The sequence below is a fragment of the Triticum aestivum genome, chromosome 5D, assembly GCF_018294505.1.
Source record: "Triticum aestivum cultivar Chinese Spring chromosome 5D, IWGSC CS RefSeq v2.1, whole genome shotgun sequence".
In the NCBI taxonomy this organism is placed as follows: Eukaryota; Viridiplantae; Streptophyta; class Magnoliopsida; order Poales; family Poaceae; genus Triticum; species Triticum aestivum.
This window is the reverse complement of record NC_057808.1, coordinates 438275578-438346610: the sequence shown is the minus strand read 5'-3', so window position 1 is coordinate 438346610 and position 71033 is coordinate 438275578. Positions and strand designations below refer to the sequence as shown.

At 47.0% G+C, this 71033-nt stretch overlaps 4 protein-coding genes and 2 long non-coding RNA genes across 6 annotated transcripts in view; 5 read left to right on the top strand and 1 right to left on the bottom strand.

Annotated features, from left to right (window-relative positions):
- The first annotated feature begins 17736 nt into the window (after positions 1-17736).
- Positions 17737-20188, top strand: LOC123125351 (uncharacterized). The gene is made up of 4 exons (XR_006461385.1): positions 17737-18788; positions 18930-19091; positions 19189-19375; positions 19727-20188. It is a non-coding gene; the product is annotated as an uncharacterized lncRNA (long non-coding RNA).
- A 1086-nt stretch (positions 20189-21274) lies between these two features.
- Positions 21275-25145, bottom strand: LOC123122502 (E3 ubiquitin-protein ligase ZNF598). Its single transcript, XM_044542700.1, has 2 exons — positions 22881-25145; positions 21275-22826 (listed from the first exon to the last, which is right to left on the bottom strand). The coding sequence occupies exons 1-2, from the start codon at positions 24961-24963 to the stop codon at positions 21604-21606; spliced, it is 3306 nt and encodes a 1101-aa protein (XP_044398635.1). The 5' UTR covers positions 24964-25145; the 3' UTR covers positions 21275-21603.
- Positions 25146-43911: 18766 nt separating this feature from the next.
- On the top strand, positions 43912-47289 carry LOC123125350 (uncharacterized). The gene is made up of 5 exons (XM_044545866.1): positions 43912-44226; positions 44305-45204; positions 45927-46088; positions 46176-46365; positions 46961-47289. The coding sequence occupies exons 2-5, from the start codon at positions 44935-44937 to the stop codon at positions 46981-46983; spliced, it is 645 nt and encodes a 214-aa protein (XP_044401801.1). The 5' UTR covers positions 43912-44226; positions 44305-44934; the 3' UTR covers positions 46984-47289.
- A 2125-nt stretch (positions 47290-49414) lies between these two features.
- LOC123122501 (uncharacterized) lies at positions 49415-52950 on the top strand. The gene is made up of 7 exons (XM_044542699.1): positions 49415-49693; positions 49783-49915; positions 51180-51283; positions 51375-51546; positions 51647-51787; positions 51875-51966; positions 52059-52950. The coding sequence occupies exons 1-7, from the start codon at positions 49431-49433 to the stop codon at positions 52750-52752; spliced, it is 1599 nt and encodes a 532-aa protein (XP_044398634.1). The 5' UTR covers positions 49415-49430; the 3' UTR covers positions 52753-52950.
- Positions 52951-63079: 10129 nt separating this feature from the next.
- LOC123125349 (uncharacterized) lies at positions 63080-64160 on the top strand. Its single transcript, XR_006461384.1, has 3 exons — positions 63080-63254; positions 63568-63892; positions 63984-64160. It is a non-coding gene; the product is annotated as an uncharacterized lncRNA (long non-coding RNA).
- A 5604-nt stretch (positions 64161-69764) lies between these two features.
- LOC123125348 (spidroin-1) overlaps positions 69765-71033 on the top strand; it is a 2960-nt gene continuing 1691 nt past the window's right edge. Inside the window, exon 1 of the mRNA XM_044545865.1 lies at positions 69765-70421. Within this exon, the coding sequence (XP_044401800.1) occupies positions 69870-70421 (552 nt within the window). The 5' untranslated portion in view covers positions 69765-69869. The remainder of the gene's footprint in view (positions 70422-71033) is intronic.

Here is a 71033-nt window from a genome sequence, read left to right as displayed (position 1 = left end):
ATCCACCGTTATTGACCACTAATTGTTTCCTTTGCACCTCTGTGTAAACAGGGTTATCTACTTCACCTTGTTGCCATTGTGACTTTTTGTTGCACTGCACAAAACACTTTTGCTTTAAGAGTGTTTTGTGCAGTTCAACCAAAATGTCACACCGACAACGTTGCTTGATTACTTGATCTTAGTGGAACTGCACAAGAGGAGATCTTACTTCCTATCCGTTAAGGCGAATTTGGTTCAGATCTTCTTCTTGTGAGTTGTTTGAATTCCGCATCATGAGAGGTCAGTACTAGCCTTCTTTCACATGATTCTGCAGTGTGCTTTCATATGTTGTGCTACTTGTACGATAATGTTGCTTGATTTTAGTGAACTGCACAAATGGAGACAAGACTTCCAATCTGTATGTGCACCGTAATATCCCAATGAGGTAAGATAAGGATATTTCACAAGGAGCACTTGAAGGATGGTTACATTACTCCCCACAAGACCAAACTAACTTCAGCTGAAGGACTGACAAATCTCCATTTTTTTGCTGTGATGCGCGAGTACAATGTTATTCTAGGATTCTTTCTGGTGAGTTCCATTTTTCTAAAAGTGTGCTCTACATGGACCATGTATGTGCCTGTTGAAACTGTCAATTCATAGTACAGTTTGCTTTATACTAATCACTTTTTTGTATTTGTGCAAACAGGGGTGCTCAGCTTGATTTCAATGGGAACTGCACAAAATGTTCATGAATACATCGAATCATTCATTTCCACCACAAGAAAGGAGGTGCCGATAAGTTCCAGGCGTTGCAACATATAAGGGCGAAATCATACAAGCTACGCGCGAATTTGGTTGATTTTGGTGGAACTGAACAAAAAGAACAGCTGGTTTATTTAGCACGAGGTGCCATGTCAATGTCCGAACTGATGGCAAACCCTGCCCATTCCACAATCGTAGGCATTTGATATTTTGAAATGGGACAACCTTGTCAAATCAATTTTTTCTTTATTCTTTAGTTGTGAAGTAAATATTGCCTCTGACATGTGAGTAGCTGAGATGCATAATCATCGATTGTTTTGAATGTTCTCTATGAATTGCTAGGCCTGTGTGTTTGATTGCAATGTACAGAAACGCTAAAAAGCTGCTCAAACTCTTTGTACTCCTTCTGTTCCTTTTTACTTCGCACATTGTGAAAGTGCATACTTTTTTGTATAAGATTGGTCAAAGTAGAGATACTTTGACTGCAGACAAAACTTGTATGCAGACTAGAAAGGACCGGAGGGAGTACATGTGAAACTGCTGCAAACGAGGTGATCACCCTGGGAATAATGCTAGTACGTATTGTTTTGCATGTTCATCCAATGCCAGCGATACAGGAATTCGAACTAATCGAAATAAATTCATTCATACACGGTCGGATTTCATATAAACATGCCGGATTTCATTACATTTCATACATTCTTCAACTAAAAAGGGGTGCGCTAGAGGTATAATTAATTAACCGAAGCTACCCACCTGTGTCCCGCTGAGCCGAACAGAAGCTTCAGTGACTTAACTGCAGGTGCAGGTGCGTAACTGACATGTGGCCTGTTGGGCCCACGTGTCAGTCAGCCAACTGCACCAGCTGTTAAGTAGAAGCAGTGTTCTTCTCCAGCGCGGCTCTCCGACTCCACGTCGCCGCCAAGAAGCTAACCGGCCGTCAATGGTCAACCCGCCTAGCTTGGCTTCAACCGGAGGGTAGCAGCGGTGGCCTTACTTGGACCCGAGCGGCGGCGACCTACCGTGTTCTACTCTTCCTCGTTTTCTGTGTGGCGCGGCCTCGGTGGCAGCGGGGCGGGGCCTCGGCGGAGCTGGTGATGTCCTTTGTCTCGTCGCCGACGGGCGGCGCCTCAGTGGAGCGGTGGAAATCCTACCCCATGTTGCCGGCAGGGTGGGGCCTCGGCTGAGCCGGCGATGTCCTCTGCCTCGTTGTTGGCGGGGCCGGCGGTGTCCTCTGCCTCGTTGTTGGCGCCGCGGGGCCTCGGTGGAGCAGGGCCTCGTCGATGCCAGCGGAGCGGGGACTCGTCGGAGTCGGCATTGTCCTCTGCCTCGTCCTCGGTCTTGCCAAACAGCGCCTCGCCCGCTTCATCGCCCTCTTTGCTAGCCTCTTTGTAGGCGGCCGCAGCCTCCGCCACCCGCATGCGGTACCGCCAGCGCTCATAGCGGCCCTTGCGGGTGGAGCGGTACGAGTCGAGCAGCGGCTCCTGCTCCGCCCGCTCTGCGGCGATCTGCTCCTCCGCCTGCAGGTGCTCCTAGAGGAGATGGTGGTTGTAGGCGGCGTCGGCCTACGCCCCCCGGAACTGCTCCTCACGCATCTGCCTCACCCTATCCATATATTGGGCACGGGCCTCGCCGATGGTCATGGTGCAATGCACCGGCGAGGATGGCGCGGAGGAGGGGGTTGGCGCCAGATCGTCGACTACCATGTTCTCCATTGGGACGTCGTCGTCCTCCGGCTGCCTGCCGGTCGGCAGCAATGGCTGCCATCTCCGTGTGGTCCGTCGTCCGCCCGTCCCAAAGAGCGCTGGAGCGCGAGGAAGCCATGGTGGGCAGTAGTGGTATGGACAGGAGAAAGGGAACGGATGCGGATGACTGCGGCTATGGCTGGCGCAACAGTTTATATAGCAATGGTGGGCGGGCGGAGGGACGGACGTGTGGCGCCGGGGTAGCCGCCTCGGCAACCGCGTATCATTAATGTGGGCGGCAGATGGACGGACGGACGGCACTTGTGTCGTTTGAAGGCGGAGCAATCGCCTGCACTGGGAAGCGAGGCGGGCCGCGCTGACAGTTTCGGGCGGAAAGCGCGCGCTGGCGAGGAGATGACTTTACTTGGAAAGGATGACAATGGGGACCCACCAGGTCCATAGCCTCACGTACGCAAGTGCCTCCTTATTTTATATATATATATATATATATATATATATATATATATATATAACTATAATTTATTTTGCTTCGTCCTGGTTTCCTAACATCACGGTCCCACACCATTGTCAACCTATGTAGTAGTCAATAAACGAGAGAATTGCACAAGAAGCGGCCGACAGCTTGGACCAAGCAGCTAGAGCAGTATTTGTGTTTTTGAGGTGTGAGCACTGCAGAGTTTTTCGATGTTTAGCCCAGATATTAATTTTTCTCCTCTGAACAACAAGGAAAACATCGCTGCAGGTATTAACTGGGCGGGCTGTGGACCATCTAGCCCAAGCCAGATATCCAGCCCAGATATTAATTTTTTTCAAGCTGAAAATGGCTAGCCCAGCTATACTTTTTTTTAGGAATACCCAGGCAAGGTAAAGTTCTTCTTCTCCGCCCCGCTGGGCTGCAAATCTTTCCTAGGAGGGATGCATTAGGCTTAACAAGAAAATGGGCTTTAAGAAATAATAAATGGGATGTAATTATAAAAACTGGGCAGTAACTATAAAAAATGCACCAAACACGTGATTACTTTGTAAAATATTATTTTTGGATATTAAAAATTTTAATTTCATTAATTGTTGCGAGCGCAATGTTTCGTTGGACTTTTGCTTAATATAAATTTATATTGAAATTGTATTTAATCTGACTAGAAATTTCGGTATAAAAATATTTCGGATCCCATCAAAATGTGGGAAATTTTATTGAATTCTGTTTTGAACGGTTCGTTGAAATGGGTTGTAGTTTTAACAAACTGTAAATGGGCTGTAGTAAATTCCATTAGAATTCAAAAATGGGCTACACATTCTTACAAAGCTCAAATGGGCTATAAGTTCTCTGCCACACACTTCTGGCCTTACTAAGTTGACGCGTCCCCTAAAAAAACAGAGTTGACGCGTATGCAAGGCTTTGTCAACTTATAGTCAACACACGGTTCTAGCAGCAGTGCCCGTTGGATGTCCATCCAACGGATGCCGTGCTTCTTCTTCAATCTCGGATATTCTAGCTTCACCCGCCCAAAAAATGATTCCTCCCCCTAACATCTGGGGCGCACCGTTTCGGAAGCTGACCTGTGGGCCTACTAAGCTGATCTGCATGCATTCAAAAAAAAGTTGACGTACCAAGGGCTTTGTCAACTTAGTCAATATAAATGATTCTAACTGCAGTGACCGTACGTTGTCCATCCAACGGCCGTCGTGCTTCTTCAACCTCTGGTCTTCTTGCTCCAGCCGCCCAAAGCAGCGCCGGTCGTGCCGCCTGCTCCTGCCTCCCGTGGTCGGTTGTATTGCCGCGGAGGCCTCACCGCCCCCTACTACTCCCACCGCTGGCCAGGGCATCCCTCCACTCACCCACACCCCCTTTTATTTTGCAGCGACGGCAGCCTCACACCGCAGCCGAACCAGTGAACGCTCGTACTCCTCTCTGCGTGGGCATCCACTGCCGCGTCTTGCCCGGCTCCGCGTCGTCCCCTTCCTAGGCCTCGCCGTCGTCCACCGCCGTGGTGCTCTCGGCGTGGCGTGGTCAATGTGGTCAACGACCGACTTCCATCGGAGGAGTACTGTACGTGGAGAGGCTGACAGCTGGGTCCACGGCAGCCGCAAGGAAGTGCCTCCTTATTACGCGGAAAATAATTATTCCTCCACCTGACAGTGGGGACCCACCGGACGGGCCACCAGTATTTTGCGAAAAAATCGTTTTCCCCTGACTGCTGGGACCCACCGGACGGGCCACCGTATTTCGCGAAAAAACGTTCCCCCCGCTGTCAGCTCAGACCCATCGGAAGTGCCTCCTTATTACGCACAAAAAAATGAATACTCCCCCGGCTAGCTGGGACCCACCTTGGTGGGAGGCCGACTTGTGGGCCTACTAAGTTCACGGGGACGAAGGGCCTTGTCAACTTAGTCAATATGAACGATTCTAGCTCCAGTGACCGTACGATGTCCATCCAACGGCCGTAGTGCTTCTTCAACCTCTGGTCTTCTTGCTCCAGCCGCCCAAAGCAACGTCGGTCGTGCCACATACTCCTGCCTCCCGTGGCCGGCTGTGCTGCCGCAGAGGCCTCACCGCCCCCTACTATTCCCACCGCTGGCCAGGCCCTGCGGCGACGGCAGCCTCACACCGCAGCCGAACCAGTTAGCCCTCGTACTCCTCTCTGCGCGGGCTTTCACTGCCGCGTCTTCCCCGGCTCCGCGTCGTCCCCTTCCTAGGCCTCGCCGTCGTCCACCGCCGTGGTGCTCTCCGCGCGGCGTGGTCAACGTGGTCAAGGAACGACTTCCATCGGAAGAGTACTGTACGTGGAGAGGCTGACAGCTGGGTCCACGGCCACAGCCCAGTTTTTTTGTGATTTGCCAAGTAAGTCGCTTTGTCAGGCCTGTTGGGCTGCAAATCTTTCAAGACGAGGAGAGCTTTCATTCGGCTGCCGAGAAAATGGCCCATCAGTAATGAGAAATAGGCTGTACATTTTTAAAACACATCAAACCGGCAATTAGTTTCAAATATCTTTTTTTTTCATTTCAAAATTTTAAATTACATTAATTTTTATGCGTGGAGAATTTGTTGGATTGTATATTGATATACATTTATTTATAAAATCAGTTTGAATGTGAGTCGAAATTTAAGGATTAAAAACAGTTCGGACCGCACCAAAATATGCAAAATTTCGTATAATTTTTTAACCGTGGCCACAATATGGGCCGTAATGCTAACTAAAAGAATATGGGCTCCAAAAAAACCTTAAGAATTAGCAAATGGGCTGTAAATTATTAGAAATAATGGCAGATGGGTTGTATGTCGTTTTCCACATATTTGAGGCTTTCCTAAAAGAAATGTTGACGCACAAGCACTCTCTGTTGGATGTCCATCCAACGGCCGTCGTGCTTCTTCAATCTATGCTCTTCCTGCTGCAGCCGCTCAAACAAGCGCCGGCGGGACTGCCTGCTCCCTCCTCCCCGCGGTCGGCTGTGCTGCCGCGCAGGCCTCACCGCCCCACGGTACTCCCATCGCTGGCCTAGCCATCCCTCTACTCACCCACACCTGCTGTTATTCTCCGGCGATGGCAAACGAACTAGTAAACCCTCGTACAGTCGTACTCCCCTCCGCGTGGTAAACAACTGCCGAGTCTTCCCTGCCTCCGTGTCGTCCCCTTCCTAGGCCTCGCCGTCGTCCACCGCCGTGGTGCTCTCGGCGCGGCGTGGTCAATGTGGTCAACGACCGACTTCCATCGGAAGAGTACTGTGCGTGGAGGCGCTGACAGCTGGGTCCACGGCCGCAGCAAGGAAGTGCCTCCTTATTACGCGCAAAATAATTATTCCTCCACCTGACAGCGGGGACCCACCGGACGGGCCACCGTATTTCGCGAAAAAACATTTCCCCCCTGACTGCTGGGACCCACCAGCTACACCTTCGCACGCAAGGAAGTGCGTCCGGGCAAAAAAAACGATTCGACCCCCTGACTGCTGGGACCCACCAACTACATCTTCGCACGCAAGGAAGTGCCTGACAGTCGGGACCCATCTGGTCGAAGCTTACGTAGCGTTGTCATTCTAGTCGCGAACGTGTACGTACATATATACTGGTGGATGTAGAGGCGCGCACGTGTCGTAGTAGAGGCGCGCACGTAGCATGTACACGTACGTACAGCGGCCAGGGTGCAAGACAGAAAATACGACCACGTATGTGTACATACGGGCGGGGTCTCGAACGCCTACTCGCGCATACGTACTGCGAGGGCTCATTGACATGGCTGGGTCGGAACGGAGAAACATCGTCGTTGTCGTGTTCATGGGGAGGCAACGGAATGCGTCGTGTTCATGGGGAGGCAACGGAATGCGTCGTGTTCATCGGGAGGCAACGGAACGTGTGGGAGCCAACCGGCTGGGTCGGAACGGAATGTGTGGTCGTGTTCATCGGGAGGGCTTGGACGGAACAGGCGATGGAAACGAGGCCTGGCGTACCGCACAACGGAGGAAACAGACCTCCTACGTTCGGAACGGGGTCCTGTTGATCGGGAGGGGTGTGGCGTACCGCAAAACGGAGGAAACGGACCTCCTACGGTCGAAAGGGGGGTCCGGTTGATTGGGAGGGGTGTGGCGTACCGCAAAAAAGACGAAACGAACCTCCTACGGTCGAAACGGGGGTCCTGTTGATCGGAAGGGGTGTGGCGTACCGCAAAACGGACGAAACGGACCTCCTACGGTCGAAACGGGGGTCCTGTTCATCGGGAGAGGTGTGGCGTGCCGCAAAACGGGAGTCCACGGGATACTGTTCATCTCCACCGTCGACCTCCTCCAGCCTCCACGGGCTACCGTTGACCTACTCCAGCCTCCACGGGCTCCTGTTCATCCAGCCTCCACCGCGCGCTACTCCACCGGCTACTGTTCAACCACCCTCCACGGGCACCCCTCCACCGTCTACTGTTCATCCAGCCCTCCACACCACGGGATCCTGTTCAACAACCCCTCCACGGGCACCCCTCCACTGTCTACTGTTCATCCAGCCCACCACCACACCACGGGGTCCTGTTCATCCAGAGGCAACGCCACCGCTCACTGTTCATCCAAACCCCCCGCAACGCTCACTGTTCATCCCAGAGGCAGCATCGATCGGCTTCAGTTAGCAGCATTAGCGAAGGAATCGCTCGGGTTCAGTAACGCGTAGCCTGCAGTGCAATCGCTCGGGTTCAGTTAGAGCCCAACACCTCGCTCGGGTTCAGTTAGAGCCAACGCCTCGCACACACGCGCGTACGTGTACAAGAGAAACGCGCATCGCTCGGCCACCGACCTCCCACCGTAACCGGGAACTTCCCGAAATTTTCCTCGCCCTCGCTTCTACCACGGTTTTTTCCGTCATGGACGGCCCAAAGAATGTCATGCAGCTGCGTCTCCGGCCCGCCCAGGACGAAAAGCGCATTTTCTGTCATGATTTTTGTCATAGAAGTAGGAGCCCACCACATCTATGATGATACCGGGTTTTGTCACAATTATCGTCATAGAAGTGTCATATGTATGACAGAAAAATTTTCTTTCGGGCCAAAATGTCACGGATGTGTCTTTTTTTTGTAGTGCATTATGATTTCTTGGAGGTGGACGAACACAGATACGAGTACGGGAAGCCTCTCGTCAAAGATGAAAAATCTCTAACAACAATGATACGAAGATTCCATGATTGGTACATGAAAACCTGCAGAGAGTCTGGGGGGACGAATACTTTGACGCTGTTCGTTAAAGAGGAGCATGACCTCGTTGGAATTGATCTGTTGCATGTTCCATTTGAGGAGTTCTTCCAGTTTTTCAATCAAATGGCCCTCGATAAATTAACGGTCACTTGCTACTGTCTGTAAGTAGTACTATTTCTGTCATTAAGTCTCTATATATAGGTCAGCTCTTTCATTGCATGTATTTTTAATTATCCTCACTATATTATGCAGGTTGAAGATCGCCGAATTGAAGAAAAGACAAATCGGTGATATTGGGTTCATTAACACAAATCTCATAGATGCAAATGAGGTTAAATTTCATGCCGAAGATACTGAGGCCAACTTGCTACGATCGTTGGTAATAAATGAAAACAAAGATATAATACTCTTTCCTTACAACTTCAAGTGAGTGTTACTGTCTTGTGCATATTCGGTTTCCCTTATTAGTCCAGGTTATAGTAATGTAATTGATGAGTTATGCATGCGTGCGCAGCTTTCACTATATTCTCCTAAAGATTAAGCTTGAGCGGGGACTAGTAACCGTCTTAGACTCGAGACGAAAAGATCCTAAGGAGTATGCGGACATGACTGAAATGCTCGAGAAGTAAGTTAAATCAATCATTATCGCACCATATCAGCAACTTTGTTCATTTCCTGATAACAAGTAATTGTTTTCTTTGTCTGGCAGTGTTTGGAGAAAATTCACCAAAAAAGCTCCGGGACTGCCGAAGAAGCTGCAATTTAGACACCCGAAAGTAAGTACTACTAGCATGTTCCGCGCATCTCCTAGTGATTCAATCGCTAGTTTCATCAATACCATTTATAGCATGCTTGCTTATCAATTTGATTAATTGACCTCTATTTCTTGTAAAGTGGTTATGGCAGGAAGCCGGGAATAATTACTGTGGATACTACGTTTGCGAGTCCATCCGCCACACGACCTGCGAGCGGGGCTACTCTGACGAACAATATGAAGTGCGTAAGTAATAATATTCACAATTTTATTTTATTACCGTCATTTGTGTTGAGTTTCATTTATTCATATATATATGTATTGACCCCCTTCTTCAAATTAGATCTTTAAGATGCGGGATGAACTCCTACCACCAGATCGTATGCGAGCAATTCAAGAAGAATTGGCGGCATTCTTCCTTGACCACGTGATCGCTAAAGACGGAGAATACCATGTGGACGCTGAGTTCATATATAATTAGGAGATTATATTGTAAGAGATAATTATATTGTATATATGTAGACAGTAGCGTCGGATAGATATACGAGAACTTGTTGTTCGACCAATCTCTCGGAGAAGGAGAGGTGGTCGATATCACTTCTCTCTGCATGCATATGTTCATGACGATCTTCTGTTTCCTTCATTTGCTTACTAGCTAGCGTGTCGAGTCCTCTCTATACGTATAATACGTAGCGTACGTTGACCAAGCACGGAGATAAGAGAGGACACTTCTCTCTATTAATTAGCTAGATAACACAATATACGAAACACCTAAATTAAACCCCCAAAACCCCTAAACCAACCCCTTTCAAAAAAACCTCAGCTCCTGCAAGCTGCTGACGCGTGGATGCCTATTGGTCCCGGTTTGTGCCACAAACCGGGACCAAAGGTCCTCCTGCTTGGGCTTGCCGCACGGGCCACGTGGAGACTCATCTGTCCCGGTTAGTATAAGAACCGGGACTAAAGGCCTAGAGCATTAGTAATGACCCTTTAGGCCCAGTTTCACAACCAGGACAGATGGGCCTTATGAACCGGGACAAATGGCCCTTTTTCTACTAGTGCTTCGGGCCGAGCCAGAAGAGCAAGGTGGTAGACCCGCAGGTCACAGAGATCCTACGCGCCATCCGAGAGATACACCGGGAAGGATTGGGTCCAATACTAAGGTGGGGCCAACCTGTAAGCGAGGAGAGGTCGATCGATGATCGATGTAATATACTACTACTAGATAGCTGTCATTAGGGAGAGAGAGGTAACCGCTGGATAGTTTGAATTGTAGAACCCCGAAAGGAGCGAACCACTCACGTCTCCTGTTGCTTGTAATTCCGGATCCGAGAACACAGTGTTGCCGTTTTTTAACTACTCCATCCGTTTCAGTTTATAAGTCTTGCATGTATATCTAGGTTGTCAATTTTATTATCCTAATGTAAACTATATAACACAAAAATTATACCGTTTGAAAATAAAACATCTGAAGTTTATATTGGTATATTTTTTGTAATATATGATTTGTATTAAGTTGGTCAAATTGACAACTTAGGGGTACGCGCACGCCCTGTAAACTGAGAGAGTGGGAGTAGTAGACTAGAAAGAGTTTTGGTCCGCGGTACGTGAGTGAGTGTTTAATCTGCAATCGTTCGTCAGGCGGGAGAGCCGTTTGGTGCAATTTCAGCTCAGTTCTGGCTGACTCGCGAGTGCGTGCAGTGTACATGTAGGCATGTGGCTGCTGGACGCTTCACACTTGGTCCTGATCGCTGGAGAGACAGAGAGAGAGAGAGCAGAAGCAGGACACGGCTGCTCACCACTGTTTTCTGATCTTGAAAGGACTCATCGTTTTTCCAGAGACATCAATGGAATTGCCCATAACCGTGCTCATTAGGTTCTCAACTCCAACTTGGAACCTGTCCATGGTTGTACACATTCACCTCATATGCAAAGCAGCTGCCCCTATGTGCGATCATTTCTTCATTTTCATGTTGAGGGCTTTGTAATTCATGCCGTTTTATGTATTTAACATGACCTGAATGTGCAGGCTTGGTGCTGTTGCCCTCCTAGCCTCCTAGGCACCAACACTTCATCTCTGATCTTCCTATTGCACGTACCAGCATGTTTCTCTGATGCTTATTGGAAATGTTTCCTGGATTCCTAGTTGCTTTCATCTCCTAGCTTCAGGCGTTGGTTTCTAAAGATCTTCAGGTTGCATCATGATGATTCAGGCTTAAACAGACAGGTTAAACGTACATCAGGTCAATCACACCACCTTAGCAGAGATCTAAAGATTGTGTTCATCAGGTTTTCAACAAGTCTTTAACCTGTCTTTTTTCATGTAACAGCCTTCCTCATAGGAATAGCAGGTGTCCTATACTCTGTTTCAGCATGCCAGTTCCACCGGCTATGTAATCCACGGTGTATCTTGTACTTGAGGTATGGTTCAATGAAAATTCGGCACTTCGTGCGCCTCCCCTTTTTCAAAAAAAAAGTACTAGTACGGTGACCAAACTGAATAAAAGGAAAAGGAAAAGGCTCGGGGTGTGTTGTGGCACGGTGGCGGAAGAAGATGGGCCAGGCCGATCGAGAATGGACACGGCCATGTTTGCGTCTTGGACGGACGGACACGACAAGCATTCTTGGGAGAGACAGGCTGCATCCACCAAGACGCGGTTGCGGCGCCCCGAGGTTGCAGGCCAGCCTTCGAGGCGCTGGAGAATGCGACTCCGCCTCTCCAATGTCCACCGTCGTGAGGGGTGTCGCCGTCTTCCGCCCCCGCTGGCTCACACGACGGGCACGCCGCGCCATGGTCTCGTCAGACATCCATGCAATCATCCCTTGGTCGGTGCGCCAACAGAGGGGTTGCGCATCCGCCACACTGTTCGGACGCCAGATGGTCCGCACCGCCTCCGGTGAGGCAACGACAGCACACCTCGCAAAGTCGCAGTGGATCCATGTGCCATTTGGGCGGACGCAATAGATTCCCAACACAAGGAGTCCGAGTGTTGCCGTCGGGCGGCCTCCTCCCAGGAATGCCGAAGCGCAAGCCAGGCGGTCATCTCCTCCTCGGGGCCGCGTGGGATGAGCTCGGGGTCGATGGATCTGGAGTTGTAGGACTCGGATCAGCTGCGCCCGCCATGCCGGAGATCGCCGGACGGGAGCTTTGGTGGCGAAGGGGAGTGGAGTGAAGTGGATAGGGTTTGATCCGGGGAGCGGATGGAGAGAAATATATGTGTGGTCGGACGGGTCGGCGTGGGGTGGATCCACGTGGCAAGCGCGCTCGGGCGACCCCATATCCGCCGGCCCTACATTTGGGCTGGATACGACGGGCATTTGAGGCACGTTTAAGGCGTCCACCTGGGTCATTTTTTTGTGACCGATCACTGACCGGACCGTCCACCTGGACATATGAGGATGGTTTGAGGCATCCGACTGTAGATGCTCTTACCTGTCGTACGATGCAAGGCCCTAGCGTGGCCACCGGCTCCGGCTCGGCTTTGCGATCTCACTTGCCCTCGGGTAATTGCTTTCTAGGCTGGGCGGTCACCCCGACATGCGGCATCCCGTGCACGGACAAAATTTCTGCTCTAATCTTTTTTGGTCACGCCAACATTCATGTTGTCCAGCTTACATGGGAGACGCCAGTGACTCTTGGTGTCTGGCCCCTGACCCGCACGATTCACTGGCCCGTTGACCTGCCGACGTGGCAAATGCCGAAACGCCACGATCATTGGCGTCTCCAAACCAATATCTTTACAAATCATGTCACACACAACCGTCAAATTTCATCAACTATTTTGCAAAAAGAAATACCACAACAATAGCATGATCTACATATAGACCAAACCAAAATATAATTGCATACATATTCAACAACACATCATCTACTATCACAAATCATCTATACTATCACAAAACATCTACTCAACTAACATCACCCAATGTTGAATAATGCAACCAAAAGGAGATGTTCTAACAAAAACAACAAAGTGGAGGCTCATATCCACAAATTTAAGGGGGAGATGTAGTAGATCAGGGGAGAATTTGGTGTGATGGAGAAGTGGGGCGAGGGGGAGAGAGCACTCCCTGTTCTTGTGGCCGCCTCCAGGGAGAAGAGGGGAATGGATGGGCTGGGCCCGCGGGCGTGATTTACTTAGCAGAGCAAGACGCCAAGCATCATGGCGTTTCAACCCTCTGCCCACATTAGCCGGTCAATGGGACAGCGGGTCGTACGGGCCAGGTGCAGACGCCGGGAACTCATGGCCGTTTCAGTGTAAACTGGCATGATCAGAAAAAAGCCGGACTTATTTTTTTGACAAACCAAGTCAATTCGTGATTTATTTAGCCCAAAAGGTCATAACAGAAATTTTGTCCCCCGTGCACGGTGTGCATCCGTGAGGCTCCTGCCAGCATTTCGTAGAAATCTGGCACATGGCATGCCTGGGTGTGCAAGTCGATGCAGTCGCAGGTGCATGCATATAGGCTCAGCTTGGCCGGTGGCACTTGACGTGGTGCGTGTACTTCGCGGCGGCACGCGCGCGTGCACGGCCGTTGGAGCCGACGAGCCGCCACCGAGGATCGAGCAACGGTCGGTGGATTCTATCGCCGGCGAGCCCAGGCCAGCGCCAATGCTCAGTTGTTCACATGGGTGTGTGCATGGCTGATGGACGCCACCGGCAATGAGCAGAGCAGGCAGGCTACCAAGAGGTCGCATGCACCTGGCCTGTCCGTCCCGAGGTAATTACTTGGAGTGGGTGCCCAAGGCAGGTGTTGTGATTTGCTAGCTAGTGCTTACGTGTACGTCGTTGCTCGACCGGGCCGGTTTTTAAGCTCAGAAAAAGCTAATTAAGACAAGTCTAATGTCGTCCACCGTACCCAGTAGACGCGCGTACTTCCGGAGCTCATAGTGGGGGCGGGCATCGAGATGGCAGAGCTCGATGACCGGTGGAAGTGCCTTGCTGGTAGTACGTACAACGTAGGTACGTGCCGGCCGGTGGTCACGAGGGCATGGCATGATCATGAAATCGTACGTGCGAACGGACGAGCCGACATGTAGGTAGTACTACGTCCAGTCGTCCACTATAGCCGGCCGGCAACTGGTGCGTACGTGCGGTGTGGGCACAATCGAGAATAAAGATTCCGCTGGCGGCCACGGTATGGGCAGTGCAGCTAATCAGGACGTACGTACACGGCCGGCTGTGCAGTGGACTTGCATGCATGCTTCAGGTACGTGGTACGTGCGTACGGGTATCCAGCACTTGCACATGCATGGCCATGAAGATGCTGTATATGTACCGCGTGACTATATGCCTTGTGTTGGCAGCGAGCTATGCACGACATGTTTACCGAGGCTGCAAGATCTGGTAACTAATGGCCTTGGTGCATGATATAATACAAATTTCAATGATGGCGATCTTAGAAAAATGTCGTTCCAAAAAAGCGTTGACAGTATTGTTCTCGTTCGATCAAGAGAGATGAGCCCCCCGGTTTTAGAGAGAGATCCGGCGTCTCCTTTCACGGACAGGGCGTACCTTTGTTCCCGTCCGACGACGACCATCTTCCTCGCCTTGCATACTCAAAAGGGGCCGACCAAAGCCGAGCGGCCTCGATGCTGCTCTCAATACTTTCTTTTTGTCGGGCCATGCGCAAAGTTGAATGCATTCTTGTTCGCCAGCGGGCAGAACAAAACCCATGCATGCGAGCAACAACAATGTGAACATTTCTCTGCACGCACGGGTACTGCCATGGCCGCATGCAATGCAATCTCTCTTCGCTGTCTTGGAGCTGGAGACCGACCGGCCGGTCCGCCGGCGAGGTTATTCCAAGGCCGTTTGCCGCACTTGATCTGTATGGAGTAGGGACTGAAACCTGGAGCGGCAATGCGAATGATGAAGGCAGCATGCAGGAGCTGCGCTCGGCCTGCAAAGTCGAGCATTGGCTACTGCATGCATGTCACCTTTGCTGGCTTTGTTTAGTGCTAGGTAGGTTTCTATTAAGAGGCTTTCACAGCTCGCTAAGCAGGCGGTAGTGTATCCAAACAAAAGGGCTTTAGCTCACTGCACGATCGCTGGAGCTGACGGTTGCATGCAGGCAGGCAGCGTGGCCGCACATCGAGCTGGACTGTGCGCTTTGGCTTGACTTGGTCGCCTCTTTTCTCTGTCTGTCTCCCCACTCCACCACGGGAGCGTGAGGGGCGTCATCAGACTATTTAGAGCATCTCCAGCAGATCCCGTATAATCTTGTCCGTGTGCGTTTTTCCGGTGGTTTCATGGGACGATCGAATAAGACGGCCCAAACATATACGATAAAAACGGCCCGTCCCGTAAAACATTTACGGGTGGCCCGTAAACCGCCCGTCACTCCGGTACATATGCCTGCTCCGGGTCGGTTTAGGGTTCGCATCTGGCTTTTCCCCCATCCGCCTCCACTGCGAATCCTCTCTTCCGGCGAGAAATCCCGCGGACTCCAGCTGCGATTCACGGCGCGGTCACCCACTAAAAGTTGCTGGAGATGTCCACGGCTGGTGGCAGTCAGGGTGGCCTAGGGGGGCTCGGCGGCCGCGGTTGGGAACAACGGACGCGACGGGATCAGCGGCCGCGGCGGGCTCGACGGCAATCCGACGCGCAAGCGGCGCAACGATGAGGAGGCCGGGAGCTCCTCCCTCCACCCGTCGGTGGACAAACGACAGAGGGAGCACGCGCGCATCCGCGGCGCCCTCTTCCGCCGCGCGCCGGTGCTTGGGCTTGGAGGAACTTCCATCGCCTCGACCGCATCTTCTCCCCCACGCTCAAGCATCGCCGGGAGGCGGAGAAGGCGTGATTCGAGGCCAAGGAGGCCGCCGCCGCCGGAGTAAGTTGCAGTCGCGCGTGTCCTGACGCTCTTTGAGGAGTACCAGCGCGCGCAAGTCCTCTCGAGCACCCTCATGTACCACCACCTCCAGGCAACCTGCCCTTTGAGGACAACGACATCGACGACGACAATGATGTGTAGACTAGTATGCACCCCGTAGTATGAACTTCCGCATGCTATTTTAATTTTCGTTTTTATTTAGTATGAACTTTGGTATGTACTATGAACTCCGGTATGCTATGTTTATGTATGACGAACTCCGGTGATCTAGTTTTAAGCGCGAACTGCATGTTTGAATATGCCGGCTCGGTATGAAGGATCTGCTCTGGCTTAGCGTCCTGTGTCTTACACAAAACGTTTCTGAGCTACCGTAAACGATTTTTCCAGGACGGGCATTTACTGAATTTGTACTCTCAGTTATTTCCTCTCTCACAGTGCGCAAACTTTTTGTACAAGGAGGAATACAAAGAAATAGGATTTCTGATAGCCCTCGGCTAGCAGCAAACTCCCTCGACTGGCAGCAAGTCTCCATCTAGCGACCGAGGTGTGACGAGCCGCATCAGCGACGGCGGTGCGACGCTCAACCTCCCAGCGCAGAGCCGGCCTCCGGCACCAGCCCTCACCCCTTCTCTGACCCTCCTTTATGGGTGTGTAGGGTTCGACCCCTGCGAGCATGGGCATCCAGTGTGAGGTGCGGCAGCATGGCCTCGACGATCATGAGTGCGTCCGGCAGCAGCCCGTGCATGACCTTCTTGCCTCCCGCGCCCAGTTGCGCCTTCTCCCCAGCGCGCACCGTGCTAGTGTGTGCCTCCTTCAAGCCCTGCAGCGACACAGGGTGCCTGGCCTCCCGAATGCCGATGGTGCCGATAACGAGGGTCAGGACGATGACGCGTGGTGGCACGTCAGCGTCTATTTACTCTCTCTACGTACACGAATCGGAAACCACCTAAAATAGAGGAAAAATCACTTAAGGGGAAGATTTACTTGGTTTTGAGGATTTGAGGGTTAAAATCGTATCACATTCAAGTTGGGGGGGTATTTGTCCCTCAGGCCACATTTGAGGGTGAAAAGTGAACTTCTTTCTTTTTTCGCACCACCGGCGACGACGAGTGGGTGGCGAAAGCCCAGTGGCTGAGCCAGCTCGTGGGCCGCAGCCCACCTAGACTTCTAGGGAAAAAACTTTTATGCGCACGGAGAAAATGAAAAGAGGCCCAGTACAGCCGGTACTGATTACAGCCCAAGACCTCGTCCAGTCATCGCCGCACTGTCGACGGTTCCCAATCCGATCGAGATTGAACGGAACGCCGCCGCCTCCCGCACGGCCCACCCGCTCCGTCTCCGGTCCTCCTCTCCCCAGTCTTCCTGGCCGCCAGGCACGACAAACCGCCGTCCATTCCCCCGGCGGCCGGCGCGGGGGTGGTGCCTTGGAGAGGTTCTCGCCTCGATCGTGTCCCTTCACGGCTCGCTTAGGAAGTACTTTCCTCTGTAAAGAAATATAAGAGCATTTATAGATCACTAAAATAATGATCTAATACGGAAGAAGTACGTGCCATGACCCGCCTGGATGTTCCTCACCTGCACGGCTGCCCCTGCTCATGCTCATCAACTATAGTCAGGTGTCGTGAAAGGAACTAGGAGAGGAAAGGTACTGCTTGTCTCCGTTTTGTTCTAGTTAGTGCAGCACATAAGTCGTGGATGTTTGTTCTTCAGTTTTCACCAGTTTATATACAAGGATGTCTAGGGCTGGGGAATGAATTCTGTCAAGTGAATTCTACTACACTTCAGGTCAGTTTGATGGCTTTCTTGTATTTATTTAGATTTGTGCTCTCAGGCATTTGTCAGATTTCTGGGCATCTTTGACAAGCCACATTCCAATGTTTGTCAACTGCTGCATACCATTCTACTCCCTCCGTTCCGAAATAGATGACTCAATTTTGTACAAAGTTAGTACAAAGTTGCGAAATAGATGACTCAATTTTGTATAAAGTTAGTACAAAGTTGAGTCATCTATTTTGAAACGGAGGGAGTACCTGTGAATTGTGATGTACATTTCTTTTTTGAAGGTGCCACATACTAAGAAATTCTGTTCCAGAAGCAGCGAATAGAGGCACCTAAGTTGACGCGGGGCGAGTCTGAGCAAATTTCCACCTTTCCTGCCTGGTTTGGCTGCTCATTTGGTGTCCATCTCCTTGGCAGCTTCGCCGCGGGACGCCACCTGTTGACAGAATGGCTGAGAGGTTCGGCAGCAAGAAAGCGGCTGTGGCTGGTGGCGAGGACCGCTTGAGCACGCTCCCAGAAGATGTGATCCGGCTGGTGTTGTCGTTCCTGCCCTCGCGTCAAGCCATGCAGACGTGCGTGCTCGCCACCCGCTGGCGCACCCTCTGGAAGTCTGTGCCGTCTCTTGGCGTCGATGCCGATGATGAGGCCTATACCGGTGTTGCCAGGACCTGAAGTGTTTCATCGATAGCTTCCTTCGCTGCCGTGACCCAACACCTCTGCACGAATGTGAGATCCTTTTTGACGACGATCGGGGCTCGGAGCAGTTTCACCAAGACTTTGAGCTGTGGCTCTGTTATGCTGTGTCACACAAAGTGAGGGTTCTCCGATTTGAAATCCTAGCTGGCCGTGATCCGTTGCAGCTATCTGCCGGGGCTCTCGTCTCGGAGCACTTGACAACATTAATTCTTCGTTGTGTAGAGTCTGAGGATTTCTCTCTGGATGTGTCGGGCTGTCAGTCACTTGAGGTGCTGGAGATGCACGAGTGTGTAATCAACATCGGGACTGTCTTACCAAAATCCTTAAAACATCTGACAATCAGAGATTCCCCGTGCCTTACTTCTGCGCCAGGTCTGGTTACCTTGGAAGTTGCTGACTGTCATGGTTGGACTCCGTTGTTTAAGAGCTTGCCATCACTAGTAGCGGCATTTATAAACACGAGATATGTCTTAAAGGGTTCTTGTGGAAATAGTCTCAATGGGTACGTACTGTGGTCATGAGCTATGTGTGGTATGCCATGGTAGAGCTGATTTTGTGTTTCTTGAAGGTTTGTCGGGCGCTACGAATTTAGAGTTGACAGCTGAATACTTTATGGTATGCTTGCACTCTTTTCCAGTTGATACGTTTGCTGTTTTGCCAATGCCGTTTGTTGTTTTCTGTTCACCTTGGTATTATTCAATCTTACGCTTGAAGTGAGAGCTTCAATGGTCCTTTAATTCTTCACCTCTCGTCTAGATTTTCAGAACAGATATAGAATGGTGCCCTATGTTTAGCAGGCTAAAAACATTGTTGCTCAGTGACTGGTGTATGGCTCATTACTTCCATGGACTAGTTTTCTTTCTCAAGCACTCACCGATTCTAGAGAGGCTTACCCTTGAACACTCTACTTTATCTAAGGTATGATTTTTCTTTACTTCTTCTATGTATGATGCCTTGTCTTTGAAATTGCCACGTACTGCTGATTCATTTCAGTCAATTATTTTGTTTGCAACAGCAATGGTATGGTGACACGACTGAAACCTGCAAGCCAAAGGACAAATTCTTGGTATCAAAACATCTCAAGGCAGTCGAAATCAATCATGTGAAAGATGATAAAAGGATTCACCTATTATTGAAGGTCCTTGCTTTCCATGGAGTATATTCGGAACTAATAAACTTTAAAGAGAAGTATACTTCTTAACGTAAGTAACTATAACCACATTTTACTGTTATAATGTTTATGTAGTCTGCATGTATGACATTAGGAGATTTTTATTATTATTCCAGTCAATTAAATCACAAAATAATACTGAAATTTGGAAACAGCCATTTGGTGAGGTTAGAAATGAAAAACCGGAAGACCACCTAACTTATTTCAGTGAAGATGTAAACCTAGGCCAAAGGAGAAGCGCATGCAACATGTTTTCATCCTTTGGCTTGTCAATGCCACTATGACACCATACACCTTTCATTCGTAATGTTGCATCTTGATCAGCCATTTAGTTTGCTCATGATCAATACCTAACAGTAAACATGGTGATTCCATCTGCTAGGGCAACAGCTACAGCTGCCAGAGGTGCTTGATTGTATCCGCAGGCTTCAGTTTCCAGCACGAATTGTAGTTCAGACCGTCTACTATCGCTTCTCTTCCCAGACGCCCATGTCCATGAATGGTTCACCATAAGGTACTCTGCGTGTTGTCAGCTGAGATCGCGCGCCTGCCCGTCATGTGTGTTCACATGAAGTATGAGCTCCTACTGATTCTGTTATGTGGCTCACACAGATGCCGTTGGGAAGGCTTAAACCCGGCCATCGCGGTCCTATTGCACGCTTGCTGGTGACCTCAACTCGGCCAGAGTCAGGCACTGAAGCCTGAACTGATTAAATTGTTGAAGTCCGACGTGTATTTCCTTCTTTCTAGTACAGCTTGTAATAGCATCTGAAGACTACAAAGTAAACTTTGATGACACCTGGAAAGCTGTTTTTGTTGCTTTGTGGTGATTTTTGAGTTCCCCGCATATGTTGCTTCAAGTTTATTCAAACCTCTGACACCTTGGTGGGTTTAAGTTCAGGCATGCATGAATTCTTTGTTTCTTTCTTTTCTCACGGTTTCGTAAGTTCACTGTGATTTCAGACACAGGTTATCTGAAAAACAGAGACCGGAAAAATGTCTCATCCCTCAAAGAGAGTCGGCCAGATGTGCTTTTATTGCCCCCTGTGATCAAAGAAATCACAGCCAAATATCTACGTTCTCTTTATAGCCAGTACAATATCTAGGTTTGTTTTATAGATGAATAAATATGTACTGTATTATACTATTGGAAACTTCTCTCCAGTATGAATTGAATGGTGTACTTTTTTTGTCACACAACTAACATTTTATTGGTCACAGTGATGGTCTAAGTCACAGGCTCAAAATACGTGCGGGCGCCTTTACATAGAGTATTAGAAACAAATATTTATTCCTTTTGAACACATTCAAAATAACATGATAGAATTCCCGCAGAGCGAAAATTACGTTCGATCAATGGACGACTGATATGAAACAGTACTCTTAGAAGAGCTCTTCGAATGAACAAATGGCTAGTGGAACAAATAACATCTGAATGTGGCATGTAAATAAACACATGTACAAGAAAAAATCGGTTTTGTTTTCACAAACATATGTATCGGTTTACCACAACTACTAGACATTTTCCCCGCAAGAAAAAAAAAGGAAAAATCTTGCCAAAATCTATGCCTCGTCGCAGAATTCGCTATATGATGCTCATTGCGTCAGATTGCGGGGAAAACATAAGGGGCAATGTGACAATTTTTCTTTGGTTCAGGCGGTTTTCTTTCTAGTTTTATTCTCAGCAGTTCCCTTTATGGGTTTTTGCTCCTTTTGTTTTCTTTTTCAATGCTCCATAAATATTTTTAAAATTTATGTTTTTTTTAAATTTGAACTTCTCTACAAGTCTACATACATAAACTTTTTTTAAACTATGCTTTTAGAAAAAAAAATCTTGATTTTTTTAATATTCACGTAGTTTAGGAAACTTCCGTTTTGTATTTCCAATTTTTGCGTTTTAACGGAAAAAAAACAGGCAAAAACACTGAGCGAACCCAATAAAACATGCTATAGAGAGTTTTTTTAGGAAAGACACAAAATCATTGGTAGAATTCGTGCAATATACAGTCTACACTTCCACAAAGTTATAGCTAGCCACGAACATGACACTGCAGTACTATTTCAAGTTCCATCCTCACTTCTGAGGTTTTAAACCAGCAAAAATTCAGTACGAAACGAAACTAGTAGACTCGAACGAAGCGACCTTCTACATAGACGACGGCTTCTCCAAGCAGCCAAACACACATCACAAAATGTGCCCATTTACCACCAACCAGCTGCTGAACGGATGCATCAAACTAGATCTGCGCAAAAATGATGCTATTTCTTTGCACTGCCAGAAAAGAGCTTCTGCGCCACACCGTTCTTCCAAACGTTTCCTTCAGGGCTCACATCATCAGGATGCCTAAAATCAAGCATAGCCAAAGAGTTGTCGCCCAACCGAGCTCTGAGAAACTTCGACGTCTTCTTTGATTGTTTACTGTTGTTATTACTGCTGCTGCTTCCTCCACCCTTGCCCACAAACCTACTGGTGCTAGACGCCTTTGAAATGGCAACTGGATCACCTCCAGCAGATAGTGGGGTTCTTTCCCTGGAAGATCGATACCCATCCTTCGAAAGCACTACAGCCTCTCCTTCCTGAAGCAATTTCTCTTTCAAGGTAATGGTTTCACAGCTGCCATTTTCTTTCAGGCTTTTAGAGCGCATGTTGGCGTAATAGGCCTCAGCAAGCTCGGTCTGCTTCAGAGGATCAGGCAACAGTATAGCCATTTCAGGAACAAGATGTGATATACCAAACTGCTCCACATAGGAGAGATACTCCGAAGTACCAATGACGCCGTGACGGTATTCAGAAGCAATTTCTTTAAACGCAGAGAACCTATCCTCATCCATTCCAAATGCAGCACGCATTCTTTCCACAAGGGCGTTGTTTGCTTGCCGAACATCCTCCGCAACAGGCAAAGGTTGGCTGCTTTGTGGTGGCACTTGGTTTTTATTGCCACAAGCTCTACTTGATGATGCCTGGGTAGAGGACGCACCAGAAACAAGATTAGGGGTAGAAACAGAGTGCTTCATCTTGATTGGAGCTCTGGAATTCCATGCTGAACCGCTGGAGGCAGGTGGCATGAGCCCATTATCTCTTGTCGATTGAGGTACAATCCGAAGGTGAGAAGACCCAGAGAGATGTAGCCCCTGATCAGGCGTAGGCCATGCCTCGGTGGAAGTGGAAAAATCAGGCACTATCTCAAGATTCTCAGCGGTTTGGGACCGACAAGAATTCAGTACCTTCATGGCGCCCTTCCTAGGTTGTTGAAGCCTTGATGCAAATGTGTTCTCAGCAAGACTTTGCAGCCCCTGTTGTGTTGAAGCAGAACCCTTGTTACTTAACCCAGGCAATGGAGGGAATAATGATTCATCACCAAGCCTCGCAGAATCCCTTGAGCTCTGATTAACAGCCGGTGCATGCTTTGCTTGATGCTTCGCAGAACCCCTTGAGCTCTGATTAACAGCCGGTGCATGCTTTGCTTGATGCTTCGCAGAACCCCTTGAGCTCTGATTAACAGCCGGTGCATGCTTTGCTTGATGCTTCGCAGAACCCCTTGAGCTCTGATTAACAGCCAGTGCATGCTTTGATTGATGCTCTGAGAGGGGAGGAAACGAGGTTTTTTCAGGAACACCATCCATCCTAGCATCAGGAATATCCTGGTCTCCAAGAGGAGGAAAAGACAATTGTTCGAGCACGCCACCATTCCGTAAGCTTTGACCAGAACTGGCTGAATTGACACTTGATGACTGTAAAGGCCCTGCAACACTATCAACCAGACTTCCAAGGCCATGATGTTCTGCAGTTGCACTGCCATCCCGCTCCCGCTCAGGTGTAGGACATGTCTGGGTGGAAGTGGAAACATGAGGTACTATCTCAGGATTTTCAGCGGTTTGAGGCCGACCAGAATTTAGTACCTTCACGGTGCCCTTCCTAGGTTGTTCAAGCCTTGATGCAAGTTTGTTCTTAGCAAAAGCTTGCAGCCCCTGTTGTGTTGAAGCAGAACCTTTGTTACTTGACCCAGGCAATGGAAGGAACACATCACCAAGCCTCTCAGAACCCCTTGAGCTCTGATTAAGAGCCAGCGTATTACTTGATTGTTGCTCTGAGAGGGGAGCAAACGAGGTTTCCTCTGAAACAGCATCCATCCTAGCATCAGGAATATCCCGGCCTTGAAGATGAGGAAAAGACAATTGTTCAAGCACGCGACCATTCCCTAAGCTTCGACGAGAACTGGCCGAACTGACACTTGATGACTGTAAAGGCCCTGCAACACTATCAACTAGACTTCCAAGGCCATGCTCTGCAGTTGCACTGCCATTCCGCTCCCGCTCAGGTGTAGGACGTGTGTGGGTGGAAGTGGAAACATGAGGTACTATCTCAGGATTTTGAGCAGTTTGAGGCCGACCAGAATTTAGTACCTTCACGGTGCCCTCCCTAGATTGTTGAAGCCTTGATGCAAGAGTGGTCTTAGGAAGACCTTGCAGCCCCTGTTGTGTTGAAGCAGAACACTTGTTACTTGACCCAGGCAATGGAGGGAACAATGATTCATCAGCAAGCATCGCGGAACCCCCTGCGCTATCAAGTCGACTTCCAAGGCCATGGTCTGCAGTTGCACTGCCATCCACAGGTAATGAGAAATCCCTGTCAGATCTGTCATGGTGAGCATCACGGCCCCTACCTCTGCCGCGCCTTTGATCTCGCTCATTCCTTTGGTACATAAAACTGGTAGGTATCTGAAGTGCGGCATTCCTCTGGGCACGAGACATCCGCCCACCATGCTCCATAGCATTGTGTCTGTTGATCTCCGCGTCGCTCTGGAAAACAACAAACTTCTTGGCCAAACACGCGTCATCTTCGCAGAGGAAGTGATCTTTCCGAAAATGCATCTCCAAATCATTGTAGTTCCGGAAATAATCGTACTGCCCAGGATGCCGCCTTTGACATATGTGGCACGAGTAGTGGTCTCTGGTCATATGCGCGTAAAGCTCGTTATCTCCATAGAATGCCCTCTTGCAATACTCGCAAATCGGGTGTCCCGCAAAGCCACCGCGTTCGACCTCGGAGCCATCCACCTCAGTGTCGCCTGTTTGCGTGTGCCGAGCCATCTGTTCCTGCGTGTAGAGCTTCTGTTGACAGATGAACACCTTCCTGCCCTCCAAGCAAAGGTTGCACATGCGTAAGCCATGCTTCTCGGACAAATGCCCCCTTAGCAGGCCAATGGTCTCGAAGGTGCTGTCTCCGCGCTTCGCCTGCGCTGCGGCCGCCTGACCGGCCTGATCCGCCTCGATTCTTTCACATACGCTGCAGGAGAGCCGGCACATGGCCCGAATCATCTTGTAGTGGTCGGCGTCGTCGAAGTAGGCCCTTGAATCCTCGTGGTACCAGTACTCCCCCACCTTCCCCTCGCCTGCCGCGGCGGGCAAGGCGGAGAAATCGGAGATGACCCTCGTGTAGTCCCCCATGGCCTTGGTGACGAAGACGGAGGGGCAGTCCGTCTTGCAGATGCAGCAATGGCGGTCCCCGACCACGAAGCGGAGGCGGACGACGCAGGTCGAGCACACCTCCCGGTGGCCGCAGGGCCCGTAGGCCACCCACTCCAGCGCGTCCGCGCACACCGCGCAGCTGTCGTCCATCTCGGAGGGCGGCGGAGGTCGGTCCGCGGTGGAATCGGCGTCGGCGGCAGGCGGCAGAGGTCGGCGGCGGCGAGGAAGGGTTAGGGTTCGGCGGCGGCGGCGAAGGGTTAGAGGAGGCGAGAAGGTTCGAGACGATGGAGCGGTTTGGCTTTCGGCTTTTCTCCTCTCCGCTGGAGAGAGTTTTTTTCTTTTTTTATAAGTTGGACCGCTGGAGAAGTGGAGAGGTTTGGTAAGGCGGTGGAGAGACAAGGTTGGACACGCTTAAAAGGGCCGGCCCACTCGAACGCCTGTCCGTCTTCCCCTCCAATTTGACGCATAGAGCGTCAAATAGAATTTTGCTAATACAAATACATCTCAAATACATAAAAACCTAGCACAAATCTAAGCTACAAAAACATACGCTTTTGCCGACTTTAGATATGTTTAAGATTTTGAAGCCACTCTTAAAGATACCCATTCATGTAAAAAATTGCATAAAATTGACAAGCGTTCCTGGATACATGAATCTTTGTTTTGAGCACCTTGACGGTCTTGTGAGTGCCTTAAATATGAGCGGTCACTACGCAAAGCACATTTGACAGTGTTCATCCCTCTAAAATATTGTTAGTAGTAGTGAATCTTACAAAATAGTTTACCAAAAACAGTAATGTCTTATCTTTTCATTTGTCCAGGATCAGGGAGCATTATGTTCGAGTCCAATATTATTTCAAAATCAAGTTCAATTCATACCATGCCCACAACTACCTATCAAAATGGTTTCCTGAAAGAAGAAAAAACACATTTAGAATTCCTTAATTATGCTAATCCCTGAGCCAAGTGGAGTATGCACACAAGAGTTAGATATTTCTTCTATTCTTTTCCCGCACGCAGCTGGGCCATCCTGGACTTGAACCAAAGACCTCACCCATGAACCAATTGGGAGAGAATCCATAGACACCTTTTGGGGAGCGAATCATAGAAACGTTTAATGACAATTCAATCTCTATGAAGTTTTGCACGCTGTTAGATAGAAATTTATAGCCTCCTGCAAGTCTACATGGCGACATTTTCTCCCACATGATCCAGCATCAATGCCTTCGTAAATGAAGCAACTCAAAATGGTGCAGTCGATTAATAGGGTAAATGAGTTCATGAGCTGCATCTGCCATCTTGGGCCATGAATTTACTACAAATACATGTCATTCATAATTTAATCTTGGTATGGTTGCAAACGTCAACATGTTTTTTTAGACAAAAAACATCAACAAATGTATTAGCTTTTATTTTTTATTTTTTGAGTAGTGTTAGCGATGTATTGGTTTGTTTTTAAACACTGGCCTTTTGTGAGAAAATGCGCCCTTTAGTAAATGTTAATGCTCATGGGAATATAGATAGTATCGACCAAAACGGAAAACCACACATGACGCCCGGTAGGAAGAGAAGAAGCTGTTTTGGCTAGTGCATGCGCGTCTTCATTATGTTTTCCCTTCTCGTGGATGAATTAAAAATCCCAAAAGTACATTCGGTTATGCTTGATCTCCTTCAAAATGGCAACATATCGACAAGAAGCACCAGTTTCAAAGTTCGCTACCACCTCCACACAGTCCGAAGCAACGCACATAGAAGCTAAGTGAAGATCGGTTGCAAGTGACAACGCACATAGAAGCTTTTGAGGAGGGTTGAGGGATTTGGGACATACCGGACGCAGCCTGAAATCACGCGGAATCCAATTATCATGCCATATGTTCGTGTTACAAGTGGTTGGGGCGCACCCTAGGTGCGCCTCCTGAGAGGAAGTTGGGGCGGTGCCAGATGGGGTGCGCCCCTTTTGAAGAAAATATGCCCTAGAGGCAATAATAAAGTTATTATTTATTTCCTTATATCATGATAAATGTTTATTATTCATGCTAGAATTGTATTAACCGGAAACATGATATATGTGTGAATACATAGACAAACAGAGTGTCACTAGTATGTCTCTACTTGACTAGCTCGTTGATCAAAGATGGTTATGTTTCCTAGCCATAGACATGAGTTGTCATTTGATTAACAGGATCATATCATTAGGAGAATGATGTGATTGACAAGACCCATCCGTTAGCTTAGCACGATGATCGTTTAGTTTGTTGCTATTGCTTTCTTCATGACTTATACATGTTCCTATGACTATGAGATTATGCAACTCCCGTTTACCGGAGGAACACTTTGTGTGCTACCAAACGTCACAACGTAACTGGGTGATTATAAAGGTGCTCTACAGGTATCTCCGAAGGTACTTGTTGGGTTGGCGTATTTCGAGATTAGGATTTGTCACTCCGATTGTCTGAGAGGTATCTCTGGGCCCACTCGGTAATGCACATCACTATAAGCCTTGCAAGCATTGCAACTAATGAGTTAGTTGCGGGATGATGTATTACAGAACGAGTAAAGAGACTTGCCGGTAATGAGATTGAACTAGGTATTGAGATACCGATGATCGAATCTCGGGCAAGTAACATACCGATGACAAAGGGAGCAACGTATGTTGTTATGCGGTCTGGCCGATAAAGATCTTCGTAGAATATGTGGGAGCCAATATGAGCATCCAGGTTCCGCTATTGGTTATTGACCGGAGACGTGTCTCGATCCAGATGGGATCCTGGCCGGCGCCCCCCCCCCCTCCCAGGGGGCCTATATAAAGGGGGGGAGGGAGGGCAGCAACATTACAGCCTTGGGCGCCTCCCTCCTCCCCTGCTACACCTCTCCCTCTCGCAGAAGCTCGGCGAAGCCCTGCCGAGACCCGCTACATCCACCACCACGCCGTCGTGCTGCTGGATCTCCATCAACCTCTCCTTCCCCCTTGCTGGATCAAGAAGGAGGAGACGTCGCTGCACCGTACGTGTGTTGAACGCGGAGGTGCCGTCCGTTCGGCACTCGGTCATCGGCGATTTGGATCACGGCGAGTACGACTCCGTCATCCACGTTCATTGGAACGCTTCCGCTCGCGATCTACAAGGGTATGTAGATGCACTCCTTCCCTTCGTTGCTAGTATACTCCATAGATGGATCTTGGTGAGCGTAGGAATTTTTTTTTAAATTATGCTACGATTCCCAACAGTGGCATCATGAGCCAGGCCTATGCGTAGTTACTATGCACGAGTAGAACACAAAGCAGTTGTGGGCGTTGATGTTGCCAATTCTTCTTGCCGCTACTAGTCGTATCTTGTTTCGGCGGTATTGTAGGATGAAGCGGCCCGGACCGACCTTACACGTACGCTTACGTGAGACAGGTTCCACGGACTGACATGCACTAGTTGCATAAGGTGGCTAGCGGGTGTCTGTCTCTCCTACTTTAGTCGGAACGGATTCGACGAAAAGGGTCCTTATGAAGGGTAAATAGAAATTGGCATATCACGTTGTGGTTTTACGTAGGTAAGAAACGTTCTTGCTAGAAACCTATTCAAGCCACGTAAAAACTTGCAACAACAATTAGAGGACGTCTAACTTGTTTTTGCAGCAAGTGCTATGTGATGTGATATGGCCAGAAGATGTGATGAATGATATATGTGATGTATGAGATTGATCATATTCTTGTAATAGGAATCACGACTTGCATGTCGATGAGTATGACAACCGGCAGGAGCCATAGGAGTTGTCTTTATTATTTTGTATGACCTGCGTGTCATTGAATAACGCCATGTAAATTACTTTACTTTGTTGCTAAACGCGTTAGCCATAGAAGTAGAAGTAATCGTTGGCGTGACGACTTCATGAAGACACAATGATGGAGATCATGGTGTCATGCCGGTGACGAAGATGATCATGGTGCCCCGAAGATGGAGATCAAAGGAGCATAATGATATTGGCCATATCATGTCACTATTTGATTGCATGTGATGTTTATCATGTTTTTGCATCTTATTTGCTTAGAATGACGGTAGTAAGTAAGATGATCCCTTATGATAATTTCAAGAAAGTGTTCCCCCTAACTGTGCACCGTTGCGAAGGTTCGTTGTTTCGAAGCACCACGTGATGATCGGGTGTGATAGATTCTAACGTTCGCATACAACGGGTGTTGACGAGCCTAGCATGTACAGACATGGCCTCGGAACACACGCAATACACTTAGGTTGACTTGACGAGCCTAGCATGTACAGACATGGCCTCGGAACACGGAGGACCGAAAGGTCGAGCATGAGTCGTATAGAAGATACGATCAACATGGAGATGTTCACCGATCTTGACTAGTCCGTCTCACGTGATGATCGGACACGGCCTAGTTAACTCGGATCATGTTTCACTTAGATGACTAGAGGGATGTCTATCTGAGTGGGAGTTCATTGAGTAATTTGATTAGATGAACTTAATTATCATGAACTTAGTCTAAAATCTTTACACTATGTCTTGTAGATCAAATGGCCCACGTTGTTCTCAATTTCAACGCGTTCCTAGAGAAAACCAAGCTGAAAGATGATGGCAGCAACTATACGGACTGGGTCCGGAACCTGAGGATCATCCTCATAGCAGCCAAGAAAGATTATGTCTTAGAAGCACCGCTAGGTGAAGCACCAATCCCAGAGAACCAAGACGTTATGAACGCTTGGCAGCAGCGTGCTGATGATTACTCCCTCGTTCAGTGTGGCATGCTTTACAGCTTAGAACCGGGTCTCCAAAAGCGTTTTGAGAAACATGGAGCATATGAGATGTTCGAGGAGCTGAAAATGGTTTTCCAAGCTCATGCCCGGGTCGAGAGATATGAAGTCTCCGACAAGTTCTTCAACTGTAAAGTGGAGGAGAATAGTTCTGTTAGTGAGCACATACTCAGAATGTCTGGGTTGCACAACCGCTTGTCTCAGCTGGGAGTTAATCTCCCGGATGATGCAGTCATTGACAGAATCCTTCAGTCGCTTCCACCAAGCTACAAGAGCTTTGTGATGAACTTCAATATGCAGGGGATGGAAAAGACCATTCCCGAGGTATATTCAATGCTGAAATCAGCGGAGGTGGAGATCAGAAAAGAACATCAAGTGTTGATGGTGAATAAAACCACTAAGTTCAAGAAGGGCAAGGGTAAGAAGAACTTCAAGAAGGACGGCAAGGGAGCTGCCGCGCCCGGTAAGCCAGTTACCGGGAAGAAGTCGAAGAATGGACCCAAGCCTGAAACTGAGTGCTTTTATTGCAAGGGAAGTGGTCACTGGAAGCGGAACTGCCCCAAATACTTAGCGGACAAGAAGGCCGGCAACACCAAAGGTATATGTGATATACATGTAATTGATGTGTACCTTACCAGTACTCGTAGTAGCTCCTGGGTATTTGATACCGGTGCGGTTGCTCATATTTGTAACTCAAAACAGGAACTACGGAATAAACGGAGACTGGCGAAGGACGAGGTGACGATGCGCGTCGGGAATGGTTCCAAGGTCGATGTGATCGCCGTCGGCACGCTACCTCTGCATCTACCTATGGGATTAGTTTTAAACCTCAATAATTGTTATTTAGTGCCAGCTTTGAGCATGAACATTGTATCTGGATCTCGTTTAATTCGAGATGGCTACTCATTTAAATCTGAGAATAATGGTTGTTCTATTTATATGAGAGATATGTTTTATGGTCATGCCCCGCTGGTTAATGGTTTATTCTTGATGAATCTCGAACGTGATGTTACACATATTCATAGTGTGAATACCAAAAGATGTAAAGTTGATAACGATAGTCCCACATACTTGTGGCACTGCCGCCTTGGTCACATTGGTGTCAAGCGCATGAAGAAGCTCCATGCAGATGGACTTTTGGAGTCTCTTGATTACGAATCATTCGACACGTGCGAACCATGCCTCATGGGTAAGGTGACCAAGACTCCGTTCTCTGGAACAATGGAGCGAGCGACCAACTTATTGGAAATCATACATACCGATGTGTGCGGTCCAATGAGTGTTGAGGCTCGCGGAGGATATCGTTATGTTCTCACTCTCACTGATGACTTAAGTAGATATGGGTATGTCTACCTAATGAAACACAAGTCTGAAACCTTTGAAAAGTTCAAGGAATTTCAGAGTGAGGTTGAGAATCAACGTGACAGAAAAATAAAATTCTTACGATCAGACCGTGGTGGAGAATATTTAAGTCACGAGTTTGGTACACACTTAAGGAAATGTGGAATAGTTTCACAACTCACGCCGCCTGGAACACCTCAGCGAAACGGTGTGTCCGAACGTCGTAATCACACTCTATTGGATATGGTGCGATCTATGATGTCTCTTACCGATTTACCGCTCTCATTTTGGGGCTATGCTTTAGAGACTGTCGCATTCACTTTAAATAGAGCTCCGTCGAAATCCGTTGAGACGACACCGTATGAATTATGGTTTGGGAAGAAACCTAAGCTGTCGTTTCTAAAAGTTTGGGGATGCGATGCTTATGTCAAGAAACTTCAACCTGAAAAGCTCGAACCCAAGTCGGAAAAATGCGTCTTCATAGGATACCCTAAGGAAACTATTGGGTATACCTTCTACCTCAGATCCGAAAGCAAGATCTTTGTTGCCAAGAACGGGTCCTTTCTGGACAAGGAGTTTCTCTCGAAAGAATTGAGTGGGAGGAAAGTGGAACTTGATGAGGTGATAGTCACCCCTTCCGAACCGGAAAGTAGCGCAGGGCGGGAAGATGTTCCTGTGGTGCCTACACCGACTTGGGAGGAAGTTAATGATGATGATCATGAAGCTTCGGATCAAGTTACTACTGAACTTCGTAGGTCCACAAGGACACGTTCCGCACCAGAGTGGTACGACAACCCTGTCCTGGAAATCATGTTGTTAGACAACGGTGAACCTTCGAACTATGAAGAAGCGATGGCGGGCCCGGATTCCGACAAATGGCTAGAAGCCATGAAATCCGAGATAGGATCCATGTATGAAAACAAAGTATGGACTTTGACTGACTTGCTCGATGATCGGCGAGCCATAGAAAACAAATGGATCTTTAAGAAGAAGACAGACGCGGATGGTAATGTGAACATCTATAAGGCTCGACTTGTCGCTAAGGGTTATCGACAAGTTCAAGGGGTTGACTACGATGAGACTTTCTCACCCGTAGCGAAGCTGAAGTCCGTCCGAATCATGTTAGCAATTGCCGCATACTATGATTATGAGATATGGCAGATGGACGTCAAAACGGCATTCCTTAATGGCTTCCTTAAGGAAGAGTTGTATATGATGCAGCCGGAAGGTTTTGTCGATCCTAAGAATGCTAACAAAGTATGCAAGCTCCAACGCTCAATCTATGGGCTGGTGCAAGCATCTCGGAGTTGGAACATTCGCTTTGATGAGATGATCAAAGCGTTTGGGTTTACACAGACTTATGGAGAAGCCTGTGTTTACAAGAAAGTGAGTGGGAGCTCTGTAGCATTTCTCATATTATATGTGGATGACATACTATTGATGGGAAATGATATAGAATTCTTGGAAAGTATAAAGGCCTATTTGAATAAGTGTTTTTCAATGAAGGACCTTGGAGAAGCTGCTTATATATTAGGCATCAAGATCTATAGAGATAGATCAAGACGCCTCATTGGTCTTTCACAGAGTACATACCTTGACAAGATATTGAAGAAGTTCAATATGGATCAGTCCAAGAAGGGGTTCTTGCCTGTATTGCAAGGTGTGCAATTGAGCACGGCTCAATGCCCGACCACGGCAGAAGATAGAGAAAAGATGAGTGTCATCCCCTATGCCTCGGCCATAGGGTCTATTATGTATGCCATGCTGTGTACCAGGCCTGATGTAAACCTTGCCGTAAGTTTGGTAGGAAGGTACCAAAGTAATCCCGGCATGGAACACTGGACAGCGGTCAAGAATATCCTGAAGTACCTGAAGAGGACTAAGGATATATTTCTCGTTTATGGAGGTGACGAAGAGCTCGTCGTAAAGGGTTACGTCGACGCTAGCTTCGACACAGATCTGGATGACTCGAAGTCACAAACTGGATACGTGTATATTTTGAATGGAGGAGCAGTAAGCTGGTGCAGTTGCAAGCAAAGCGTCGTGGCGGGATCTACATGTGAAGCGGAGTACATGGCAGCCTCGGAGGCAGCACAGGAGGCAGTCTGGATGAAGGAGTTCATTACCGACCTAGGGGTGATTCCCAATGCGTCGGGCCCGATGACTCTCTTTTGTGACAACACTGGAGCTATTGCCCTTGCGAAGGAGCCCAGGTTTCACAGGAAGACCAGGCATATCAAGCGTCGCTTCAACTCCATTCGTGAAAGTGTTCAAAATGGAGACATAGATATTTGTAAAGTACATACGGACCTGAATGTAGCAGATCCGTTGACTAAACCTCTCCCTAGGGCAAAACATGATCAACACCAGGACGCAATGGGTGTTCGATTCATCACAATGTAACTAGATTATTGACTCTAGTGCAAGTGGGAGACTGTTGGAAATATGCCCTAGAGGCAATAATAAATGGTTATTATTATATTTCTTTGTTCATGATAATTGTCTATTGTTCATGCTATAATTGTATTATCCGGAAATCGTAATACATGTGTGAATACATAGACCACAACGTGTCCCTAGTAAGCCTCTAGTTGACGAGCTCGTTGATCAACAGATAGTCATGGTTTCCTGACTATGGACATTGGATGTCGTTGATAACGGGATCACATCATTAGGAGAATGATGTGATGGACAAGACCCAATCCTAAGCATAGCATAAAAGATCGTGTAGTTTCGTTTGCTAGAGCTTTTCCAATGTCAGGTATCTATTCCTTAGACCATGAGATCGTGCAACTCCCGGATACCGTAGGAGTGCTTTGGGTGTGCCAAACGTCACAACGTAACTGGGTGACTATAAAGGTACACTGCGGGTATCTCCGAAAGTGTCTGTTGGGTTGGCACGGATCGAGACTGGGATTTGTCACTCCGTGTGACGGAGAGGTATCTCTGGGCCCACTCGGTAATGCATCATCATAATGAGCTCAATGTGACTAAGGCGTTAGTCACGGGATCATGCATTGCGGTACGAGTAAAGAGACTTGCCGGTAATGAGATTGAACAAGGTATTGGGATACCGACGATCGAATCTCGGGCAAGTAACATACCGATTGACAAAGGGAATTGTATACGGGATTGATTGAATCCTCGACATCGTGGTTCATCCGATGAGATCATCGTGGAACATGTGGGAGCCAACATGGGTATCCAGATCCCGCTGTTGGTTATTGACCGGAGAGGCGTCTCGGTCATGTCTGCATGTCTCCCGAACCCGTAGGGTCTACACACTTAAGGTTCGGTGACGCTAGGGTTGTAGAGATATGAGTATGCGGAAACCCGAAAGTTGTTCGGAGTCCCGGATGAGATCCCAGACGTCACGAGAGGTTTCGGAATGGTCCGGAGGTGAAGAATTATATATAGGAAGTCAAGTTTCGGCCACCGGGAAAGTTTCAGGGGTTATCGGTATTGTACCGGGACCACCGGAAGGGTCCCGGGGGTCCACCGGGTGGGGCCACCTATCCCGGAGGGCCCCATGGGCTGAAGTGGGAGGGCAACCAGCCATTAGTGGGCTAGGGCGCCCCCCATGGGCCTTCCCCCTGCGCCTAGGGTTGGAAACCCTAGGGTGTGGGGGGCGCCCCACTTGCCTTGGGGGGCAAGTCTTCCCCCCTGGCCGCCGCCCCCCATCCAGATGGGATCCTGGCCGGCTCCCCCCTCCCAGGGGTCATATATAAAGGGGGGAGGGAGGGCAGCAACATTACAGCCTTGGGCGCCTCCCTCCTCCCCTGCTACACCTCTCCCTCTCGCAGAAGCTCGGCGAAGCCCTGCCGAGACCCGCTACATCCACCACCACGCCGTCGTGCTGCTGGATCTCCATCAACCTCTCCTTCCCCCTTGCTGGATCAAGAAGGAGGAGACGTCGCTGCACCGTACGTGTGTTGAACGCGGAGGTGCCGTCCGTTCGGCACTCGGTCATCGGTGATTTGGATCACGGCGAGTACGACTCCGTCATCCACGTTCATTGGAACGCTTCCGCTCGCGATCTACAAGGGTATGTAGATGCACTCCTTCCCTTCGTTGCTAGTATACTCCATAGATGGATCTTGGTGAGCGTAGGAATTTTTTTTAAAATTATGCTACGATTCCCAACACATCCTAGAGACAACAATTGATCGTTTGATCTTTTAGCCGTGTGCGGTGCCCCCTCCACCCATAGTCCACCTCGATAATACTGTAGCGGTGCTTAGGCGAAGCCCTGCGTCGGTAGAACATCATCATCGTCACCACGCCGTCGTGTTGACGAAACTCTCCCTCAACACTCGGCTGGATCGGAGTTCGAGGGACGTCATCTGCCTGAACATGTGCTGAACTCGGAGGTGCCGTGCGTTCGGTACTTGATCGGTCAGATCGTGAAGACATACGACTACATCAACCGCGTTGTGCTAACGCTTCCGCTTTCGGTCTACGAGGGTATGTCAACAACACTCTCCCCTCTTATTGCTATGCATCACCATGATCTTGCGTGTGCGTAGGAATTTTTTTAAAATTACTATGTTCCCCAACAGTGGTATCAGAGCCAGGTTTTATGCGTAGATGTCATATGCACGAGTAGAACACAAGTGAGTTGTGGGCGATACAAGTCATACTGCTTACCAGCATGTCATACTTTGGTTCGGCGGTATTGTTGGATGAAGCGGCCCGGACCGACATTACGCGAACGCTTACGCGAGACTGGTTCTACCGACGTGCTTTGCACACACGTGGCTGGCGGGTGTCAGTTTCTCCAACTTTAGTTGAACCGATTGTGGCTACGCCCGGTCCTTGAGAAGGTTAAAATAGCACCAACTTGACAAACTATCGTTGTGGTTTTGATGCGTAGGTAAGAACGGTTCTTGCTCAGCCCGTAGCAGCCACATAAAACTTGCAACAACAAAGTAGAGGACGTCTAACTTGTTTTTGCAGGGCATGTTGTGATGTGATATGGTCAAGACGTGATGAGATATAAGTTGTTGTATGAGATGATCATGTTTTGTTGAATTTATCGGCTACTGGCAAAAGTTTTATGGTTGTCTCTTTATTGCATAAGATGCAAGCGCCAAATAATTGCTTTACTTTATCGCTATGCGATAGCAATAGTTGCAAGAGCAATAGTTGGCGAGACAACCATGTAACGACACATTGATATAGATCAAGATGATGGAGATCATGGTGTCATGCCGGTGACGATGGAGATCATGACGATGCTTTGGATATCGAGATCAAAGGCACAAGATGATGATGGCCATATCATGTCACATATTATGATTGCATGTGATGTTTATCTTTTATACATCTTATCTTGCTTTGATTGACGGTAGCATTATAAGATGATCTCTCACTAAATTATCAAGGTACAAGTGTTCTCCCTGAGTATGCACCATTGCAAAAGTTCTTCGTGCTGAGACACCACGTGATGATCGGGTGTGATAGGCTCTACGTTCAAATACAACGGGTGCAAAACAGTTGCACATGCGGAATACTCAGGTTAAACTTGACGAGCCTAGCATATAACAGATATGGCCTCGGAACACTAAGACCGAAAGGTCGAGCGTGAATCATATAGTAGATATGATCAACATAGTGATGTTCACCATTGAAACTATTCCATCTCACGTGATGATCGGACATGGTTTAGTTGATATGGATCACGTGATCACTTAGAAGATTAGAGGGATGTCTATCTAAGTGGGAGTTCTTAAGTAATATGATTAATTGAACTTTAATTTATCATGAATTTAGTCCTGGTAGTATTAGCATATCTATGTTGTAAGATCAATGGCTCGCGATGTTGCTCCCCGTTTAATTTTTATATGTTCCTAGAGAAAACTAAGTTGAAAGATGTTAGTAGCAATGATGCGGATTGGATCCGTGATCTGAGGTTTATCCTCATTGCTGCACAGAAGTATTATGTCCTTGATGCACCGCAAGGTGACAGACCTATTGCAGGAGCAGATGCAGACGTTATGAACGTTTGGCTAGCTCAATATGATGACTACTTGATAGTTTAGTGCACCATGCTTAACGGCTTAGAATCGGGACTTCAAAGACGTTTTGAACGTCATGGACCATATAAGATGTTCCAAGAGTTGAAATTGGTATTTCATACTCATGCCTGTGTCGAGAGGTATGAGACCTCTGACAGTACTTTGCCTACAAGATGGAGGAGAATAGCTCAAGCAGTAAGCATGTGCTCAGATTGTCTGGGTACTACAATCGCTTGAATCAAGTGGGAGTTAATCTTCCAGATAAGATAGTGATTGGCAGAATTCTCTAGTCACCATCACCAAGTTAGTAGAACTTCGTGATGAACTATAATATGCAAGGGATAACGGAAACAATTCCCAAGCTCTTCGTGATGCTGAAATCGACGAAGGTAGAAATCAAAGAAAGAGCATCAAGTGTTGATGGTTAACAAGACCACTAGTTTCAAGAAAAGGACAAAGGGATAGAAGGGGAACTTCAAGAAGAACGGCAAGCAAGTTGCTGCTCAAGTGAAGAAGCCCAAGTCTGGACCTAAGCCTGAGACTAAGTACTTCTACTGCAAAGGGACTGCTCACTGGAAGCGGAACTGCCCCAAGTATTTGGTGGATAAGAAGGATGGCAAAGTGAACAAAGGTATATTTGATATACAGATTATTGATGTGTATTTTACTAGTGTTCGTAGCAACCCCTCAATATTTGATACTGGTTTAGTTGCTAAAGAGTAGTAACTCGAAACGGGAGTTGCATAATGAACAGAAACTAGTTAAGGATGAAGTGACGATGTGTATTGGAAGTGGTTCCAAGATTGATATGATCATCATCGCACACTCCCTATACTTTCGGGATTAGTGTTGAACCTAAATAAGTGTTATTTGGTGTTTGCGTTGAGCATGAATATGATTTGATCATGTCTATTGCAATACGGTTATTCATTTAAGTTAGAGAATAATTGTTGTTCTGTTTACATGAATAAAACCTTATAAGATTACACACCCAATGAAAATGGTTCGTTGGATCTCGATCATAGTGATACACATATTAATAATATTGAAGCCAAAAGATGCAAAGTTAATAATGATAGTGCAACTTATTTGTGGCACTGCCGTTTAGGTCATATTGGTGTAAAGCGCATGAAGAAACTCCATGCTGATGGGCTTTTGGAATCACTTGATTATGAATCACTTGATGCTTGCGAACCATGCCTTATGGGCAAGATGACTAAGACTCCGTTCTCCGGAACAATGGAGCGAGCAACTGACTTATTGGAAATAATACATACTGATGTATGCGATCCGATTAGTGTTGAGGCTCGCGGCGGGTATCGTTATTTTCTGACCTTCACAGATGATTTGAGCAGATATGGGTATATCTACTTGATGAAACATAAGTCTGAAACATTTGAAAAGTTCAAAGAATTTCAGAGTGAAGTGGAAAATCATCGTGACAAGAAAATAAGGTTTCTGCGATCTGATCGCGGAGACAAATGTTTGAGTTACGAGTTTGGTCTTCAAATTAAAACAATGTGGAATAGTTTCACAAATTCGTGCTACCCGGAACACCACAACATAATGGTGTGTCCGAACGTCATAACCGTACTTTATTGGATATAATGCAATCTATGATGTTTCTTACCGATTTACCACTATAGTTTTGGGGTTATGCATTAGAGACAGCTGCATTCACGTAAAAAGGGCACCATCTAAATTCGTTTGAGACGACACCGTATGAACTATGGTTTGGCAAGAAACCAAAGTTGTCGTTTCTTAAAGTTTGGGGTTGCGATGCTTATAAGAAAAAGTTTCATCCTGATAAGCTCAAACCCAAATCGGAGAAATGTTTCTTCATAGGATACCCAAAGGAGACAGTTGGGTACACCTTCTATCACAGATTCGAAGGCAAGATATTCGTTGTGATGATACGTGTTTGTCACAGTAGGTCGCTTTTTTTGTCATGCATGTACATCCATGACAAATTTATGACAGAATCAAGATAGTCATACCTGTGCTGTCGTAGAAGTGTTCCATGACATTACCAAAATTATCATCACGGAAGTGTCCACTTCCATGACGATAAATCGCGCGTCACAGAAGTGCTTTCGTCAAGGGTGACCGACACGTGGCATCCACCGTAACGGAACGCCGTTAAGCTATCGGGTTGGGTTTTGGATCCGATAACCCGTTAACAGCCCCGACCAATGGGGATTTTCCACGTGTAAAATCATCATTGGCTAGAGGAAACACGTGTCGGCTCATCGTTGAGAGATGTCATCCACTCACTGGACAGAAGGCGCCTATGATACGTCGACACGTGGCACGGCCCAACAGTGGCCCATTCCTGTGAAAAGGTCGGCCCGTTTGACTTGGTCAAAAGCTGGCGGGACGGCCCATGGAAAGCCTGTTAACGGCCTGTTCGCATATAGCCCATTTACAGCCCGCTAACCCAAGGCCCGTTACGCCCTATCCGAATTAGGCCCAGTAGCGTCATCTAGGCCATCCAATATGATTCCAGCCCATTTTCACTTCTGGCCCATGTATAGCCCATGACGTCTTTCGGCCCATATGAGGCCCTTTGTAACTCTTGGCCCATTAGCGGCCCGTGCTGAAACTGGCCCGTAATGAACAGTGTATTACTTTACACCCATTAACGACCCGTGGTGAAACTGGCCCGTAATGAACAGTGTATCACTTTATACCCATTAACGGCCCGTTATTCCGTTGGGCCGTTTCCAACCCAAGTTAACTTTTGGCCTTCTGAGGGCCCATTTATTCTTGGGCTCATTTGCAGCATTCGGTTACTTACGGCCCGTTACTGTCATTTTCTGCTTGTGGGCCAAATTCAGCCCGTCGTTACAGTCGGCCCGTTTGTGGACCGTTAGTCTGTTGGGCCATTTTCATAGCATCACCAAATACGGCCTATTAACGATGGCCCGTTATGGTCGGCCCATGAACGGACGATTCCAACTCTAGCCCGTTTACGGCCATAATGCGGTCTGTTTGGCCCATGTTTGGCCAATCGATCATACGGCCCGTATAAGGCCCATTGATGATACGGCCCGCAGAAGGCCCAATGTTTCTACGGCCCGTAGAAGGCCCATTGTTTCTACGGCCCGTAGAAGGCCCATTGTTTCTACGGCCCGTAGAAGGCCCACTATTTCTACGGCCAGTAGGAGGCCCAGTGTCACTACAGTAAATATTAGCCCATGGTTATTGTGGCCTAGTTTTAAAAAATAGGTTATTGCAGCCACTAACTAATTGCGGAAAAAGAACTGCAATGACTACAAGTAAACAAATAAACAAGACAACAAGGAAATAAATAAGCAAGCAACTAATGCTAGGCTATCACGGCTATTACACATATTACATCCACTGGGCATCAAAGTTCGCCACCAGTGCAAATATAGGGAACAAAGCAGCATATCATATACACTGGTTGTCAAAGTTGGCGACCAGCACAAATAAACGCCGCAGCAAAACAAATCCAGAACTGAAACCACTTCAGAAGATCTCAAGAAACAATATCCTGGGTACCCATAATGCTGGCAAGATGCTTAGCAAGCTTATTAACTTTCTCTTGTTTGGCGCTTAAATCCTCCAGCGCTTGCTGTTGCACCAGAAAATATGCATCTGAATTCTGCAGGGACTTCCTCAGTCCTTCAGCTTCCTGTCACAGCACATCTGATCGATGTCTTTCAACTTGAAGTTGAGACTCAAGAAGACGAACTGATTCAGGCAGCGAGTTCGAAGAGCTTGTGCCAGCAGTAGTGGCCAGTAACTCGAACACTACATCAAGACAGGACTTTTGGGTTCCCTCACTGTCGTCAAGATAGTTTTTATCAGCTTTCTTGGAGACCAACAGGGATGTCTCACTATCTTGAACCTTATCTGCATTACTTCCTTTACCATTGGATAACGCGGTACTGTTCTCCAATATTTTGTCCGCATTCTTAAAGAGAAACAAGAAGACACATCACATGTTTACCATGTTGTATATGAAACTCATTTTGGTAAATGAGTTCAGTAGTAAAGTGGACAGGATAACGGCATGAAACAAACATATATCTATGTACCATTGTCACTTTATGGCCTATATCATTCTAGTTTTTGTTGCCAAATCAAGATAGAGATACAGTTCAAATAATATTTGTTCAAGACAAAGCAGAATAGACAGAATATAAGTGTGGGTAACTATAGAGCAATAACAACACTTGTAATGTGCATGACATGAGAACATAACTGTTTATTCAATTGAAATTGAAATCAACATAGAGCAGGTTACAACAGCAAACCAGTTAAAAAAACAGGTTTAAAACATACCTGTTGCGCCATTGGAGTTTCAATTCCATCCTTCAAATTTGAAAATAGTTGGTATGAGTAAATACAGTAATGCAAGAGCAAAGGAGTATGAACCATAGCTTTGAGTTGAGTTGGGATTCGGAGTGGTGGTCCTCGTGCTTTGGGCACTGCAGTTCCCTTACTAACTGCTCGTGTTTGGGTGCTCTGTGGTGGAGACAGTGCTGTGTCAACTGGAACTAGGTTACTATCTGCCGGGGTTGGGGTTAGAAGGGGTGTAGCTGGTTCTATGTCCAACCGGGTAGGGGTACAATCTGCGAGAGTCTGGGTTATGTGTGGTGGATCTGGTCCTTGGGCAAGTACAACCGTGGTTCTATCTGCATCAACTGGTAGCACTATCTTTTCTGAAGACCGTGTTGTTACTCCCTTAGATACTGCCATCACGCTCTCCAATTCAAATGGCTGGTAAACAAGAAAAGTAATTAAAGTATAGACATTGTATGATAGACATGTGCAATGGATAGTGGGGAATAAAAGAGGGCATGAAATAATTCATATTTATGTTGCCTAACCAAACAGGATAGCATGACACAATTTCACATATATGATGGCTAACTAAACAGGATAGCATGACACAATTTCACATTATGATGGCTAACTAAAAAAGATGGAAAGACATAGTTCAAAATATGAGACTATGTAAACAGGATGACATGACATAACTATATAATGTGTTTATTAAATAGGTTGACATGCCATAATTCACATACATTCACGGATAGAATGCCATAATTCAAAATATGATGTCTGTAAACACTAAACAGGATGAGATGATATAACTATATGATGTCTTTATTAAATGGGTTGCCATGCCATAATTCAGATAGATGATGTGTATCTACTATGTAAACATGATGGCATGATAAAATTCAAATATATGATTTATATAGTAAGCAAGTAAGCAGATGGCAATCCATATATGATGTAAAAACTAAGCAATGCAAGACAACATGCATGACATGGGTAATATAACCCTGCCAAGTTTGAGCATAGACCTCAGGGGGGAAATAGGACTGGTCATCAGTCTCTGAATCCTACTCTAAGGAGCTCTCTGTAACCAGCAAGATGTTTGCTTCAGCAGGTAGCATTGTCTGCTCTGAATACCTTGTTTTCACTCCAGATACTTCCATCACCGCGGGACCAGCCACCGCAGGCCACCAAAGCCTCGTCGCCGACGAAGGGGACGCCGCGCCCGAAACCCTAGCCATGGCTAAGGGTCGGCAGCGAGCGCGAGAGGCCGGATCTGGAGGGATGAGAGGAAGTATCAGAGCGAGAGGAGGCCATCGGTCTGCCACACGTCGTCGGGACTCGCCGGAATTAGCCGGCGTGAGTGGCGGCGGCGGCGAGGAGTCGCGAGGGAGAGAGGCTCACGAGAGAGGAGAGAGATGAGGCTTGCGTGTGGGAACAGGGGGCTGGGAGCTGGCCAACCTCTTTCTCTTTTTCTTCTCAACTGAGCGAACTTTTTTGTCTCACGCTAGTCCGACGTGGACATCACCAGGAATCCCCCTTGTAGCGACTGTTAAAGGGTTGTATTGTCAGAGTCAATACTCTTAATAAGGCTAGTCATAGTGGGAGTAACTTAGGTAGTAACATAGCGCACTCCAAGAAAATTTTGCTTATGTGGCATGTAGTTAATGAGGGAAGAGGTATTTAGAGTAACCTAATATGTTACTGTAACATAGCGCTTCCCGAGAAAGGATAAGTCTACAAGCTAATAAATGAAGTCATACATGACACTACTACTATGTTACTTTGCACTATAGAGGTAGTAACTTAGACTAGTGTCATATGCATGACACTAGTATAAGTTACTCCCCACTATGACCAGCCTAAGACCAAGCTTGAGGGTGTCCCTCCCTTCCAATATGGATCGCCATACCTGCGATGGGCACTTTCCCTCGATGGATAATACACTGCTTTGAGAATACGAGCACTTAGAGAGCTAGGATCCTGCAAGAGACGCCAGGCTTGGCGCGCCAATAGTGCCAGATTGAAATGCTCCATGTCTCGGAAACCCATCCCTCCCATGAACTTGGGTTGTGACATAACCTCCCATGAGACCCAAGCCGTCTTCCTTTCACTTTGTTTCGATGCCCACCATAAGTTGCGCAGCAAACCATTGATGTGCTGATACAGCCCACGCGGAAGCTTGAAACAAGCCATAGAATATGCAGGGATCGCTTGAGCCACGTATTTAATGAGCACCTCTTTACCTCCTACAGAAAGAACTTTCTCCATCCATCCCAGCACTTGCTTCCAGATACGATCTTTGAGGTATTTGAATGAACCCTCCTTCGATCTACCCACATCAGATGGGAGCCCCAAGTACTTCTGAGATAATCATTCTGTACATCCGATACTTGCTTGGCTTCCCATTTTAAATTGTTAGAGAATCCCTTACTAAAGAAAATTGAGGACTTGTCCTTATTTATCCGCTGACCCGAGGCTGCACAATATCTCTGCAATAAAAAATCGACCCTCATGGCCATCTCAGTGGTAGCATCAAAGAACAAAAGACTTGCTTTTTTTTTAGCAAAAGAAGATGATTAACTTGTGGAGCACTGACCTTTGTAGGAAATGTTTTCGACATGCCTAATAGGGAAACAACTCCATTTTCATGGGGCCGTGTGGCCCCTTCGATCGAAAAAAAAACATCCTTGCTCCGTGTTCGTCTTGTCTTCCGGCACCACGCTACGCGTTGCTCGAGGGAAGGGAGCGAGTTTTCCGAGGAAATGAATGCACAGTGATCGCCGGGGAGGCGAGGCGATTCGGCGCGGTGACGCTCTGTTTCCGTTCGCCGTTGACCCGCCGCCTTCCTCTCCTCCACCAACAGATAACCCAGAACCGAGACGGCTTAGGGGGTGTGATTGCTCTGCTCACGTCGCCACCCGGAGTGCAGAGCAAACCCGCCGCCGCCGAGGAGCGGGAGCACTCCATCGCGACCAGAGGTAACCTGGTGCGAATCTTCGGTTCGTTGTCCATCTTTGCTGCCTGTTTGCTCATTGAGTGTCCACCAACCTCGGCAGCTTCGGCGCGGGACACAACCTGTTCGACGGAATGACCGAGAGGCTGTGCAGCAAGAAAGCGTCTGTGGCTAGCGGCGATGAGGACCGCCCACGCTGCCGGACGAACTGATCCAGCTGGTGCTGTCATTCCTGCCCTCGCGCCAGGTCGTGCAGACGTGCGTGCTCGCCACCCGCTGGCGCACGCTCTGGAAGTCCGTGCCGGCCATTCGCCTCGACGCCTAAGCTGGGACCTACCAGTTTGGGCAGGACCTGAGCCATTTTGTCCATAGCCTTCTCCGATAGCGTGAATGTGAGATCCTTTTTAATGGCGATCATCGCCATGATTGCTACGAGGAGGAGATTCAGCAAGACTTTGAGCTGTGGCTCCGTTATGCTGTGTCATGCAAAGCGAGGGTTATTCGACTTGAAATAACTGTTTATCGTCCTTTGAGGATATTTCCTGGGACTCTTATCTCCCAGCACTTGACAAGGTTAATTCTTTATCGTGTCCAGTTTGAGGATTTCTCTCTTGATGTTTTGGGCTGTCAGTTACTGGAGGTGTTGGACATTCAAGACTGTATAATCGACATTGAGACTGTTTTCCCAAAATCTCTAAAACATCTGGCGATCAGAGATACAGGTCTTTTCCCAATGGAAACCCGGTGTGTTATTTCTGCGCCAGGTCTGGTTATCTTGGAACTATACGACTGTGTGGGTTGGACTCCGTTGCTTGAGAGCCTGCCATCATTGGTAACGGCATTTATCAACACTGGACCCTACTGCGGAGATAATTGTAGAAATAGTTCTAACGGGGACTGTGGTCTCGAGTCCTGTGTGGAGTGCTATGGTATAGATGATTGTGTGCTTCTCCAAGGTTTATCAGGCGCTACGAATTTAGAGCTGATAACCCACAAGTCTATGGTACGCTTGTGCTTTTTTTTCCTATTGATATCCTTGTTTTGCTGACTCCTTTAATTCATCTTTGCATCAGCGTATTATTCAGTCGGAGCATAATAAACTTTTTTGTGGTGTGCATTGCATATTTGTCGCCAACTCACTCTTTTTAATCATAATTTTATAATTTTCTTGAACATGCACCATTTTGATTACAAGAAGAATGCCGAGAAGGCTCAGAACTTACAACTTGACATCAAACCCAGAACCCCAAAACAACTCTACCAAATGGAGCTAAGCTAAGCAAAACTGGTTCTGAGCCAATGTAAACAAAAAATAGAGAAAAAAAAGAGGCAGGAAAAGTTGTTTGCAACTTTGCAAGCCCTCTGGATGCCTGAACTGCAAGGGCTGCCTTCATGTTTCTATGAAGATAGCCCCTATAGTTTGTTCATGAGAAGGCATTATACATATAGTACGCATGTAAGGCTGCTTGGTACTTACATTCTACTATGCAAAAGCATATGATTCAGATTAATCTGGGAGCCATGTCAATTTGTGTGACACTTAAATAGTGCGGCTTAATTTAATATGGTTCTAAAATCTGGTTCAGTGTATAAATCACTTTATTGCTTGTGCATAGTTGCTCAAATTTAGTTTTTTCTATAATGCTTGTATTCATTTCAGTATTACTAATTCATATACTTGAATTAAGAGTTTCAACCGTTCTTTTTTTTTTCCACTTCGCCCAGATCTTCAGAAATGATGTAAAATGGTCCCCTATGTTTAGCAAGGTAAAAACATTGTTGCTCGGTGACTGGTGTATGGCTGCTAACTTCAGTGGACTAGTTTACTTTCTCCAGCACTCACCAATTCTACAGAGGCTTACGCTTGAACTTGCTAGTCGCTCTGAGGTATAACTTTTTTCATGTATGATGCCTTATCTTTGAAATTTCCATGTACTGCTTATTCCTTTCAGTTAATTATTTTGTTTGTGACAGGAATTTGTCATTGAAACGAGTGAGATCTACAACCCAGCGGAACAATTTTTGGTATCAAAACATCTCAAGGTAGTCAAAATCAATCATGTGAAAGACGATAAAAGGATTCACCAATTATTGAAGGTCCTTGCTTATCATGGAGTACATTTGGAACTAATAAACATTGAAGAGAAGGAGGACGCTCGTGAACGTAAGTATTACTACCACATTTTACTGTTATATTGTTTATGTAGTCTGCATGTGTGACAGTTGGAAAACTGTATTATTATTCTAGGAAAGTAAATCACAGACTAGTACTTATATTTGGAAAACTAGATGTTCAACCATTTGGTGTAGGTTAGAAATGAAAAAGACCCACCTATATATTTCAATGGAAATGTAAACCTAGGCCAAAGCAGAAATGCATGCACCATTTCTACATCACTTGTCTTTCGCATCTTAATCGGTTGTTTAGGCTGCTGGTGATCAGCACCTAACAGTATACATGGTGACTGCATCCCCTGGGGCAACAACTACAGGTGCATGCCTATGCTGTTAAGTAGGAGGATAATGCCTGATTTATTATTAAAACCCAACAGGTCGCTGAATGCAGGGATACTTTATTGAGGTTTTCACCTTGTCTTGGTAATGAGATAATTGAACTTGGTGCTCTGTAGTTGCTTTGAGATCCAGAGAAATTGTGGAATGATAAGTTATATCTTTTGAACGGCTTCATGTTGTATGCTGGTTCAATTCTATTTAGCCCGGGCTTTCATGTGCTCATCGTGTTTCTGTTGTTCCCGCAGGCTTCAGTTTTCAGCACGAGTAGCAGTTCAGATCATCGACTATCATCGCTTCTCTACTCAGAGACTGCCATGTCCCTGAATGTTACACTGATAAGGTGGTACTTCCTGCGTTTTATGAACCGAGATGGTGCGCCTGCCCATCACGTCCAGTTCAGTATGTCATGTGCCTCGCCTGGATGCTGTTGGAAAGGCTTAAACCCGTCCCCGCATCGCTCTTGCTCGTTTCATGAACAAAGTCAGTGTCAGGCCTGAACTGATCAAGCTGCTGAAGTCCTACGTTTTGTTTAGTCGTTTCTGGTACAACTTATTATGTTAAAATGTTGCGTATCTTGTTCCATCGCTCCTGGAAGACTGTTTTTATTGGGTTCTCGTGGTGGGGGGTTTGTTTAAGGGAAAAAGTCTATTTTAAGCCCTGAATTCGTAGAGGTTCGGCGAAACAAACCCTCAAGTCAAAATCTTGGTCGATTGCACCCTGAACTATGCAATCCCGGTCTAAACTGAACCCAGGAGTCGTTTGGCAAACCAGGATCAACGACGTGTCACAGGATGGCCGGGATTGGTGCCATTTCGCCGCACTGTTCCCCATTGGGCCGGCCCGCTTTAGTTTTCTTTTTCCTTCTTTTAAAACGCGCAGTTTTTTTTATTCTTTAAAACTGCAAAAAAAGAGCACGTAGGGTGACTAGAACCCACGACCTGCTGCTGTTAGTCGACGGAAGTAACCACCTGGACAGCACATCATTGTTCACATTATCCCTGTTTCTTCTTTTTCTTCTTTCTTTCTCTGTTCTTTTTATTTATATTTTTCGTTTTTAACTTTTTGTTAAATTCGTGGACATCTTAGTAGGGAATACCAAAGGAAAAAAACCTCGTGAACCAATTTTTCAAAAGGAAAAAAAGGCCGCAATTTTTTTATAAAAATTTCACGGATTTAGAAATAAATTCAAATTTTTTCAAAAGAAGTTCACAAATTTTCAAAAGAAAAGTTCTCGGAATTTTGAAAGAAGTTGTAAAAATGAAAAGAGTTCGTGGATTTGAAAAAAGTCCACGGATTCAAAAAAAGTCCACGAGTTATGTAAAAAGTTTCACGCATTAGATAAAAACGAAAAAAAAGCTAAGAAATTGGAATAAATTATTCACAAGAGGTGAGGTGGCGTGGTTGGTAAGGACAGTTTTTGCACCAAAAAGGGGAGGTTGCAAGTTCAAAACATCTTATGTGCACACCTTTTTTTAGCAGTGTAACAGAAAAAAGACATTTTAACAGGCAAAAAAATACAAATTCATTGAAAAGTTAGTCAACTTGAAAAGTTCATCAAATTTAGAAAATTTTCATTATTTTGAAAACAAGTTCATTGAATTTGAAAAAGTTCATGAATTCAAAAGATTCGGAAAAAAGTTCACAGAAACGAAAAAAATTCATAAACTCGAGAAAAGTTCACGAAATTGAAAAAAGAAGAAAAATGGCACAAGAAAGCAAACAAGCTGGAATCTAGCACAAAAAAATGATCGTTATTAAAAATAGAATGAAAGAATAAACTATCACGAAGCGGATGTTTTCCTGGATGGTTAGCGCGCTCGTACATTGCCTGTGAGGTGCTGGGTTCGAAACGTCATGGTTTTGCAGAAAAACGTAAAGAAAAAAGAGTATGATGGGCCGGCCCAGTGCGCGCTGTGGTCAACATCGCTGCTGCTTGGCCCGCGAGCCAGACAAATCCCTGCCACGTCAGCGTTTTTATGTATCAAACCATGTCAAGATTCGATTTAGACCGGGATTGCATAGTTCAGGGTGCAATCGACCGGGATTTCAACTTAAGGGTTCATTTCGCCAAACCTCTACGAGTTTAGGGTTTAAAATGGACTTTTTCCTTTGTTTAAGTTCCCTGCCTATGTTTGGTTGGCCGCACTTGCTGAGCACGCATGCTGCTTCTTGTTCCGATTGTGTTTGATCGGCTGCATGAGTACATAACTGAGATGTTTTATTCAGAACCTCCACTGAAAATGATCTACCTACGAGGAGAGCATCTTCTTATGATGCCTCTTTGGGCCTGTGACGAAAGCCTTCATGATTTACAGTTTCCTTCCCCCGCAAAAATAAAATAAAAATTACAGTTTCCTCAACAAAAAAAAGCTGTCTGGAACGGCGGGGCCGGGCTAGTTGCTGCCTCCATGACCGGTGGGGCCACCGTCCGGCTCGTAGATAGAGCGATCGTCCTCCACGTCCACGGTGCACACCCAGCGACCCCCCAACGGGAATGAAACGCTCCCCCGCCGACAGCGCGGCCCCACGCGTGAGCCCGCACCACTCCCGGACAAGACGGCAAAGCGCGGCGCGGGCCCGCTTCGCCTCGTCGAGGAGCATCTCCGCCTCCGACGGGTCAGGTCAAATCCGACCGTTGGAGACAGAGCCGCACCACCACCGACCGGACCGACCGACGCAAGGCCCCCAACAAGGTGTTGCCAAACCCCCCAGCCCATGCCCAGCTCCACCCCAAGTCCCCAACACACAGCACACACCACAGAGGGCGCGCGCACACCACGCCGCCTCCCCTCCCAGCCTCTCACCTCCGGCGGCGGCGACGAGCCAGAGAGAGAGAGAGGCCGGCCGGGGAGGAGGAAGAGGAAGATGATGATGCCCACGGGCGGCGAGTCCAGGTCCCCCGTGCGCGCGCTGCGGCGGCTGGCCGGCTCCCTCCTCGCCGCCGCGCGCCTCCGCGGCTCCTTCAGCGCATCCAAGTGGTCAGCCTCCCCCGCCCGCGTCCTGTTTGTTTCTTTGTTTCCTCGCGTGCATCACCGGTGGGAACTAACCGACGTTGGTTGGTTCGCAGCAAGACGGAGGCGCGGATGGCGGCGGCGCGGATGAAGCTGCTGCGGAACCGCCGCGAGGCGCAGGTGCGCAAGATGCGCGGGGACGTCGCCGCGCTGCTCCGCGACGGCCGCGAGGACACCGCCCGCATCAGGGTAACTCTTGCCTTCCCAACACACCAACGCCGCACCTTCTCCCGGTTAACATACATGCATGTATCGATTGCTCTGTTTCCGTTCGCGTCGTCGTTGCGTCAGTTGGCCGGACAGATCGGGGTCGCCGTTCCGTTTAGCTTACGCATGGGCCGGGCCTTCCGGGTGCCATTCTCTGCTCGATCCCGGGACCGGCGGTGAATCCAGATATCGCTACCGCGTTCATGGCAGGAATGGCCCTGCTCATTCGGACGGACACAATCGGGAAACAGATTTCAGACATATACAAACACTTTCTGATTGATGCAGAAGAGATTATAACTTCCTTAAATCTAGCGTTTCCTCTTTTGCTCTACTACCTATATATATACATTCGAGATAAGGAAACTTCTTTATTATCAATTAATTAATGATTTAATGTCCTACACGATTCAAGGCTTTCTATTTATACCCAACCATGTTTACTGGGTTTTGACTCCAGTTCATTCCTGTACAAATCAGGCAGGTCAGTGCCGTCACACCCCAGTCTAAAATCCAACATTAAATTACACATTTCCTTCTGACTACTTACCCTTTTTAACATTCTTAGTAATATTGCATACGTGCATGCTATACATTTGAGAAAAGGATATGTATACTGTACATCAAACCGAGGTGCATCAGGGTACATACATTTACGTCTCACAAATGCTCAATTCTGTTCTTTGGTTTGTTTTGTATGCGACCTGCATTAGTTAGTCGTAGAGATTGGGCTGTCTCATGTAGGCATTGGAGCTTTGAGTTATCTTTCTAGTGCTTCACCCACTGTGAGTCTCAAGATCTCTAGCGCAGCAATAGCAAGAAAAGGGGACAAAATTAGGGAACCAGTTTCTGACATAAAGTTTCTCTGAAAGAACACTGATTAGTCAGATATAGAAGCTTTGATGGGATAGAGATTACAGAGATTTGAGATAAGGGAACTTCTTAACTATGCTTTAATTTCTTAAACATAGCAAGATTTTTCATTTATACCCAACCATATTGTGGGTTTTGACTTTTGACTATAGTTAATTTGTGACAAATCAGGCTGTTGTTACATTTTTCCTCGAAAGAGAATAGGTTGTTGTTACACTTGAGTCTAATCCCACATTGAATTATTTCCCCCAGCACCTTTGTAAATTAGAGTATGGGTATGTTATGTATTTAAGAAAAGGATATGCACATGTACCGAACAATGAGGAAAACGCTGTTGAACATATCTCAAATCAAGTTATTTGGTCTATTTCAGGTTGAGCATGTAATTAGAGAACAAAACACTATGGCGGCAAATGAGATTATTGAACTTTTCTGCGAACTGATTGTTACACGGCTTCCCATCATTGCCAAGCAGAAGTATGTGTATCTTGCAACATTTCCTTGCTTTCAGAATTGTTTGTTCTGAAAACCAGGACCTAAACTTGCTACTGGCCAACCTTTTCTTCAGGGAATGCCCAGCAGACCTGAAAGAAGGTATCTGCAGTTTGATATTTGCAGCCCCAAGGTGCTCTGAACTCCCTGAACTCACTCGCATGCGGGACCTTTTTGAAAAGAAGTATGGGAAAGATTTCGTTGCTGCTGCAGTTGACCTGCGCCCAAATGCTGGTGTTAATAACCTTGTAAGTGTGTGTTTCTTTTTTTCTCTCCTGCAAAGTCATTCGTTGTCACTACTGCATGTATTTTCTGCTCACTACTGAAATCGATGATGTCCTTCTGAAGCTAATTGAGAAGCTGTCAGTCAATAAGCCGTCCGGGCAAACTAAGCTGAAAGTTCTCAAGGATATAGCAAAGGAGCATCAAATCGATTGGGACCCGAGCGAGGCTGAGCAGGATCTTCTTAAACCTGCTGAAGAGCTGATTGTATGTACTACTACAACTGTAATGCACATTCTTTTATTTCACATGCTTTATAGTCTTGAACTAATAGGGCTTTTGACTTCTGAGCAGCAAGGACCTAGTTCATTTGGTGAAGCTTCGAAAATGCCTGTGAAGACTACGCTATCAGCAAATTTTGTGCAACCCACTCCATCTAATTACAGGTTTCTAACTCCTTTCTCTGCATAACAATTCAAATGATGCAAATCTGTATAACATTGGTCCCTCACCCATCCCTTTTTATTCTCATTTGCAGTTCTGGATACGCTGATGAGTATGATGATAATCATGTTGGGGGTGCCATGCAATTCAAGGATGCAGCTTCAGCTGCTCGAGCAGCTGCAGAGTCTGCTGCGCAAGCAGCGTCTGCCGCTAAGGCTGCAGCCAGCCTTGCCAACCAGAACGCCCATTCGTCCGACGAAGACGATGACGATGACGAGGACTGGAAGACCACTCTTCACGAGTCCACTCATTCTAGCAGGCGCCAATCGATGATGAGCAACTCAAGCAGAACCTCCAGGAAAGAGAATGCATCCACCTTCGACGAAATGAGGCTCCGAGGAAGCACAGGGAGGAGGTTAAGCGGGTCGAACCACATGGAAGATAAAGACTCAGACCTGCTTCAGGATCTGGGTACTGGCAGGACGCGCAGAAGGAACAGCCGTGCTGCTAGCAAGGTGCACTCGGAGATAAAGTTTGATGATTCGGAGGCGGAGGACGGCAGCGACGCCGAGATACAGTCCTCCCTTGAGAGGCGGCCTCCACGGAAGGAACGTTACCCAGGAAACGGTCACCACGAAGAGAAGGAAGTAGAAGACGACGATGATGACTTCCCTGAGCCGCCGAAGGCGAACCCCGGCTCCTGCGTTCATCCGAACATGCCCCTGGACTTTGAGACCCTGACGGCGCGCTTCGAGGCGCTGAGGTCATCCGGGGGGAAGCTCCCTTAGCTCGCGCAGTGGAATCATGATGTTGAATCCTTTGCTGCGCCTATACAATGCCAGAACTACATACTCCTAAGTTATATATAGTACTTGTCTCGTGCGTTTGGCTTTGCAAGTGCTGGCTTGCCCCAAACTATTATTACATTTGTGTTGCTCCCAGGTATATAGGCTATCTGAACTTGTGAAATGGAAACTTTTGTGTCATCTTCAGGTGTGCTGGAAGTTAACTGCACTACCTGCGAACACCTTTATCTCTGAAGAAACATCACATGCTTCTGCATATATAGGCATATAGCTGATTTCAACGTTTGCCATGCGTTCTTAATTTGAACATTTTGCCTGCTGTACGATGACTAGTACAAGATCCCGACTCTTGTTGAGCTCCATCCCCAGTTCTTTGTCTTGTACTCTGTTGTAACCAAGGCGAACATCCGGAGGCCGGAGCTGGGCCGTTGCTGCCTGTGTGTTGTACACGATGAAACTAGTCCCGTAGTGTTGATCATACCTGGGAATTGGGATGAGGGATCCCGGCTTCTTGTCTCGCTCTCGCGAACGTTATTTGCTCTCTTTTTTTGAATGGTGTTATTTGCTCATTCATCTTGTCTCTATTGTTTTGTTTCCATTATTCATTTTGTGTGTCAAGTTGTGTGCGACTTGCGACCTGCTAGTAGTGGATTTTATTGTAAGAAATGCATAGTTAAAATGACTAAAAACAAACATATATTGATGCGTTCAAACCCTTAGCATACATATATTGATGCGGAATATATTGATGTGTTCAGACTCTTGGCATACGCCCGGCTTAATCCAGTTAGCAACTTCGATATATCTCTGCAGATTTTAATTTTAAAGATCTATATGCTCTTTCTCCTAAGTACTTCATCAGAAAAAACTGTATATTTAGTGATGCTGTTATAGATTCTAGCATTGGAATGTTATTTCCACACAGTATTATGCCATCGGCCACTGAGCGCCACTTAATTTTTGCGTACACAAGCTTTTTCTTTGTCTTTTTATAAAGCCGAACCCTTCAACTATCTCAACAAGTCAAAAGTACCAACTCTGAGATGCATGTTGAACCCACAAATGGGTTTCTAAAGTTGAACATCTCTACTTGCAAGAAAGTCTCGTCCTACACAACTCCTTGAACTTGCACAACACATCTTCATCCTTGTATATGGAAATTTACAAAGATCTCATACGTATCTTGGGCTCATCCGTAGCCATTATCCAACTTCTCCATTTGAGACAAAAATAGTTTGAATAAATTTAATTAATTTTCCACAACTTATTCAATATAAGGGAAGATTAGTGTTTAATCCTAACCATTCATTAGTGGAGAGTACATTTGACAACATACATATTAGAATATTAGTATTTAATTCTGATAAGCTTTCTACATATCTATTCTACACCACGTCACTCTCTGAAGCTTGTTAAAGGCCTCGATAGCTCGCACCAAATATCATCTCCTACGGAACTACACTCGTGTGACCTAGATTTGTACCGATCCAATCTACACCTTGTAAGTCCCCACTCGTCAATTTAGATCTATTTGTGGGATGTAGGACTATTACTCATTCAAGAGCCTAAACCTAGGTAAAACCATTGTGTTTTTGTTGTCTCGAGTGAGATCTCTTCGGTCACCACTCATCTCTCTGTTGTTCTTCACGACTTCGCTATGGATCGTAAGATGGCCAAAGAATCAATCATCGATAAATGTGATATTCTATTCAATATAGTTTTTACACTTATATATAATACTGTATTATTTATTGTTTGTTGCATCACATCTTTTTTTTTTAGAAATGGAGGAGGACCCCCGACCTCTGCATCTGGACGATGCATGCATCCACTTTATTAATTATTCACACAAGAGGAGTTATTTACCCAAAACCACCACACTTGGGGCTAGGGTAACCGGTCGGTACCACATTTGAGCCATGTCACAAAAAACCACCAACTCTGGGACTAATTGGTAACGCGGAGCACTGACGGGCCGTTTTAGCCGCGGAAACAGCGAATCCGACAGGTCGGGCCCACCTGTCGGGTCGACGTGGCGTGCTTGCGTGGACAATTTGTTGAGTTGGACGAGGGCCCCACCCGTCAATGACTAGAGTGTTTATCTTTTTTCACATTTTCTTTTTATTCCTCTCTTCAGTTTTCTCATGGGCATTTCAACAAACACGCTATGTGCGTGTCTTCACCGGCGCCATCACCAGGCGAGGCCATGCGGCGGCGCACTGGGAACGGGCGCGCGAGGCAGCTGCGGTAAGGAGAAACTCGGTCGACGCCCATGGTGGTCTTCTCTGGGGACGTCGATGGCGGACTCGCGGCCGCGGACGGACATGCCCTCCACGGCGCGCGGCCAGGGCCTCCCTGCGCACCGCCGCCGGCAGCCCGGCACAGTAGCTCCAGCGCCGTCGACGCGTGCTTCATCATTGCGACCACGAGGCCCGACGCTGCAACCGCCTCCATTAGCCTGAGCCCGAGCAGGATCTCCCGTGTAGGAGAAGCCTAGGGGGCGGCCCGATGCTTCTGGTTTGCCGCCAGCTCGCGCCGCCCTCAATGCCCGATGCAGCGCACGCATGCGTTCGTCCAGGGAGACATCTAGTCATGGAGGTACGAGGTCCAGCGCGGCGGCTCAACATGGATTTTAGGTGGCTGGGGCGGCTAGGCAGCTCGCCGGTGGTGGTGTATCTCACCGGGGTTGGGCTCCGGTGGCGGTGCGGGATTAAACAGTGGTGGGGGTTGGTGTACTGGAGGGAGAGAGGGGAAGAAGAGAGAGCCCGACAGGTGGGGCCTTGTGCCACCTCAGCGAATTATCCACACAGGCACGCCACGTCAGCCCGACAGGTGGGTCCGACCTGTCGGTTTTGCTGTTTCCGCGGCTAAATCGGCCAGTCAGTGCTCCGCGGTACCGATTAGTCCCAGAGTTGGTGGTTTTTTATGACATGGCTCAAATGTGGTACCGACCGGTTACCCTAGCCCCAAGTGTGGTGGTTTTGGGTAAATAACTCACACAAGAGCTTACAAAGTCATACAACAGTAAGACCGAAGCCACCGTCTAGGCAACAAAAGTGTCGCTACTCCTATCCAATTAATGAAGGGATGCTGATAGTCTGGGCCTAATACCAAACAGACCTCGCAGCCAAACCTAACATCTAAGACCTGAGGTCCCAACCAGGACGCCTGCCGGGTATGGGCACCCACCAGTCCGACGTGCTCCTCAACCAGGACGCCTGCCGGGTATGAGGCCGCCGCAGCCACCTGCCACCAATCCATCTTCAGAGCTGTACTGCGGTGCCTATTTCTACAGAAGAGACGCTTAGTTAAGCGTCTACCCTGTATAAATAAGCACCGGTGCTTAAGAAAAGCCGGTTTTATTTCTCTAAACACCTCCCCTAAGCACCTCCCATTGTACAAGGCCGAGCTAGATTAAATCGCTAGACTAGAACAGTTTCTCGGTTTCTTCACATGGGGGGAAGCAGACTATTCTTCATAACTGCTACAAAACTCCCGTTGGAAAAGCCATGACTCGAGCTTTTTCAAATTCAATCTTTCTTCGATGCTATCTAACTCCTCCATCTCCTCGACTCAAGCCACCCCCTTGTCTCTCCTAGTACTATAACGGAGTTGAGATGGTTTCCGCCAATCGGAATTTGGTGCATTCTCATCTTCTTTCTCGTATGATAGATTATTCTCCTTAAAGATTGATCGAAGAAACCAGGAAAAAATCGTCAAACGAATGAAACCAGGAAAAAACGCTACAACACCAATTGACAGCAGTAGGAAATCTATGAGCACCTAACGGGCTAGCCCACATAGCGAGTGCCTTGTGCATCATAGCAACATTTTGACACATATATAGAGCGTCATACAGGAGGTCCTAGGATTAGCTTGAGGGGTTGTAATTTTGTTCCTTTCTCCCTGGTGGTGTTGTAGGGGTGCTCAGCTGGGGGAGCATGGTTTCGACGACATGGGAGCCGACTCAGCCGGATACTATCTCACCATTGCTCGAGATTATATTCGTAGTCTTTCTCTGTCAGAGGAGGAATTCGCTCGGTCGTTCGCCGGCCACTAATAAGGGAGTGTCTCGGTAGGCTTTTCGTTCTTGCTGCTCACTCATAATTGAACAAATGACTCCAAACAACCAAAGAACAAACAACCCAAACATCCACAATAGAAGCAAGGCAAAGAAACACTTCATCTGTGAAAAAATGAGCGACAAGGCGCACATCAGTCGCTAGTCACCTTGAAACGGCCTCCGATTTTGTCTGCCTCCACTATTAATCATCGGGCTGATCACCAACCTGGTATCACAGCGGTCTCCTCTATGTATTTCCCGCCTCTGCAGCGACCTCCCACCCTCGCACGCACCCCCACGGTGAACCCTAGACATGGCTCGATTTTTTGGTTGCGGTGCGGGCGCCGACGTTGTCTTTAGTGGCTCTTCCAACCTCAACTATGTTTGTGCCTCTACTAGACTGCGTAAGAACCAGATTAAATTGCCAAACTACAACAGCTCCTCGATTTCTTCACATGTGGGGAAGTAGACTATTCTTCGTAGCTACTACAAAACTCCCATTGGAACCCATGACTCGAGCTCTTTCCAATGTCCTCGATCTCCTTGACTCAAGCTGCTTCCCTTGTCTCTCCTTGGTACTATAACCGAGTTAAGAAGGGCCTGGGACAACATCGACGACAACGCAAGCCCGGGCCTGATAGTTTCGGCCCGGTTTTCTTCAAGGCCAATTGGCATTTGGAGCATTCACATCTTCTTTCTCTTGTGATAGATTTCTTCACCTAAAAGGTTGATCTACACCTAATTAATAAAGCCTTCATCGTGTTGATCCCAAAACATTTAGGGGAGACGGACCCAGATAACTACAGACCGATCTCACATCAAATTTGCAATATTAAACTTGCTTCCAAATGCTTGCCTAATAGAATGCAAACTATTCTTCGGTCTCTCATACATCTTGATCAAACTAATTGTGTTAAAGTTTGCTCGATCTCTGAGAATTTTATATACAAAAAATGCATTATTCAATCTTGTCAATGCAGCTCTGTCTTGACCCGTTTTGTTGAAACTTCTCCATGCAAAATGATTCACAGTGCTCGGACTTTTCATCCCTATTGCCCATCGATCCCATGACACACCGCTAAGTGGATATATATTGGATCCACCAAGTATATGTAGTGCACTGCCTTCTCCATCTCGAGTATGTTCTGTCCCTCCTCGAGCTCGATTATGTGGTCTCCCTCTTCGTGCTCGATTATGTTTTCTCCCTCCTTAAGTATCAGGCGAATTTAATTAATTATTAGTCCCACTTTTATAATCCCATGCGTGTATACATGTGCTATGCATGCAACCTTCCTTGAAATCCTAGTAAAGAAGCAGCGGCAATGCTAGCATTGAGAGCACCGCCAACCCCATCGACCACTTTAATATTGAGAGGCTAGGTTCATTCAAACTGGTCGGTGCAAATTGATAATGGTTGGTCAAGCCAGGTGGCTAATTAACACGACCATAGGAAAGCAAGTTGAAGATGGCACGTCCATGGGGCAATGCGGTAGCCAGTTTGGTCGCATGCCAGTTTTATGGGTTTTGTGTCTATCGCTTGAGGTTTTTGGCGGTTTTGTGTGGTTAAAGCCGCTCCATGCTCTCTAGCATCTAACGTGTTCTCGTTTTTCTCAAGTGGCCACATGAAAACATGATGAAAACGCCGACAAGCTAATTCATATAGAAAGATGACTGGTTACTATTAGAGTCTGTATAGGTGGAATGAAGTAGTCCATTTAAAAAATCAAACCATGTAAGAATCGTTACTTTGAACGCATGTCACTTGATAGAAAGAATTAGGGCACCAATGCCAATGTGCTTTATGTGCTAGCACAATACAATGCTTTGGATCCGAGAATAAAGGTTAGAAGCAACACATCGTGCCAACCGTAGTAAGTCAATTCCTTGTCATGCCTGGTCGGCAGGTGCTACGCACGACAGATCTTCCAAGGACTTCAAGCTGTGTCGGCTGGTGATACCTGGCAGCATGGCGCTGAGGTGTATCAGTGGCGACCGCGACGTGCTCAGCTGTTTGCGCGCAGGGAGGAGGTGCCGTTTGGCGCCGTGGTGGCGTCGACGTTAGCTAGACCGAGCAAGGTTGATGCATCAAGACAGTTCTGAAGATGGAGCGGTGGCAGTTGGCGGCGGCGGCATCTGAGTGCACGCCGGACCGGTGAGACCCATGCCCGGCAGGCGTCCTGGATGGGTTCTCAGGTCTTAGATGTTAGGTTTGGCAGCGATGTCTGTTTGGTATTAGGCCCAGGCTATCTGCGCCCCTTCATCAGCTGGATAGAGATGATTAGACGGCGGCTTTAGTCTTACTGTTGTATTACTTTGTAAGGTCTTGTGAGAATAATTAATAAAGTGGCCGTATGCATCGCCCAGATGCAGAGGCTGGGGGTCATCCTCCTTTTCTAAAAAAAAAGTCAATTCACATGTACAATCACATGGGATACTATATATTTACATGAGAAATATAACAAGCTATAAGAGAAAATGTCCTAACATAAAAGTTTGCATGAATCTTAGTTACTTAAAAAGACTATCACCATATTAGCCAGCAGATCAAATGTATTATCCTTTTTTTTGATACAAAGAACTATATTATCCTTTTTGATTGAAGGGGTGCCTTCTAATCTCCATCTTTAATCTTCATCAAAATCCGTAAACTTTTCCAGGCACTACTGGGATCAGCACATACGCCGGGTGCCACAAACACTCGGCAAAGGGCCAAATCCCGCCGGCAGGCAAAGGCTTTGCCGAGAGCTACACTCGGCAAAAGCCACTCGGCGTACAACTCTCAGGCAAACAGGAGTTTGCCGAGAGCCAAATGTCGGGCACTCGGCAAAGACTTTACCGAGTGCCAAACAGAGCAACTCGGCAAAATAAAGTGCCTCACGGACGTCCGACGAAAACGACAGCCTGACAGGTGGGCCCAACTGTAAAGGCCGAGGCGGGCTTTGCCGAGAGCGGATCTCGGCAAAGTTGTCCAGTAGAAAGTCGACACGTGGCTACTAACCATAGATTAAAATCGTGGGAGAAATGATTTCGCGGCGGCCTCTCCCAGCAGCTATAGCGGCCGCCATAGCGGGCAATCACGGCAAATAGCGGAAATTTTTCTGGTGGAAGAGATTATTTCTATAGGGTTTTGCTCATTGTTGAGCCATTTAGAGGGATTTGTGGGGGATATCGCGGCAGCAGCCATAGCGTAGCGGCGAGGCTCCCGGGCAGCTATAGCGCAGCTATAACGGCTATTTTAATCTATGCTACTAACGGAGAAGTCAGTTTGCCAGGTGTCACAAATGTTTGTCCGAGTGGTGCACTTGGTAAAGCTTTTTCAGTTTGTCTAATTCACATCTAGATGTTTTTTAAGGATATCACATCTAAGCTCCTACAAGTATATAATATAGCAACAAAAAATAAAAAAACTAGGATAAAAAATAGACCACAAATAAAGTGAACATCAGCTTAATGTGTCCTAGACAGACCCAAGCTTTTTTTACAGAAAAAAGACACCGCCGGCGACGCTCATGACCGGAGCTCGTCGCGCTTGCGGTAGGGGCGGGGCTCAAGACGACGTACACAAGCATGCATGCATCAACATGCCAACACAACACACGTACGTACAACGCCGGACAACGCACACGCATCACGCCGGCGAGCCGCATAGCAAGTTGAAGCCGTCAATCTCCGAGATGCCGTAGATGTCCGGGTGCCATGCTCGAGGTTGAACTTGGCCAGCGTCGCGAGCGGCTGGCTGAACAACATGCCTACACAGGGCGCCGCCCAAGTCGCCGGTCTTCCGCTCTTCTCCGGCGGCCGGTGGTGGACAGCGAGATGTGCATGGTGTGAGAAGATAGAGAAGAAAGAGAGGAGAGGAGGTGTTCGTGGCTGTGATTGAGAGGGAGGAGATAAGGAGAGAGAGGGAAAGGAACCGGCGAGGTAAAGGAAGGCCGCCACGTCATCGATCCATGTGACTTCGTGTGATTGGTTGAGAGTGTGCTTTCTTAGTCTGACCTTTACCGAGAGCGACCCTCGGTAACACTATACTTTACCGAGAGCTGCTCTCGGTAAATGGCCTTTACCGAGGGTGGCTCTCTGTAAAGGCCCAAACCCTATACCACCTACATCCCCTGTTGTTGTTTTCAGCCTTTAGTTTTCATACATGATTGGCAAAGCACCTTACTTTGACTGTTACACTTTATCGAGAAGGGGGTGTTCTGGCCGTGTGCCGATGCGGTGGCCCGGGCAGTTTACGGCATTGACCGGCAACGAGAGGGGGTAGGGCTTGGTGAATACCTGCTTGTCGGTGTTACTACAAGTCAGTGCGAGGCATCGGACCAAGTTGGGACCATCCCCTCACATGATCGCCCACCGTCGGCTCGATCTGGGGGACGACACGCGTCCAGTGATCGACGTTCCCGCCCGTGTGTCCGGTACGTGAGGCATCTGCCATGTCAGTGTTGTGCACTGGTTATTCAGACACCACACCACCCTTTCGTACGTATTCCCAGGCCACACGCATGTTAGGGCGGCTGTCGAACCCCCCTCATGTGGCTTCCCGGCCGAGAGGTAATCCGGTGGCCCCGGCGGTCTACGGCGTTGACCGGCACCGAGAGGGTGTAGGGCACGGTGAATACCTGCTTGTACGTGTTACTATAGGTCAGTGCGAGGCAACGGACCAATCTGAGGCCATCCCCTCACAGGTCAGTCCTAAACCTAGATCTAGGTTTAGGACCTTTCCCGAGAGCGACCCTCGGTAACACTATGCTTTACTCTCGGTAAATGGCCTTTACCGAGGGTGGCTCTCGGTAAAGGCCCAAACCCTAGACCACCTACATCCCCTGTTGCTGTTTTCAGCCTTTAGTTTTCATACATGATTGGCAAAGCACCTTACTTTGACTGTTACAATTTACCGAGAACCCGGTGACCCCGGCGGTTTACCGCATTGACCAGCATCGAGTGAATACCCACTTATCCATGTTACCACTCTCGGTAATAGCTGCATGTATCGATAACCCTCTCGGTACAGGTCCTAACCCTTTCTCTAGGGGTCTTCTCTACGTTTATAGCCGTGCTCGGTAATAATATTTCTCCCTGTTGCAAGTACCTCTTTCTATCTGGCCTAATTGATTTACTTGCCTTGGTCACCGTGGCATAAATAATACTACCTTACATAAAGGAACGGAGAGAGTAGTGCTTAATTAATTAGAAGTTGAGATTCGGAAAAAATCTAACCCAAAACATAAGTCATCAAAAGTCATGGTATTTTGACACTTTAGTCATTAAAAGGTATTAAATATCAGACACAAAAATAGAGGCCAAAAATCACACCAAAATAAAAAGGAAAATAGAAGTCATCAAAAGTCTTTACCGAGCGTCGATATTCGGCTCTCGGTAAAGTCTAAAGAAACTGACGGCACAGTCAGGTGCGAACGAGCATGCCACGTTGCTATTCTTTGCCGTGTGTAGCTCTCGACGTAGGTAGTGTTTGCCGGGTGTAGCCTCTTCGTCGGGAGCCTCTCACGGCAACATGGGCTAGTTGCCGTGAACCCACTGTTGCCGAGTGTGGCTCTCAGCATACGTAAGGTTGCCGAGTGCCCGAGATTTGGCTCTCGGCAAAGAGTCTTGCACCCGGCGTACAAGCAAATTCCAGTAGTGAGGGTGGGTGTAGAGAAGCATAGTTCTTTTTATAGACATATATACACAGGTAGTTAAATTATCTTAGATGGCGAAGTGTTACATGTATGTAAGATGAACACACATGGAAGCAAAATTATTCATACAATGGTGAGGCGGGTGGATGTGCAAAATAAAATAAATCGGTACAACTACAAGCAATAGTTATTTATAACTAACCCAAAAATTCTAAAAAGCTATTGATTTACCAAGGACAAATAACTGGACGGAAAACAATGCCAACTGAGTTTTCACATCATCTAAGCTAAGACCAAACTCTGATATAATTTTAAATTTGCATCGAATGTCTTGAAAACACCAAATTTGATACTCCATCCGATCCATATTAATTGTCGCAGTAAATAAAACAATACTTTCTTGCCACACAAATGCGCAGATCACTCTCCTAAGTTAATTTGTAAAGAAACTAAACTACGAGCCAACTTCTAAGCGTGTTGCTTTTCTCTTTTACAATGAATGTATTACATTATATTGATCCCTAACCGTCGTTCCACATTTCTACGGATTGTTGGGTTATGGCAATATCCCCCAGATTTTAGCTACTCCATGAAAATGACGCGTCGAGCCCATGCCGCCGGAGTCCCTCGTCCACCAACCTATTATTGGAGCTCTCCCATCAAAAGATCCTCTCCACCGTCCCGGGGCTGCTCCGCCCATCTCCGCCCGCCCTCGAGTAGGACTCGGCCCGCCCAACAGCCTCTCCACGCCGGCCTTCTGGAGCTGCGCCTCCCACCATAGCTAGGTAACCTCCCTCCTTACTCCTCCCTTCATCCCTCTTCCATCCTTCCTTCCTTCATATTCCTTTCACAACGAACTGCTATGGTGGATATAGATTAGTAATCTTGCGTGTTCTTAAATTTTTTTGGGATCAATATGCTATTGATTCCTTTGGATGCACTCTTGCGTGAATATTACAGATTAGTACAGATGATGTTGATTCATGAGGTAGCATGGTTAAAAGTTAAAACGAATTGCACTGTATGTTCTGAATTTTTTTTGGGATAAATTCAGTTCCATCATGGACATGCTCATGTTCTGATGCTGTTGATTCCCAGTCATGAGAGCTTACAACCTATGAGGACCCACATTCTTCCTGTATATCCTTGACGCCACAGCCTCCCCGCACCCTCCCGTTGTTGATGGTTTGGGTCTGCCTACCGAGGGAGAAGGGGATGATGGCTGCCGCTCCTTCTCTCGAGCCCTTGCCGCGATGAAGCCGTGGGAGGAGAGGGGCACGTGCACGGTGGACCTGCTCCGAGCCCCTCAAGCGACCCATCTTCAAGGTGATCACTTCATCCACATGAGGAGGTGCATGGGAGAGGCTGGTGGTGCGAAAGGCAGGGATGTGCCTGCCGAGCCCGATGACGGGGACGGGTCCGGGTAAGTTCAGTCTGCTTTTAGGTTTTTCTTGGTCTATTGGACTGGATGAGTTTGATTAACTTGTTTTGGTTTGGTATGTGCTTCTGTACAGGGAAATTTTCATTGGCGATGTAGCCCGGAAGACAACCGAAGGTAGATATGAGTAATTCATGTAGGTTGTTTTGCTAAGGATGGGACAATTTTAGATTTGTGGCGAACGATGTGGGTGGGTCAGTTGTGTATGCAACAACAATTCTAAAACGATGAACTGTTCTTCTTCCTCTTTCAAGTTGTGTCGCTTTAATTAATTTCCTGGTCCTTTTGATAGATTTCACTTAAATACTCACAACTATCTTTTTCTTACGATTTATTATTCTGTATATGGAACATTACCTCACCAAGTTTGTCCTCCCCATGTTTAGTCACTATGAGCCTATAAATATTACTCTCGACCACCAGAGCATTTGCCTTCTTATAAGAAGGTGATGAGCCAATTGTCAAGCTACTAGCTACTTGTGCAGCTACTGTCCGTTGGAGAACAAATCACTAATTGGGAATAAAATGCACACCCTTGAGTAAGGAAGGATAATTGGTTAGCATTTTTGCCTTTGAGGTTCACCCTGGCAGTCGTCAAGTCCTCACCATGTTTATGTTCTGTATTGCAACCTTTTGTGAGTCTCAAGTGAGCTGCTACTGGTGTCTATATATTCTCCTACCACGTTGCTTCTCCTCCTCAAAAGCCAGACTAAACATTTATGTTTGTTAAAAGATGATTTACTATCAGATCCGAGACCTCTCGAGCACGGGTGGCAGGACATGGAGGCCGGCATCTCCGGGCTCAAGCGCATTCTCCACGGCATTGATATTGTGCTTTTCATTTAGTCAAGAGTATGAACTCATGTTCCAGGAATTAAATGTGATAGTTCATGTTTGAGATAAACAATACATGTAGCTTATCATCGATGGTGTCATTACGTCCACAAATCTGTTGTCCTTCGAGGTATAATACCTATCCATCAAAACATGTTAATGAGAAATTCATGATGTTTGATTAGCCTACTAAAGCTAAAAAAATAAAAAAATAAAGTTCTTCAGAGCGAGAGGTTTGACTGCTTGCTTCTGTATAAAAACATGAGGCTACACATGACTGTTGCCTTTCATGCGTGCTTGCAGCAGCTGTTGGTATGTTGTGTGCTAGTAGTGTGGTAGCAACGGTGGTAGCCAAGTAGTGGAGATGGTGTAATCAACTGCTGCACACCACACAAAAATCTCTCTCTAGCTAACCATCTCTCTCTCTCTCTCTCTCTCTCTCTCTGAGTGTGTGTGTGCCAGTGTGTGTGTTGATTTTATTCTAATTTGCTACAGGGTTGTGTTTCTTAACATGAGTTACTTGTGATTCCGATGCTTCAGTGAGTTCATACTTCTAGGATTCTGCATTTTGATACAATACTGAGATTTGAATAGTGGCTTCCCACTTCACATCATTCAGAAATTCTTTATCTACATGTTATGTGATTTGTGCTGCATCAAATTTAAGGTTTGGAATCTTAATACTACTAGCAATGTACCCGTGCGTTGCAACGGATCCAAAGTAGAATAGTACTTGTTCACAAACTTGAAAGAAAACACTCTTGTTTTGATATACATATACCACTAAAAATATATTACATTTCACTCAAAATATATTTCTCATGTTGTTTTGATGAGGTGAGGGAGGGATGTGGTTGCTTTCAAGATAATAAGGGGTTTTCTGCAAATTGGAGCAGAGAAGTGGGCTATTGTTGCAAAAAAAACACAACTCACCTCACAGCCATTAGATGCAGATCTAATGATCAGAAATGACGGATGGCAGACACACCATCATCACCAACTGAGTCTTTTATAGGAGTAGATAAATTAGTTTTTTGTTGGTGCATGTATGACCCGGACATTTGGATGGTGGTGGCCAGGCACCTCAACGAAAGTGACTTGTTGAGCCTCGCTCCACTTTCTCCGCTTTCTAAAGGGGTATGCTATTGTCCCTGCATTTAATGCCACATCGAGATTACTCCTACATCTTTAATCTAATATTCTGCCAAGTTAGATCGCCATGCAGAAGAACCTTAGGAGCTAGGCTGGACGTGACTTTTGTATTCTTTAAACATAATGTTATATATTGATAACCTCGTCACCCCTGGAGATTATGTGTTAGTTTAGCCTAATGTTCAGGTCGCTCAATCATTGCATTATTAATTATGTACACACACAAATGATGTATACCACTGATAGAATTCGAAAACATCAAGTTTATTCCCTCCATGTAACTTAAACTAACATGATAGCGTCCACATTGAAGTCCCATGATTTTGCATTATGCTTTTGATTCTTTTTCTTCTTGATGAGCATATCATTGCTTCGATGGTATTGTTGATTTATTTCTGGCCATCCATTGCTAAATTCCATATTATTCCGGCTCAATTCTCTCATATGTGCACCAAACTTCTATGACTTCCACTCTCCCGATGACCCTCATGTGGCTCCTCTTGGGAAGCAATTATTCTATGGCAAGCTCCACCTTCTTCCGATTGTTGAAGTTTGTAATTTAGGGAAGCAAAGCACTCCTCCGTTGTACTTCAGATCATAGGCCTGCTATTCTCTTTTACGATTCAGAATTTTAGTCGAGTCTTGGCTTCTTGTTGGGTCTCTGCAGTTATGCCTAGTGGTTATCATTCATCAAGACCACCAGATGATTTCATTTTGCGGATGCTTAAGTTTAGAAAATTTAGTCTTTCACTCTCACTGTTCAGCGTCTGTAGACGGTCCATGACAGCAGTCATCTAGACTGTAAGACTGCTGCTTCTATGTAATAATGTCTTTGATATATTAAGAGTGTCTTTGATTTATGTTATAAATGTACATTGCCAGTAAATGCATTTCTGTTGGTCCTGTAATTGCTACTACATTGTTCAACTTGAACTGTAATCAAAGTTCAGTTCATCACATGAGTTCATCAACAGTTTTATGTACATGTCCTACCCATAGTGTTAAAAAAACAAATGAAAGGTGCGGCCACCTATCTTGGCGGCGCACATGCAGTCCTCAAGGGGCGCCACGCGGTGGCACCCCTACCACTAGTCCTAGTATAATCTATGCTCATGTACATCACATCTAAGATGAAGATGTCGTCACGGAATCGAAACAGGCTGCTTGAGTACCCGTGCATTGTTATTCTACGTGACAGACATGCTCAATGACATATTCAGTTTATTTCTTATTTACCACGATGAACCAGCGAAAATACCCTGTGAACATGGGTCTAGGCACACCCTATTTGAATATTTTTTTCTAAATAGTATAAATAAATCAGAAAATTTCAGGAAAAAAAATAAGGCAAACACCCCCAAGAGTTCTACTCATGTATCAAATTTCACGAGGAAACGACTTATGTTGTCTTCTGTGCGAGTAATCACAAAGCGGATCAGTTTAGACGTTACTATTCAAGGTTTCGAAGTTGCACATATTTTTTTTGGTAAGAAAAACATTGAAGTCATTTCTCTGCGAAACTCCTTACGTAAGTAGAATACTTGACCATGTTCACCACAAAAAAAGTTTCTGGATTTCTTTTTATATTTTTATGAAAATTAGAAGTCTATATAGGGTGCGCCTAGACCCTAGAACCAAAAGTCCACGTCCGATCAGCTAGCTTCTTTCATTCCCCCAAATTAGTTCCTATCAACTTAGGTATGGATGTCGTTACATTAAGCATATCAAAGGGCATATTAAGAAATATTGTAGACTGCATACTGAGCAGAGGCAAGAAGCCAACATGCACATAAGACTGCCAATGCAACTTTTCCCCCTGAAAACGAATGTAATGCAATCTTGTGCTTGTAAACAACATCGTGTCTTACTTGACCTACACATCTGGCCAGAACAATAATCCTAAATCACAACATATTCCACAAATGCATCACATCAGGCTCATAGCAAGCAGCAAAAGCATGGACTTAGAATGACTAACAGTGTTAAAATCAACTGCAAATCTCCTTGTTATGATCTTCTCCATGCACCGGTGCCAAGCGTCTCAACGGCATAACCAGAGTCACCCCAAAGACTTGTACATCTACTATATATGGCCAACTCAAGATCCGCTCCCACCCGCTCTCCGAGTGGCGGCTCCGCCCGAGGAGAGGGAGAACGAGACTGTTCTCAAGGGAGGGTATCGAGACAATTCTCAAGAGAGGGAGAAGAGAGAGGTGACATAGGAAATGAAACCCTTTCTGATCCGTTTTGTGAGACCATCGGCAATCGCTTGCTCCAAGCCTACATCCTCTGTCAGCTTAATCTACAAGACTAGAGGAAAGCAAGGAAATGACCACCAACAACTGATCATAGATGAGCAAATGCCTTGAAACAACAACCATCGGGTGCAAAACATCGTTTGATAAAGATATATAACTCCAATTGTCTCAGTCGCATTTCACAGCCTCCTCGTCGTCGTCTTCCTCCCACACCAAGTTTGGATACTGTGCCCTCAGGTTGGACCATTCTTGCCTGATCCAAGCTCGGTGCTGGAACACCTTGTTGACATACTCCTCGGAGATCTCGAAGTGGCCCGTCTCCTGATCCTGGCCTGGAACAGCTTGAATCTGTCTCCTATGGCCTTATGGCTCGGGATCACATTGATGTCCTCCGGCGACATAAACATCTTCTCGAAGAACAATAGAATCACACATTGACTCTTCGGCATGAATCACACACTGACTCAGCTCACTATGGTAGGCGAGTTTATTATTCCTATGCACTCGAAGAACAACAGAAAATGAAGGGTGACCAAGCCGACTATGCCATCGCATGGATGACAATTTTTCAGCTCCAAACGCTTGCTTATTTGATGTCCTGGTATGCGGGATTAGGGGGTTAAAGACCTCCTTCACATATGCCTTGGTATATTACTGGGCTCGTGTGACCTGATCCTTGATCAAAAAGAATGCGAGCCAAAATTCTATATAGGCATGATTGCCAATGGTAAGTCGATGAAAGGATAGAAGACTTTTGGAGACTCTAGGAGCATGCAAGATTTTCTAAGACAAATTTTATGTGGTAGGGTTTAATTGACTGAATGGCCAACATATGCAATTCTCATACCTGTACCACCGGCAGTGTGCACTTGTTCCTGTCCACGATACTTGTCGTGCTATGTCAGCCTGTCCAGCTCGCTGGTGATGTGACCGATGGCTCCACTAGTTTATGATCTTGCTGTCGCACAGACACGTCCAAAAACCCTAACCCCGCAACACTAAGAGATGCCATGAATTTACACCGGGGCTACGTCGAATTCATCCTGCAATACGAACTCGATGAGAATAGGATCCTGAAAACTAGCTCGAAGATGAAGCCCCATGCATGTGCCTACAAAACCCAAATCTAAACTACTAGCCGTAGACGAGACACGGGGATTATCCTCCTCGCTACTGGGCGTCGGATCTGCATGTAGAGGGGAGGTCAATCCACGAGCTCGCTGACAAAGTACAAAGGGCATGGATTTTTCATCCTAACCCCCGCATTCGTGGGAGGGGAGGGTAAGAAAAAAAGGTTGTCTGGCATCAGCAATCGATTTTCATCGCAGTTGTGTATCGTCACTGACAGAAAAAATGACTTGCTACAATTAACTCTGTAGAGGGATTTGCTTATATTTCCTCTGTTCCTAAATATTTGTCTTTTTAGAGATTTTAAATGGACTACCACATATAGATGTATATAAACATATTTTAGAGTGTAGATTCAATCATTTTGCTCCATATGTAATCACTTGTTGAAATCTCTAAAAACACAAATATTTAGAAACGGAGGGAGTATATTATAAATACAAGTGCAGGGTAGCCGTTGGTGACAAAATTCCTAATTCGAAGGCGTTCCAGAAATTGGGCGAGCGAGAAACCCTACGCCTCGTTCCCAAATCCCAATCCGGCGAGAACCATGGCCCCCAAGGCCCGCGGCCGCGGCGCTGGAGGCCCGGATGGCTGCGGAGGCAGCGGCTCGCGGTCGAGGCCGCGGCGGGAGAGTTGCACGGGTTCCGCCCCCGCTTGAGGCGGCGGCGGAAGCAGGCGGCGGCGCTGTTGTCGCCGTCGGGCACGGAGCGGGAGGTGTGGGCCTACGGGTCGCAGGGCTTGGTGCGGGTGGCCTGGGACATGGCGCTGGCGGACTCCGACCTAGAGGTGTAGGCGTGCAGGGAGTTCTTGGTGCGGGCGCTCTCGGTGCCGGTGAGGCGGCGGAAGCAGGCGGCGGCGGCCATGGAGCAGGTGCAGGGGCGGTAGGCCCAGGTGGCGCCGCTCTTGGCAGGGTTGGCCTTGCACGTGGTGGCGGTCCGTTGGTGGCGGAGGCGGCGGGAAATGGCGCTGGTCGCGGGGCAGGTGGCCTTGGCGGCGGAGGTGACGCGCCTAGAGCTGTCCGCCGTGACGACGCCGACAACCCTCTGCCGTACTGGCTCTTGGGAAATGATAACCACGGGGCCGACTCCAAGAAGCCTCCCCTGCTTCGTCCTATGGGGCTTTCCAAGATCAATCCCAAGGTATTGATCTTGCACTGCACGATGGGGATGTTTCTGTTTCATACCTTCCTTGTGTAATGATTGTGATGCTGATGCAGTGATTTTCCTATGCATTGCTGTGTGAAGGATGCAATGCATCTCAAATTCTCAATACGGGGAAGTTAATTTCCAGTTTGAATTGAATTGTGCACACCCTACACATCGATCGGTCTTTGATATATCAACAAATGATTGCTCTGTCTGTCTTTGAATTATACTACGTACAGTAGTATGTTAACCTGCATATTATAAGATGGTTAATTGGTTATGGCTCCTGCTTTCGATTCTGTCCCATTTTCGTACAAATCAATGCCGGTAGGCCTACCGCTGTACATGGTGGCATTGCAATTTGTAGACATGCCCATGAAAAGGGTAGCCGTCAGGATCTGCTTCAGAAATAGGTCCAGTTTTTACGGTATGTTCCATCTCCAGATTGCGTTAGTAGTTGGTCTGTGTTTGACACAAGTTTGGTTTGACATGGTGCAAGGGCTGTGACTGAGAGACGAATGCATTGTCTTCTTCTTTATATGTGTATATATAGTGCATTCTGCATACCTATCTATATTGCCAACTGTAACTGAATGATCTATTTGG

What these genes read in the sequence shown, in the direction of transcription:
- LOC123125350 (XM_044545866.1), top strand. Translation starts at nt 44,935, where the DNA reads ATGGAAACCCGGTGTGTTATTTCTGCGCCAGGTCTGGTTATCTTGGAA. An exon ending in TGATAACCCACAAGTCTATG is followed by an intron (nt 45,205 to 45,926) that starts GTACGCTTGTGC and finishes CACTTCGCCCAG; the next exon opens with ATCTTCAGAAATGATGTAAA. An exon ending in AACTTGCTAGTCGCTCTGAG is followed by an intron (nt 46,089 to 46,175) that starts GTATAACTTTTT and finishes TGTTTGTGACAG; the next exon opens with GAATTTGTCATTGAAACGAG.
- LOC123122502 (XM_044542700.1), bottom strand. Translation starts at nt 24,963, where the DNA reads ATGGACGACAGCTGCGCGGTGTGCGCGGACGCGCTGGAGTGGGTGGCC. An exon ending in TGTTAATCAGAGCTCAAGGG is followed by an intron (nt 22,827 to 22,880) that starts GTTCTGCGAAGC and finishes AGAGCTCAAGGG; the next exon opens with GTTCTGCGAAGCATCAAGCA.
- LOC123122501 (XM_044542699.1), top strand. Translation starts at nt 49,431, where the DNA reads ATGCCCAGCTCCACCCCAAGTCCCCAACACACAGCACACACCACAGAG. An exon ending in ATGCTGGTGTTAATAACCTT is followed by an intron (nt 51,547 to 51,646) that starts GTAAGTGTGTGT and finishes GTCCTTCTGAAG; the next exon opens with CTAATTGAGAAGCTGTCAGT. An exon ending in AACCTGCTGAAGAGCTGATT is followed by an intron (nt 51,788 to 51,874) that starts GTATGTACTACT and finishes ACTTCTGAGCAG; the next exon opens with CAAGGACCTAGTTCATTTGG.